Source organism: Saccostrea cucullata, unplaced genomic scaffold, assembly GCF_032062105.1.
Source record: "Saccostrea cucullata isolate Sc308-1 unplaced genomic scaffold, CSIRO_AGI_Scuc_v1 ctg26, whole genome shotgun sequence".
Lineage (NCBI taxonomy): Eukaryota > Metazoa > Mollusca > Bivalvia > Ostreida > Ostreidae > Saccostrea > Saccostrea cuccullata.
In genome coordinates, this window is record NW_026935606.1 from 564,733 (window position 1) to 636,821 (window position 72,089).

The 72,089-nt window shown below is 31.1% G+C and overlaps 3 protein-coding genes and 2 long non-coding RNA genes across 5 annotated transcripts; 2 read left to right on the forward strand and 3 right to left on the reverse strand.

The window, feature by feature from the left end:
• Nucleotides 1–1,304: 1,304 nt before the first annotated feature.
• On the forward strand, nucleotides 1,305–3,035 carry LOC134243417 (uncharacterized). Its single transcript, XR_009987027.1, has 3 exons — nucleotides 1,305–1,367; nucleotides 2,596–2,713; nucleotides 2,918–3,035. It is a non-coding gene; the product is annotated as an uncharacterized LOC134243417 (long non-coding RNA).
• A 3,646-nt stretch (nucleotides 3,036–6,681) lies between these two features.
• On the forward strand, nucleotides 6,682–8,096 carry LOC134243418 (uncharacterized). Its single transcript, XR_009987028.1, has 3 exons — nucleotides 6,682–6,749; nucleotides 6,881–7,041; nucleotides 7,814–8,096. It is a non-coding gene; the product is annotated as an uncharacterized LOC134243418 (long non-coding RNA).
• A 2,105-nt stretch (nucleotides 8,097–10,201) lies between these two features.
• LOC134243402 (monocarboxylate transporter 10-like) lies at nucleotides 10,202–24,574 on the reverse strand. Its single transcript, XM_062725652.1, has 6 exons — nucleotides 24,298–24,574; nucleotides 15,290–15,879; nucleotides 14,335–14,701; nucleotides 10,886–10,992; nucleotides 10,713–10,776; nucleotides 10,202–10,400 (listed from the first exon to the last, which is right to left on the reverse strand). Exons 1-6 carry the CDS (start codon nucleotides 24,569–24,571, stop codon nucleotides 10,357–10,359), a joined length of 1,446 nt encoding a protein of 481 aa, XP_062581636.1. The 5' UTR covers nucleotides 24,572–24,574; the 3' UTR covers nucleotides 10,202–10,356.
• Nucleotides 24,575–33,185: 8,611 nt separating this feature from the next.
• Nucleotides 33,186–38,929, reverse strand: LOC134243419 (monocarboxylate transporter 10-like). Its single transcript, XM_062725667.1, has 6 exons — nucleotides 38,524–38,929; nucleotides 37,565–38,172; nucleotides 35,111–35,477; nucleotides 34,046–34,158; nucleotides 33,704–33,788; nucleotides 33,186–33,346 (listed from the first exon to the last, which is right to left on the reverse strand). Exons 1-6 carry the CDS (start codon nucleotides 38,783–38,785, stop codon nucleotides 33,255–33,257), a joined length of 1,527 nt encoding a protein of 508 aa, XP_062581651.1. The 5' UTR covers nucleotides 38,786–38,929; the 3' UTR covers nucleotides 33,186–33,254.
• Nucleotides 38,930–49,332: 10,403 nt separating this feature from the next.
• On the reverse strand, nucleotides 49,333–64,856 carry LOC134243404 (monocarboxylate transporter 10-like). The gene is made up of 5 exons (XM_062725653.1): nucleotides 64,262–64,856; nucleotides 63,353–63,719; nucleotides 56,088–56,194; nucleotides 54,638–54,725; nucleotides 49,333–49,551 (listed from the first exon to the last, which is right to left on the reverse strand). The coding sequence occupies exons 1-5, from the start codon at nucleotides 64,823–64,825 to the stop codon at nucleotides 49,463–49,465; spliced, it is 1,215 nt and encodes a 404-aa protein (XP_062581637.1). The 5' UTR covers nucleotides 64,826–64,856; the 3' UTR covers nucleotides 49,333–49,462.
• Nucleotides 64,857–72,089: the final 7,233 nt, after the last annotated feature.

The following is a 72,089-nucleotide window of genomic DNA, read 5'->3' on the forward strand; positions in this document are numbered from 1 at the left end:
ACTAGGAACTGTTGAGATTCACAATAAACACAAGTGTGATTTAGTGCATGTTGTTTTATTATTTATCTCAAGATATTATATCAATCTTGACATATTACCTTGAGATATAATTATGAATCTTTAAATCTTTAAGTAGTATAAGTAATTGATGCATATGATTTTTTTTTCACTTAAAATCTAGGGACTGAAAGTGTGGAGAGAGGAAGGTGTAAACACCGAATCTCAAACAAAGGTTTGCTGGTTTTTTTTTTTTCATTTTGATTATCATATTTTCTGACAACTCTGAAAAGGGATATCTGTACAAGGTTTATTTTAACAGAAGCAAATGGCACAGGCTGACTACTGGTTTGCATGGCAGCGAATGAACGGAGTGACAAGAAATCTTATAAGACTTGCTCAAGACATACCTCATCAGTAAGGATTTTAATTTTCGAGCCAAAGAAATATTCATTTATCTGTTTCTTTTCTGTCTTCCTGATCAACTCTCTTAAGTACGGTCAAAAAGTCTTAAATAGTAACTATTACAAAGATCAGAACACTGAAGTCCTTGTATAATTAATTTTATACATGTTCGTACATATTTAAAAAACTATATGATAATGCTAACGGATTCGGTATGCGACAAGGAATCTCATCACAACATGACGTGTTTTTCATATCAATTAAGGTACATGAATGTTAAGAAAGAAACTCTTTTGCTTCTAGGAAAAAGGTTACTAGTAAATTTAAGATTGGTATATATTACATATCATTTCATGTAAATATTTTTAAATTTCTAAAAAGGTTTCTGAACTTTGAAAACGAAGTGGGTACAACACACCCTTACCTGGGAGGTAAAACACTGGACGATCTCCTGAAAGAAAACATGCTTTATATTGTTGATTTGACTGATGTAGCGCTAGACCAACCAGATGTAAGATTATAAAGGATATCTTATTTAAAGATCAAAATGTAACAGTTTTTAATATCTATAACATAACCTTGGTTGGCATTTACTGAAAAATCTATCTAATCGTTCCCTATATTTCAGCTTTTGAGTCCAGTTGCCTTGTTTTCCCATATATAACAACAAATTAATGCCTATTGCCATACATGCAAAATTTGAAAAAGACCGAGAGGTATCTTTATTTTTCAATTTGCCGTGATTTCATATATTGCTTTATCCATTGAAAGAATGAAACACATTAATAAAATTGAGTATCTTTATAAAGGGTTTATGTAATTTAGATATCTATGCTGATTTATTACTCAGATATTTACACCTCCACCCTTTGATGCAGAGCATGCTTGTCATCGGCGATGGGTAAAGGCAAGAATGTGGTTCAACATGCTGGACGCTCAATATCATGAATCCATTACACATTTAGGTGAGTTAGAATTGTTCATTAATCAACAATTGTAAAAGCATAGAGATCACGTGCACTCTGCTACAAGTGTAAAGAGAGCCTAAAAAGTACCCAGCAAATATGCACATCGATCGATGTAAACACTTTGAATATCTAATTGTATTACTAATAAGCTTGTTTCCAATATTTCATGTCCTTAACATTAGAATAAAAAATAAATGTTTTTACTTTAAACAATGAATGTATCATGAATAACCATTTCATCAATATCATCTACAAGATGTTAAATATATTTCTTTAGGTCAAAATACTGTTGCGGTAACGAAAATATACTGAGCAAAATAAGTTTAGCAATAGCTTTTCCGTATGTATGATTTTAAAATATTTTTCTTAATTGTTTTATTATGCTTCTTCTTAAAAACAATAGAGATAAAGATAACAAAAGGCAGATTTCTTTTCTTAATTTGACACGCAGAAACCGCTTCATCCAACATTGTGACAATTCAATAAAAGAATGGTCCGGGAACAATTTTTTACTAGAAAAACATTCTGAACATGCTTGTAAAAGAAAACCGGTGAAAAACTGCCAAAACGTCTCATGGCAAAACACCAGGACTTTCCGAAAATAAACGTTAAAGGACTATAGGGATGCTAATAATTGGTTGCTCATAAAAAGTTGTCGGTGAACACTTTTGCTTGCATCAGTCCACCAAATGTCGACTTTCGAACTGATTCCGAACGACTGAACACGTAATCAATCGGCAGCGCTTAGAACGTCCACGAAAAACAACAGTTAGCAATGATCGTTTCACTGTTACAACGTCGAGACGTTACAGTTTTATGGCTGCTCCTTAAGTTGCAGAAGAGTTATGCCATTTTACTGGAGTGAGGTTATGCAGACAATTTGTAGGAAACAGGCTACGTTCCGCCATTTTTCAAGCTCAAGGACCTCTCAAAGCAATATCACTTACTCAACGTCATAAATAATCACGCATCGCAGGGGCAAACACAAATCGTCTTGGATTCAACAAAAATGTTGCCTTTTCTTTGTTATACGAAGAAAATTTAACATTTCAAGTGCATTATAAATTATTGGTCTACTTTTTTTACTTGATATATTAAATATCTTTAATTGCTAAACTTATTTTGCTCAGTATATATGATGTAATATAAGGTACAAAAAGAAGCCATCGAGATAACTTTAGTGAAAAAAAATTAACGGAAGTTTAAAACTTTTTTTTAAAAAAAGGTTTCACCCACCTTCTGATGGATGGGGTCAGTGTTTGTTTTCATAGGAATGTTTCGCAGAGGCACCCTATTTACAAACTTATGGTTCCTCATTTTCGACATATGCATGCAATAAACAAGTAAAGTCTCAGTCTAAACCCGATATTTATAAAACAAAAATGTTTTCCGAAAAATTCTACTCATTTTTGTTTAAAAATCGATTGCTTGCGTTATGGGATCGAAATAAGGTTTCAATTGCTTCATTCCACTCCCAGTTCTGACCATGTCAATTCTTTCAAATCAGAACGTTTTGGTAATGTTAGATATTTGATTCAATATTTTAGTCTAGCCCTTTCCACTCTGCTCGCTAAGGATGGTTTTATAGATGCAGACATGTGGTATGGAAGGGAAAACATGCTCAAATTGATTGGAAGACAGTATGAGCTATTTTACTTACTAGGCAAATCAAATCTAAGTCAGTACTTTTCAAATGCTATACTGTATATATATAATTTAAATATGAGATAATTCTACGTGTTTCCTTCAATAAAAATACATAACAAAGTCTGAAACATTAAAGAATATAAATTATTATTTTTAATTCAAAATGTACATCTCTTTTGATAAATTATTGATTACAAATGATGTTTGAACTATATTCAATGATTTCTTTGTTTAGCAATGAAAAATGGCATTTAAACAGGCAAGGGAATTTTGAATGGGACGTGGAAAACAGGGGAGTGAAGGTTTGTTGTCATTATGCATACTTCTTTTTGAGTTAAGGAATACAAGACTTAAGACTCATAGCAGATGTGACCAGTCTATAAAAGATAGTTACTTCTCCTAGGCACGTTTTCCCGCGTCTGAATTTTCCCGAAATCCTTGTTTTGTGCCTACATATTTGGTTGTTCGTTTTTTAAGAACGATTACTGTTTGTGGTCTTTATCTTTTACAAGTACAAAAGTTAAACAAAAAGATGATGAATAAGTAATATTTCCAATTCATAATTACTGTCTTTCTCATATGTATTTATCCCTTCGCCAAGATTCGGGAATAAAAATATTCAACTCAATGCGTATGGGTAAAATTATATCCAATATATTTAATAGTATATTCCCTGTTCAAATCTTAAACTGTTGTTTAATAGTTTTTGAAATTCAAAAGAGAATGATTATCAACATTGACTACTTTTCAATTGTTTATGATTCCTAAGTTTAGTCAATTGATATAATTCTGTAATTGTTCTGAAGTTTTATATCATAATTAGTTTCTCTGATATTTAGCAATAAAATGAAATTACTAATATTCAAATCCATAGAATCTACCTGGATACTATTTCCGAGATGATGCATTAACAATCCATGCAGCAATTCTTGACTACGTAACTGAATATATCAAACTCTACTATGGTAAGTCTTACGTTTGTACCATACATATATGGCATCTTATTGTACAGTGTAATATATTACATTTGCTGTGTTATTCTAGTAAGCCAACAGTGAAATTGATTTATATACTATTTTCGTGAAAACTCATGCGTAGACATATACATGGAGAAACCTTTGCTCACGTGACGTCACAATGAGACTAAAGAGACATAAGAAAAATGCAACGAAAAAGGGCAGCGAAAAAATCAAATATTGAGTATATTTTTTATGCTTTAAGAAATAGAAATGTAAATATATGGAATGTTTTTTAAAATAAGGGTGAATTAATGGTGTGTGAATCACACAGACTTGCACCTACGCATATTTCTCATTAAAGGCTATTACGCTTCATGAAATATGCCTGCATGACAAGTCTGTATGATTCACATACCAATAACTCACACAAAATTTTCTTTTAAATATTCCTTAATTTATTTTGTAAAATAACTTAAATGATACAATTACATGTATCTTGTCAGCAATTTCAGTTTATTATTGAGTTTTTATGAGTTAAATGCTGACTGACGATGTTTATTCTGATTGTTAGGCAGTTATTTACACACTTAATTGACGACGTATTTCTTGGTTACCTACCCATCATGACAAGGAGCACACGGGGTGTGACCGGTCGGAAGGGGTGCTCACTCCTCCATTGCACCTGATCCCAACTCCGATGCTTTGGAGGTCCGTATTTGCTCTGCTCCTATTCTGTATTTTTTTTTATGGACTTTTGAGCTAGAATATTGTTTGTTATCTCCATATTTTTCTTTCCACAAGAGATAATAATTATAATATTATCCTCCATTAAGGGGGGACCTATGTCCGAAAAGTCTTTGTGTGAAATTTTCAAAACTTTGACATTTCTTTCCTGACCACTTGATCTTAATTTTTAGGTATTAAAAACAATACCTTTATATGCTTATTTTTACACAGGAGCACGTGCAAAAACAGTGTGAAATGCTAGAAATAGATTATTTTTAGACATTATTGTTCTACTCCAAATATGCGCAAAAAAGAACCAAAAATGTCAAATCACATTCGAAATCAACATGTATTTAATTTATATGACTTGTATCTTTTAAATAAAGGCAAATTCATTGTAATTCATCTCGCATGAAAAATTATAAAGGAGCACAATGTAAGTATCAATATTTTTGTATTGTCGTATTTTTTACAATTCCGACATGCATAACAGGTAATATCTTAAAAAGTCTTTGTGTGAAAATGTTGTAATTCATATTTTTTCAAAGAAATGACCCCTCTCTTTATTTTAACAAGGAAAAAAGTATACCTTTATGATAAAATAAACGAGAAATACGACGTTTTCTTTTATTTTCGTACTCTTCTGTCATAAACATTGACCTTTCTGCACTTAAAAAAAGGTAAGTTAGGACTGACAAACATCTGAATATTTAACTATTTTGCAAAAAACGAGTATTTTGTTTTGATAGGAAATAATTTAAACAGATAATCTCTTTTCTTCTTCATTCTAATCATTCTGTCCCTCCCCCTTTCCCCGTAAACAACCAACACCTAAAGAACCTAGGAATGACTTCATACAATAAAATCTACATACATTATAAATCAATAGGTAAATAAAGGTACAAGTGCATTTCTTTTTTTTTCTTAGTTTTATCCAGAAAATACAATTAATGGTAATCATGAAATTAAACATATTTCCCTAATTTAAGCCGCTGTCTTTGCTGAATTTTATCTTATATTTTTTGCATTTTTATATCAGCATATCATAGAGGTATTTCTTCACAACTGAAATTGCTATGAATTATCAACCAAAGGAAGAGAATTCTGATATTAACAAACTCCATAAATCAAATAAAACTGTTTTAAATTATGAAAAAATTTTCTTTTTGTAAACTGTGTACGATTTTGATTAATAACAATGTTATGCCTATAATCACAGTTGCAAAAGTCAGCGGGAAATAAACAAACGTCGCTATTGTGACGTCACATAACCTGCTTTGACGTCGAACGACATAGGTCCCCCCCTAATATATATTTCACTCTTTTAGAAAATACAAATATACGTACCCAAAGAGACATTGATTTTTTCAATGACATTATTTTGAGATGAGCAGTTTTTTTTTCTGACCGTGTGACCTAAAAAAACATAGTTTGTGTACTTAGAATTTTTCTCTGGCAATGGTGAACATCATTTGGAATATTTTAAACCTTTTCGAATTTTAAGGCATTTTAAATCATGAGTGGTAGGCAAATTAAAAACAATGGCGAATCAAATATGAACAGTCACACATGAAATGCAACACAACACAAAATATTTTGTTTATAAATTTAGCGAGGTAATTCAGCTTGAAAATCATGGTAATATTGATAATGGTTATTGGGTTCTTATTCTTTCACCTTTCAGAATATTATTTATCTGAATAATTTTAAAATGTTTAGTGAATGACGATGCAGTTAAAAATGACATATTTTTGACATGAAATTGCATGAGAAGGGAGTCCGCAAACCCCTTGCACAAAGAACACATTTTTATAAATTTATTCTGAAACTGTTCTTTTCAATTGTTTCTTTAAATATACAATACCTATCTATGTAATTTTAGGGTGTACCAGCATTTGACTCCATTGAAACCCTTGCAGCAACCTTGACAACTTTCATTTTTATATCCAGCGTTGAAAATTCTGCGACAAATTTTCCTCAATATGAGCAGTATGGTTTTTCTCCTAATTATCCCGCGAAATTGAGTGGAGATCCAACAAAACATCACGTAATTATAATTAGTTTTACTTCATCCGTTGTATTCTAATTTTTAAGTATTTTAATATTTGCAACATATTCAACTCATGTATACATGTAAGTAAATTTTAGACCCAAAATGCACTATTTTCGTTAATATAGGGAGCTATGGAATTAGATGTTGCTTTGCCCTCAAAAAAGGAATTTTTTTCTACAATCAAAATAATGAAAGTTCTGACGACTATATTGACAAACAATCTTGGACACTATGAAAAAGAATACATGAAGGCATTGGACAGCAAAGGAAGACAACCTGTTCTTAAGTATATGTTTATTCAATGATCGCCTCTTATTCAATAATTTTCGTCGACTCTTTTGCCCCTCTCTCTCCTTTCTATTTTCTCCTTTTCTCCTTTCTTTTCTAAATTGTTAATAGATTTTTTTCAAATAGTTACATGTATGAGCAAACTACAGTTATCTTTTCCATTGTAGCAGGCCTTAGGTTTATTAATAGATAAGAGAAAATATTATTAGGTTTTAGCTAAGAAAAACGTACTACCAATAAATTAAGTATCCGTTTATAAAGCTCATTGTAACATTTACTTTTCAAAACAACTTAATTCTATTTTTTTATTTAATTTGTTTTTTATAACCTCTACTTAAATTGCTTCTTATTTTAAAATGTTTCTCAGTTTTAAATAGTTGTGACTTTCCAGTAAATAAAAGTGAGGTTAATTTACTGTGTCTATATTGGATTCGAAAACGATCATCACAGGGAAAAAGACAAAAAAATATTTTGTCCCAAATTATTACAAAGTGACAGTTTTATTAATATTTACTTGAACCCAAATTTTTTGTTATGCAAGACATAAATTGATCCTTTAATATAGAGAAAAAAACAACACATTCTTATAATGCATATTTATTCATACACCAAAATGCCCATCTACACGAAATCTTAACAGCTTAAATAAGTGTCGCTGTTAGGCAGCTCTAGAGATCTTAGTCATATTACACGTATTGTATAATGTACTGCAGCAATTTATTCAGTTTGCTAAATTTACATAGTATTCCATATATAAATTATAATTTAAGGTTCCAGCAGGCACTGAAACAAATATCGAAGGACATCAAAAAAAGAAACGAACTAGTGAGAGAGGAGAATGCCAAAGATGAAAGTCAAGTCCAAGATTACATATATACATGGCTGGATCCGGATAAAGTTTTGAATTCCATCAGCATCTAATATTCATGAATTCATTCCCATGATTTATCTGTCAATCCATGAACTATATAGATGCAACATTTAAATATAAAACTAAAAAAAGTTGGTTACTTATTGTATTTTTCTCTGTAATAGTCTTTAAATTTATCAGTTGTTATGCCTTATATGTATCATTATATGTTTCAATTACTGACAGTGGTGTGTCACTTTCCTGATTTGAATTAAATTCAGGAATAATCCTTTGTGTTTTAAATTTGATTTTAATTTTGGGTGTTTGAATAATGTAGTAAAAGATTCTTTGAAAAAAAGACATCTCATGAGACATTGCATTAATCGCCTTAACTCCCAGATACAACATGCCCTTGCAAATTCTGTCATACACTGTATGAGCTATAATTTAAATTTAGATATATAAATGCCTTAATGGTTGAAAAAGTGTATACAGAGTATGAGTACAAGTATAATTACAATCTTGCATATTTTCTTGGTTATATGATTGTTGAAATATGTTTCTTCAAAGGTACCGCTCCTTGTTTTCAAATATGTTAAATTTTTAATAACTTTAGAGTTTTTACAAAAACACTTTTCAGTTATAAATATATATTACAATGTCTAGATATTGAAACGAATAAAAAAAAAAACAGAATATAACTAAGTTTCTTGCTCTTCTTTTTCAACTAAAGTCCCACTTGACACGTTATTTATATTGACTTTGATTAAAGCTGAAAATGAAGACCCCTAAGTATTCACCGTTAAAGGATACAAAAACAGGGAGCCCAACCTAGCTGTCGATTTGCAGCAGAACTTCATATCTTTATGTCTTATGTTTATGAACATTATATCATTATGCCAAACGTTGGGCTTGATATAAAAAAAATAACACCTGAACACTTTGTCAGAATAGATTAAGTGTTTTAAAATGTAGCACTAGTAAGGTTTACTGTAAAAAATGAACAGAAAAACTTTTTAAAATTGAATTTAATTTGATTTTAATGGTTTATCTAATATTTGCAAATGATGTTCTGTTTAACATGAAAAACTTTTTTGTTTTGAACTAATTACTTGATACTTTGACTGCCCAAACTTATGTTCAATTTTCCGAAGATGGCGTCATGTCTACATGTATATAGTGATCAGTGACTTGTCTATACTTGCTGTATCCGTTTTAAGTTAAAGCGATAAATATGAAAGCAGTTTTAAATTTTGATGTAGTTAAATACTCGCACAGGATGCTAGAGATCATCATTATCCTCATTAACACACATTTTTCAGAGACTATGTTGGAATATCAATGGGCAATAATTGTACATTGTATTCTTTGGTCTATTTCTCAACAGAATTTATTCAATAACTCTACATTTGACATGACCTTCAAATCGACATTTGATATATTGACGTCGTTTTATCAAATAAATTTAAAATATTTTTATATATTACTGAAAGCAAGCGTTTTTATAACTGATATATACAGTACTTTTGAAATAAATGACACCATTGATCTGCCACATTTGTTCCATATTTTGATAATTTTCTGACCTGGGACGATAAAGGCTAATTATCATCTAATCTGTATGACAAACGAGATGCCGTTGGGTTTGAAAAATAAGCAATTTCCATCATTTATATATATCAATATCCAAATTTAAAGTATGAATAAGTCACAAAGTGTAAATATAAGAGAATAAGGTACAATCCGTTTTTAAGCAAAAGCAAGCTACTGACAGATATGGTGATGTTACAGGGATTCAATAACTTTGTTTAAATAAGCATTTTCTAAATTCTTCGATCATTATAACATTGTTAGAAAATACATGATGTAGACTGTAATTGACTACGGAATGTTCCATCTAGCTGATCAATACATAGGGCTCATGGCGGCTGTAACCGGTCCAAAGGGATGCTTACTACTCCTTTGCACCTGATTCAACATCTGGGATTTTGTCGGAGCTTATTCCTTTCTTCACAGATTTGTATTTAAAAAAAAAAATGTTTAAGATCGATCATTGTTTGTTTTCATTATCCTTTTTATTGCAAATATTGTCTCAGAATAAAAAAAAAAACATTTGACAGGAACTGCTTAATTTTACAAAAATTTCTAATTTGAAAGAAAAGTGTTTCTATGTTTTTCAAACAAATAAACAGAAAATAATGATTGCTATATAGCGGCATAAAACGTCATAAACAGTTACAGTAACTTTATTTATTACACGACATATACTTTATAAGGTTTTTGTCAAGTATTAAATTCAATACAACATAGCTATTAAAAGCTTTGTTTACATTGTAACAACATTGCAAATTCAATATTTTCAAAAATATGAAAATAGTCATCAATGGACAATTTTCTGTTATATGAATGATTTAGGTCTTCTCGAGCTTTTCTATTTCATATCTTTGTCATTTTTCTGCAAGTCTAAAAGCTTTTTCCCCTCTTCCTCAGCTGAATCTTGAAAAAATCTATAACATTTTAATAAAATATTTAAATTGACACAATGCTCTTAAAATTTTAACGAGATGGTTATCAATCAAAAGAGAGAAAAAACAAACATTTCTTTAATTTGTTCATGCTGAAATACAACCTTCACTATTTAGATGTTTGCATACATAAAGTGAATTATAAAGATACCTTCCTTAAAAGTAAAAAATTATATAATACCCTACAGATATGTATTTTGAATTCAATCATATGTCAGATTCAAACTTGTAATAATATTAAAGAATTAATTTCGTAAAATTGTGAAATATTCAGATATGGCTATTATGATCTACCTGTTTGATTAAACCGTGTCAAGCCGATTGCAGCATCTGTTGTTTCCTTTTCTTTGTTGCTGTTCTGATGATTAAGCAATACATTTTTTGTTATAATTTTGCCTCTAACATGTTTAAGTAGTATAATAATAATTTTCTATTCAGAGAAGACAATATAAGGAAACATATTCTACCTGAACAATTCTAGGAATGAAGCACATTATCAATGCACCAATGATGGGCGGAGCACCAGCAACCACGAAAGCTATTTCGTATGTATGTAATGTGTCATAAAGCAAACCTGAAATGAAAATACATTCATGGTTTTTTTTCTCTCTATTTCATCACTTGAAAAGAATAAGAAAGGAATTTCATAGGTTCTCTACAGTATACATACGTTTATACAGATATATATTTATATCTGTCATATCTTTATTTTAACGGGCACATCCGAATAGTTGTGGTCTCCCACTTTCAGTTTCCTATGGGTAAGATTCCATTATTTATAACATATTGTGTCAAATGTGAACACTCTATCATATGTCATTCAAAAGTGATTACCAAATTTCTCTTTTAAAGGGGCATGGACACAGTTTCAACTGAATTTTTTTTACCTATTTTAATGTTAACAATTCCTTACTAAGGCAATTCTAATGATCATCAAAAATTTTATTGATTTATTTATTGTATATTGTTTAACGTCCTACTCGAGAATTTTTCACTCATATGGAGACGTCATCGTTTGCCGGTGAAGGGCTTCAAATTTATACCTTAACTCGGCGTTCAGGGCCATTGAGCAGCGAGGGTTCTTTATCGTGCCAACGCCTACCGTTACACGGGACCTACGTTTTTAAGGTCATATCCGAAAGACCGTGACTTTCACTTACAGTGCTGAGCGCTTGGCGAAGGAACAGTCACTACCTATGTTAACGTCTTAGGTTTGACGCGGCGCCGTGAACTAGAACCCGGGCCTTCCGATCACGAAGAGAACGCTCTAGCACTGGGCTACCGTGACCGGTACAAACATTTGAACATCATTTGTTAATTTACAAAGGAGAAACAGGACTTGAACTCTTCCTGATGTAAACAAGACCCGTGCCTTGTTTTTGTTTACATTTGTTTTCATTACATAAGGGGGCCAACTATAGTTTCCATTGCGCAATATTTCGCGCATCATATTAAATGAAGCGTATTTACTTTTTTAATGCAACTTTTTTCGCTTGATTATTAAAATTTAACAAAATTGAGAAATTATAGGTATAACAAGTTGCTGTCCTTTAAAAAAGGACTACAATAGTTGGACCATATGCATGTGTTTCTAACCGAAATTCATTTTCTATTATGATCTGCCTACTTTGACTAATAGTACTTTCATAGCAAAATTGTTAAATGTTATGTCTGATCGGCCAATATAGTTTTGACATTTAAAAAAGGGCTATATTTTTACATGTAACCCATAATGACTGAGAATTTACATTTGTTCTAGATTTATACGGAAAAAAATCGTTAATCGGAAAAATATATCTGAATAACGTGTAGCACATTTATTTGTAGGCCATCCACATGGAAAACTGTATCAAGCTGTATTTGGAATGCTGTATATCAAATTATTTTTGCGAGGCTTGATGCACAAAACAAATGCCGATGAAGACTTTAAGTTATTCTATCTTTTAAAACCTAGAACTATTCGTTCAATGAAGTTTTTCATTCAAGTTGTTATTCTATATTCTGGAAGTTCTTCCTACCTTTTAAAATGCATCTGCAATAGAATCAGTGTTTAGTTTGTATATAAATGTATATGTATACGAAAGAAATTCGGATTCGCTAATAATTTAATAAATACGATAGGAAGATTTAAAAACGAGATTTGCCGATGAACGTGGTATATTGTAATTCAAATAGGGCGAATTATTCTACGGGTAAGCTGTTTTAGGGGGTCGAACTCTCTCTATCGCAAATTCTCGGGCCTTTCCGAATGGCGGAAGTTGTTTTCCTGACCTCTGACGGAAAGACCCGAGATGATACGATTGCGAACTCTCTAGCAATCTCGGGCATGCGTAGCCTGACGTTTGCCCATGGCATCCGGTTTAACCTCGCTTATATATTTACTGCGTGGACCTCAGGGTCCACGCAAAAATATAATTACAATTTGTTATAACGGATTTTTTAACCGATTTTACGTTTGATAGGTAGGCTGACGTCGTTGCAGTGTTTTTTAACGTTTTGATAATCTGTAGCTCCTAATGAAAGGAGTAATAAAAATATTATTAAAGAAAAAGTAATAAACATACGCTCTCAAAATTTAAAACATATAAATTTAAGAATATCTCAAATATTTTTTTTTTGTTTTCATGTGAATCCATTGTGTACGTCATATTTTGTAATACTCTATAAAAATAGTAATTTAAAATTTGCTAATTTTTTGCATTTTGAGATGCCCCCTCTGGCAACAAGACGGTAGAATTTTGTGTTTCTTACATATATTGTAAAATATAGTATAACTCATAAAATATTATATAGTTTGAACAAAATGTCTATTACAGTATTTGTATACTGTAAACCAACTTTTATTAGCGACGACTTTATTTCGCGATTTACCAGGGATAAACCAGTTTGCGACGATTAATTTTCGCGATCAAGCCATATTGCATTTGTTTTTAATATACAAATATACTATAAAGACCGGTTCGCGGCGAGAAATATTCGCGATGACGAGGCTCTCGCGAACGTCGCGAAAATTTATCGCACGCGAATAAAAGTTGGTTTACAGTAATTTGCTTTAAAGTGCTAAAAATGTGCAGTTTTCTATATATCAAAACTATAGAAAATGTACCTGTATTTTGAGACGGTCCCTCAAAAATACATGGACGGTAGATTTCCCCCAAACTTTGCATGTACACTGTAGGTAATGTAAGTTATATATGGTATAAAAAAGAAGAGTTTTGCTATTGTAGTTTTCACACAATAAAACTATAGTCGGCCCCCTTAAATATAAAAACCTTTTCTCTTTTCTTTCAGAAGAAGTAAGAAAAGATAAAATTGTTGATAAGAAGGTCAAATTTCATGGTCACGGAGTCAAAAATCATATAATACTTAGAAAGGCCTTGTCAAAGGTAATACACATGTTTAATATGAAACCCCTCCCTTTTCTCTTTCAAAAGTTATGGCAAATGAAATGTTATGTTTTTAATTTTGGAAAAGTAGGTCACTCGTCGAGGTCAGGTCACGGGGTCAAAAATCATAGTGTATTTTAAAAGATACTGTCACAGGCAATGCATGCATGTAATATGAAAGTCATATCTCTTCTCATTCAAATGTTATTACCAAGGTTAAAGTGTTTGTGGCCGACGTACAGAGTGGCAGGCTTACAGACTGACAGACTTACAAACTGACGGTGTTACAGACTGACAGACGAATTAGATTTAATCTTTCCTCGCTATTGCGAAAGCATGGGACTTTGAAAAAAATTCTAAAAACACAAATTAAGAAAAACATTTACTTTCTTTGCTGTACGTGTATTTTGCAAAGATTAGCAATGCAATCCTGTATGCAAATTGTATGAAATTTTGATTAAAAATGCAAGGAAAAAATGCTAGAATATTTTTTGTCGAATCAACTAGAAGCTAAAAGTTCTTACATGTACCTGCAATGGGAGGTCCAACAGTAAATGGGACTGAGAATCCACCGAGAAGAAAACCAATAGCTTGAGATGCATCTTTAGGACCAACAAGATCAAACGCTATAGGACCTACCAAAAATACCATGATCCCATCACACACCCCAAGAACGAGACAAATAATTATTAGTCCTTCAAAAGAGCTTGAAAAAGGAAGGCATGCAGTCATTATGCCCATCAATACAAAAGCGCTTTGCTGCATATAGATTCGGTTCACACATTTGAAGTCAGCTATCTTTCCAAATATCAGTCTTCCAACTCCTGAGGTTACTTTAATGCAGGTTATCAGAATAAATGCATTTTTGCCGGGGAAATTATCCCGAGTATGTTTAACCTAAATATAAATGAAATTTATTTACATCAAAATACATAGAGGTAAAATAATCCATATTTACATTTTAAATACATTTAATTAAAATACACCACTACTGAGTATTCAATATTTATAGCCGTTTATAGCAAGTTGTAAAAGTAAGATTACCGGGTTATCATTGTCCTGTTATATTTAACACTAGCAAATATTTGTCTCTTGCAAGATGCGGTGCAAACTTGAACTTTCAAAACATTTAATACTGTGTTGTATGCAAATCAAAAGCCATGATTAATGAACGGGTTTAATCTACTTGTACTGGTATACCAAAAAGGTGATTTTTTAAAAATTAGACATGATATGTTTTTTTAATCTTGTAAATCAATTGTTTTCTGGTTTTCAAATCCAAGAAAATTATTTGAAATATGTTTTTATAACTTAAACATTTTTAATGATTCTATATTTGACTTCTTTGAATGACTCATGAATCTAGCTCTTTGCATATGATTGTTTTTTACATTTAGAGATAACTGCATTGACCATGTTCTCTTATTTTTCCCAATTTGTGTCATAAAAAGGAATGTTCACCATGTACAATCGTTGTATACTTACTAAATGAAAGAATGGTACAAAGTAACCAAATAAAGCGACATCAAATCCGAGAAACCAAGTAAGATATGCACGATTTTTGAAGATCTTCAAATTCAGGTACTTGTGTATTGACGAACACCGTCCTTCTTCAATTTGCGATTCTTTCCCATGGGACGATGAATGTACTGGAAATGTAGGTATCCACGTCAGACTGCATAATAAAAGTATGCAGTACAATCCGCCTAAGATAATAAAAGTGTACTTGATTCCCAAATTCTCTAGAGAAATAGGCAGAACAATGGACATAATCATCGTGTAAGCTGAACTTCCAAAGGCTACAATTCCATTTGCGAGCCCAATATGCTTTTTAAAGTAATGTCCTAGAATGACCAAGGAGGTAGCATAAATAAATCCTCCGCCGCTTCCAAGCAAAAGGCCGTAGGTTAAATATAGCAATTCCAATTGTGTGATAAAAGCGCTAGAAAAGAGTCCTATTGCGCCTAGGAGCGCACCAAAAAATGCCGTAGGTCTGATACCAATGCGATCACTGCATACACCGCTAAAGATACACATAAAGAATGTAAAACCTGTACAAACTGATCCAATCCATGCTGAAAATAATGCAAAATATATGAATTATATCTTTGCATTGATAAATAAGAGAGTCATGACAATCAGTGCAAGTAAGTAGGTAATTATCAGCTCATACACATTTTTTGTTTTGTTAAAATATGTTGCATGCTTGTTGAGTAAAATAAATGGGGGTAACGAACAGTATTCAAGCTCAAACGTCCGTTAAGCAATACAAAAAGGAGCAGAGTAAACACGGACCTCTAAAGCATCAAAGTGGGATCAGGTGCCATGGAGGGGTGAGCATCACCTGTCATCTGGTCACACTCGCCGTGTACTCCTTGTGATGATTTGGAAATAACGGGAATAATCCGTCGACGATTCAGTGTACATGTATATATAATGGCCTAACAATTAGTGTAAAAAAACTTCCGTCAGCATTTGACTTGATAGATTTTTTTTTGCTAAAAAGGTCATTGTATAGACAATAGAACTTACAGAATGATGACTTTAAACAAGGCTGCTGATATTCTTGTTTCATCAACTTGTTTTTAATGACGTAATCTCATTTTAGAAATTGTTCATGAGAAGAGCATGACTTGCGTGTCGAATCAACTGATATATTAACACCATATGCAGGTAATAATGGTACATTGCTGAATAAGTCAGGGAAGTAATCGACTGAAAATTGAAATTCGTATCGTTTTTCATAAAACTTTGTTTCTAGATTACCATTAATGTCTTTTTCTGGTAAAGGATCTAAATATGAATCAGGTGTGTCAGACTCTGTATTATATACAAATGTTTGTAATCATAGTAACCAAAATGGTCAAAGATTGCATCTTATGTACTAAAAAATAAGGAGGATCCAATTGCATTGGACTTGAAAATCCCTGATATTCTGATTATTCTCTGAAAATGTCTGAAAGACTCTGTACTTTCACTGTAAATCTCTGTACTTGCCTCTGTACTTTACAGTACAACACAGTAAATCACTGTACAGAAGCACAGCATTTCACAGCAACTCCCTGTACTTCACAGTACGTTTCCTCTGTACATCACAGTACTCTACAGTACTTCCTAGTACGCAGTCACTGTTTTTCACTGTACGTCACAGACTTTTACTGTACATATTACTGTACTTCACAGTACATTACTATTATGCCCTGTACACATATACTGTACATTACAGTACATCACGGTATTTCACAGTACACAGTTCTGTACATTACTGTACGGTACAGATTTTCCCTGTACTTTTTGTTTTTTTAATTTTAGATTTAATAGGAAGTCTTAATTCTAGTTAATGACTGAATTAACAATAATAATTCTGTCAACAAAGATTTATTCAAATTGGTATTTATATTTTCATGTTTCCTCTGTGTAAGCATTTTTAGGTGAAATTTCCAATATCACGTCTGTTAAAAAAATAACGGAGACAAAATTCTGATTTAAAAGGCTTTTTAAAAAATCTTTAATCAATAATCTTTTTCAGATGTTTTAATATTTCATTTGATTTTCTTCATGATTCTGTGTACGGAGGATGATAATTATTCACCGATCATACCTATATTTTGGAAATTACACGTTTAATGAAAATACCGGTAATTTTTTGAGCTGACTTAATTATTTAAATCCGCTGATAATGTTCTGCTTTCTTTCTTTTGTAAAGTAAAACCCTATTGCATTTACCTCTGTCCTAACTTTATTGACTTCAACTTTTATATACAATTATGTACACAGTGATTATGTAGATACATTTCAATCACGCATACATGTAGTTATGTACCTTCATCTTCTTTTTATTATTATGTATCTATAGGCACACGGTCACACATATATGAACAAAATCAGTTTTTCCCTTTCTACAAGATAATACATAGTACTGTCCTTCTAAAATAAAAAAAAGAAGTTTTTTTTTCCCAATTTTTATGACAATTGATTTATCTGCTAGTTGTCATTATTTCATCAGCAATAGCTACAACTGATCATACTTACATGTTTCTTTACATGAAATAAAATATATTGATCTTAATTGTTTTACAATAACCGAATTTTTATTATTAAATAATCGTTTTCTGCATAATCCTATATTTATATAATCTTAAAAAATCAATTTGAGCATCGAATGTACAATGGCTAAGGCATTTAAATAAATTCTTTTTTTTTCACGTGAACTAATCACACATATCCCTAAATCCGAATTCTTATAATTCTAGATCTCAAGTTTAAAAAAAAATGAGCGAATGTCAAACTGCAAAAAAAATAAATGTAAATAAAACTAATTTTTAGTTAAAGACGGACTTAATCTTCCATGTATGTTTGTTAAAAAATATTGAAATGAATTTAAATTCTTATTGATATGGTATGACTTATTTATAAGATGTTGTTTGTTTGATTGTTTGATTTTTTTTTACAAGAATAACCTTCAGATTTTAAATAGCAATCTTTCAGTGGCAGTGCAACACTTCTTTGATTCAAAAACATCCTAATATTAATATGAAATTTGTATAAAAATAAAAAAAATAATTAAAAAAGTTGAGTTTAGCTATAGTAAAATAGCAAAAATTTCCGCCGAATAAATCGGAAACACTGAAACACATAAACCACACAATGATTATGTCTTTGGATAACTGATCAGTTTAGGAAATATAGCATTGTAGAAAAGTTACAAGAAAGATAAACTAGTACAGTTTTAAATTAATAATTCCAAATTAATGATACTAAAATTTATTTATGAAAGATCAAGCTTAAATTCACGTCGACCAATAAATTATAATATTTTAACACATTATTTCTTATTTTGTTTTCTTTTTTTTTATAATAACACTTTACTTGAAACACAAAAATAGAGAGAGAGAGAGAAGGAGAGAAGATATTTTCGAATCCACGTGTCACTTCAATGTTGCGTAATATTACATGTTTGTATATACATGTAGCCGGCGAGTGTCCATGGCGGCAGTGACACCTGTCGTCTTACTTTCCGGGGTACTTCACGGCGCTACCGATAGTGTACAATATACAAAGTCCGTTTTGGTTGTTTGTAAACACGCGATGCTGTATTTAAAAGTTCTGTAATCTTGTTAACCTGACAAAAATACTTGCGAAAAAGATGGTATCAAATAATTGTTAAAGACACTGTTAAGATTACATGCACATAACATTCTAACTCTGATTAGCTAAGATAAAAACTAATTTTGACAGAAATTTTAACTATTTCCTAGCAACAGAATAAATTTAAAGTTACTGTTAATGAACGATAATCAATGAATATGATTAAGATAAAAAAAAAATTAACACTGATATATTTTCCCTGTTAATAGCGCTTACATTTTTAGATTTAAAAATATTATTTACTCTGTCAGTGTGAATTCTTTATTGCACTTTCGTAGTGCCTATTTCAACAAGTCCCTAAATATACATGTATATCTGTAAATAAAAAAAATATGTATTTTAGTTATTTGTTTTTATTAATCAAACTTCATGCAATCTTTTATCGATGGGAACAGTACTGTTAATATTTGACACCCCCTCCTTTGATATGATACTTAAAAAAGATAAATAAAAAAGAAAAAAATATGGCGAAAAAGAAAATCTTACACCAATCAATGACATTGTCAAAATATGTCATCAATCTTAAATAATGTCGCGCGTAAGCCCCCCCCCCCCCCAAAAAAAAAAACTCTTAAGGTTCCCTTGAGTGATTAAATATAAAATTCAACCGTGATCCCCTAAAATCGGTCATGGCACGGTTGAGTAAAACGATGCACAGATCTGATGGCACGAAACTGATGGCCCGGAAGTCAAAGACCCGGGAATGAGAAAGATCCCTCAATACTTCACAGTTTAAATAATTGTAGCATTTCTTTGGCATTAATTTTCTAAAATATTAATTTATTATTTTTCTTTTACATGTAAGACCCTTTGGGAACTTTATATTCAAATAAGAAATGCTGAAATTGCCAATGAATTATTACAAATTTACATCTGAACTGTGAAACACTGAGGGATCTTTTTTAACCTCCGTGCCATCAGATCCTTGTAATCGTGCCATGACCGATTTTCAATGCACAAATCTATAGGAAGCAATTAAAGTTAGCTATTCTTGTGCAAACGTCAACCAATATTCTGATCTCGTTTATTTATTTGTATGTTTGATTGGTTATTTATTTATTTATTTATCTATTTTTGATCAATTACACTGCATATAACTCTGCAGTGAGGGATCTTTCTCGTTAACTGATCCTTAGGCCCCGTGTTTTCAGCTCCCCAGTAAATTGGGTTTTTTTTTTCAAACATGTTCAATATATACAATATTTAATTCCTCTGTTTTTGTGGAAAATCTAACCAAATTTCTACATGTCGGGTTCATGTACTCGCACGCAGGGCCCGTGTCTGTCTTCTAGATAGGTCCTTAGCATATTTTTATTCTCCGCCGTGCGATACCGATTCTCACAACACAAATTTAAAACATGCACATAAACTTTGTTTAATATTGTGAAAATTTTATCTATTAGGAAAATTTTACCCAATAGTCTGCACAATATATGGGTATTATGATCTGTATTCAATGCCGTATGCAGCAGTGAGGTCCCATATTAGTTCCGTTGTCATTTCCTCGATATTCTCGACTCAACGATTGTGCCATGAACGCATTTATTATTTAAACAGGAGAAACATACAAAAAATCCTTTAAGTTATTAAAAAAATTACCCAGTCTGACGTACTGAAGAAACGGTGTCAATCAACAAAATGATACTGAAACATCGATAAAAGTCAAATAATGACAAATATTACATGTTATTGATTTATTCAATATATTTCATATCATCCATTTTTTAAGCGCAATTTTGAATGAAATTTTCTTGGAACTTACTTATTATGACAATCTTGTTTTCATTACAATACTGTGATTATATCTTATTAGACAGCAGTTGAAACAAATTACGACGTCTTAACACACCCCCCCTCCCCATTATTTAGAAGACTTCCTAATATTTAGTATGGACGAACTTATTGAAGACTGTATCTCAGTTTTCCAGTAACTTTTGACAAACTAATTATGATCCATTGTAGTTTACAGAAGTATTCTCTCCCCACTTTTTCCCTCGCGCTTTCTCTGTGTGTTTTATTATATTAATGATTTATTTTACAAATTGCTAAATCATTTACTCTTTCTGTCTGTATCGCTCTTTCACTCCATCTCTCTGGGTTCATTCAAATTCTTGTCACTTGATTTTGAATACATGTACTATTATTTTTTCTTACGTCTTTTATAATTCATTATTAATTATTATTAATTAATTAAAAGTTTATAATCCTGATAATATGTGTCTAATATAATCTCGGAGAAACGATAAAAATTAAAACATAATAATGTAATATTTTCGAATTCTGTCTTCTGTTAAGTTCATTTCATGTTCCGATTAATAGCGTAATATTATTAAATATGTTTAAAACAAATTTTCGTCGGCTTTCGTACGTTTCAAAAAAAAAAAAAAAAAAAAAAAAACAACAAAAAAAAAAAAAAAAAAAAAAAAACATTGACAGCTACGATTAAAAAAACTAGAGTCCAACCAGAGGCATGCAGTAAGTCTCTGGTACAACATTAATGTACTTCAGTTTTTAATTCAAACATTTTTTTTTCTATTTAATAAGCATTTTTTTCTTTTTAATATACATATGTACATTTACATGTTTCATTGATAATGTACATGCACCCGGTATCACGGTAAGTATAGAGAATTTGTGAAAATTCTGCCTTGTTCGGAGTGGTCAGTTAGTTTGTATATTTGCAACTTACATCATCACTGGTGAGACACGAACAAAAGACAATTAGGGTCTATTGTTAGACTGACCATTGCAAATAACATGTGATATACAAGAAACTACCTTGGTTCTGCCGGATTGCGTAAGCATGTAAAAGAAAAGGCGCGGATCAAGGATTTTAAAAAGAAAATTATTATTTATTAGTTCACTCGAGATCTTAGCTGTATTTTCTATTGAAATTCTACAGGTATTCTGGTAAGGTTAGATTATACAAAGTTTGTGGATAAAAAAGTTATATTATTCAATTAAAAAAATCAAAAACTGAATGTTGTAATTTGAATAACTTGATGGCTTGTCCGAGTTGTCTGAGAGTTTTCCTTCACGTTTTTTTTTTCAGTCTGAAGATCGTGAAGAGCGGAACACGATCTAGATTTTAATTCCAAATATTTAAATGCCGAGTACTAGTGTGGTATTCTGACATGGATTTGAATAATGAAGATAATTATATGTTTCTCCAACCACTTTGACTAGTGAAACGTGCCTTCAATGCTGAATGCATTTTCTAAATAAGTCTGTGTCATTCATAAGTTATTAGCTTAGCTAGGATTTAGGGTCATATTATAATGTAGATTTGACTTGTACTGCTGATCATTAATAAATGAATGGGTTTTTTCATACTTAAAAGTGTACTTATTAAGGTAAATGTCATAAATATCCACTAGTACCAGATTGACATTAGACACACCTCCCTCCCCTGAATGTTGGCATTTTTGCTAATCAACAACTCACCATTTATCTAATTAATATTTATTCTGAAAAATTAATTTTCTTTTGTTACTCTCAACTCAATTAATAAGAGAAGGAAAAAAAATCTTACACTCGATCTGTTGTTTGCATTTTAAGACTCACAATTAAAACCAAGATAAAAAAAACTAAATATAGTACCGGGCAGGCCAGCTTTTTCAAATTAATCTTAGATAAATAACTATTGATAAATATGTAAATATTATTTTACTCTCCATATGGTCATGAAGTTGACACAACATATTATCAACTAATAGAATTTACAGATGATAATAAATGTGTTTTAATGAAATATTAACTTTTAATTAATTGATCTTTCTTTACAATCAAATAAATAAGAAACGAGGGCTCACTGTCCACTTTAATAATGTTCACGTTACATCACGACATGGATTGTAATTGACTAAACCGAAATATTTCATTTCTGCTAAACACTACATGAAAAATGCTGGAGATGAAAACTATTAAAGGTTAAAAAAGAAGAAAAAATCCATGCAGAAATGAAATTTAGCCGTTTACCGCAACATCGATCTATGTGAAAACGACAATTATTCATTATAATTTATGATACTACGAGTATAATCTATAGGATTTTTTTTTTAACTTTTTATATACGGTATGTGTATACTGAGTGTACTTATCAACACAAAATTATCACTCTCAATTTACTAAGTAAGTCTAAAATACCCACGGCTTAATCTAAATAATTAGTGAAGTTAAAAAATCTGTAAAATTTAGGAACTGTAAAAGTTAAATAAGTCTATGAAAAGATCACAGTATAGTTCAGTGATGTACAGTGCCAAACTGAGATGCGTACATTGAACTTCAGTGATGTACAGTGCCAGTCTGGGGCCCGTACAGTGATCAACAGTACTGTGCTGTGCTGTACAGAGGTTAAGTACTGTACTTGTCTGTGATGTACAGTGTTGTACTGTGGAGGCGTACAGTGACAGACAGTGGTGTACTGTACTGTACAGTGGGGACGTACAGTAATGTACAGGGATGTACAAAAAATAACAGTGACTCTGTACTGTGATTTACCGAGGATTACAGTAGGTACAGGGATTTTGTACAGTGACTGTACAGTGCTTAAACAGAGAAAAGCAGAACTTTGACAGTGGGTAACAGAGTTTATCAGAGATTTTTCAGAATATCAGGGAATTTTAAGTTCAGTAGTGCAATATAATGGGTTTTTTTCTCTGACAGAGTTGATAGACTGATGTCAAGACATGGTATCTAATGACATCAGCCTTTTGATCCTAGCTTATTTATATTGAAATTTCCAATTTTTATTGCATAGGGCGTTTTTATCTCTCAATATACTCGATAAGCAATATCTTACTCTAGGTATGATCAATTTTCATACCAAGGAAATCCACTGACAGGTAAGTTGATGTTTCAAGTAATTCAACAACCCCTTTTAATTTCAGTTTTTGCAAATTCTACGATCGTTAAAATAACATTGTTTGTAAACATAATTTATTGAAAAAGTTTTTTTTTTATTTGAAATGTTTGATTGCATTTGTTTGGTTATCTTTCTTTAATTTTCATTTGACTTGGAGTACACAATATACGGGGTATATACATAGGGATCACGGCGGGTATGACCACAGGGATACTCATTCCTCCTTTGCAGCTGATCCCATTTCCATGTTTTCAGGAGTTTAATTAGATTTATGTCCTGTTCACAATTAGTTTGGTTTACTGGATTTCAAATTTCAAATTACGATACCACATTGTTTTGAACACCAAATAACTATTTATGAATTCTATTAATATTTTCGTTTTAATTTTAAAGTTTTTACTTCTATTTTTTATCAAAGTATATAGTCGCATTTTTTAAGGAAATGACTTATAAGCAACTGTTTCTCGTAAAATATACATACATGTTTTGAAAGAGATCGATGAATCATTCACAGCATACTCCTTGACTAGAAATACATGTATTATTCCAAAAGTGTTGATGATTCCAAACACTGTTCCGTTGGTTAGAAGTGATGTGAAACATACAACCCAGCCCCAGCCTCCGTCAATGGGTGTAAATTCTTCTTCTTGGTCATCTCTGTTGAGGGTTTGCATTAAACTGCCTGAATTTTCAAGCATCTGGGTACCTTCTTCGACATCCTTTACAGGATCTATACTCTCAGCATCTTTGGTCATTATGAACAGCTTTCTAAAACAAGAAGATTCACTTTAAATGAATAATGGAGATAGAGAACAATTATCAAGCTCAAAGGTCTATCCAAACAATACAAGCAGGAGCACAGGAAACAAGGACTTCTATAATTTCAGAGTTGGGATCAGGTGCCATGGATGAGTAAGCATTCCCTATCGATCAGTTACAGCCACCTTGTTCTAATTGTCATGATATCAGGAATAAACAATAAAATCCGTCGACAAGTTAGTGTTCAATTGTTACCTAACAATAAGAATAATACCGCCAAGCAGTATTTGACGTAATGATAGATTGTATTTGCTGACAAGGTCATTGAATCGAACATAAAACGTGCAAATCTGTGATTACATGTACCAAACAGCATCTCTCAATATTTTAGGTCATAATGAATAGTTCTTGTTCAAATAATATAATTCTACTTATATCTTTTCTTTTAAAAGCAGCTGCAGATGTGCATAAATACTTTTTAATGAATTTATAAAAATTAATTTAAAATTCGTTTCTTCCTTAAACTCAAAAATTCCAACAAAGGTATTGACGCAGTTAATAAATATCAGTAATATTTTCAATCACAAAATTGTCCAGTCTTGTATTCCACTACATTTCCATTTGAAGATATCATCTTGTATTTCCTACAAATATACATTTACTTTTGCTTCCAAACTTTTTATTACAAAAAACTTTACAGTTTCTAAATATCGAAAATCTAAAATCACGAGACTCTAAGAGCATAAAAATTACTTTTCAACTTTATATACAACAATTACCCACGATTAAATTATAATTAAGTCAAAACTTTTTTATCTTTCTTTTTCAATAAAAACGGAAATCTCGTAAATTTTGTCATTGGTCATTTTCAAAATTTCTTTGTACTCTGAAGTTGAGATTAACCAGATGCTTGAGTTTCTGATTGATAATATCTTGTTGGCTTTAGGAGGCAAGGTCTTCCAACAATCGATTAGAATTCCCATTGGATACAAATTACGCCCCGTTATTAGCAGGACTATTTTTGTATTCATATGAAGCATGATTTCCCCAAACTATTTTACGTGAAAAGAAGAAAACACTTGCCGTGGCCTTTAATTCGACATTTTATTATATCGACGACGTACTCAGTTCATTTTTCTCAGTAGATTTGATGAACTAGAGCATGCTCTATGTATGAAAAATTTCTAAAACGAGGTTATTTATTGAAAACAAGTTAATGAAACAAGAATATCAGTATCATGATCATGACCTTGTTAACAAATACATTCTATGATTAAGTCACATACTGACTAATAGCTCTATACTAATTGTTAAGCCAATATTTACACACTGGATTGTCGACAATTTTTTCCGTTATTTTCCCGATCAGGACAAGGAGCACACAGCAGGTGTGACCGGTCCACAGGAAAAGCTCACTCCCCCATGGCACCTGATACCACCTATGATTTTTAGAAATCCATGTTTACTCTGTTCCAACGTTTGTACATTTTGTATTGCTTTATTGGCTTCAGGGCTGGCCCACTGTTTGTTATCTCCATATATTTCATTATCCATGAGTAATATCCCCCCCCCGAATTTCAAGAGTAAAAATTTGCTGAAATATGATAACTTTTTTTTCATTTTGTACGATGTTAATTTGCAAATGCAACAAAGGAAATAATCCCTATTTGTTCCGTGTGATGAAAACACACAGAATGCACAAAAAAGACAAAACATTGTACAAAAACATTGCACTATTAAATAAATGTTGTGATAAAATGAGGGTTTTCTTCCTGTTCTTCATGTTTGTAATTATATTTTAAAACCTTCAAATGAAAAAAAGCCAATGTCATTTTGCTTGTTTTTTGAAGACTTTGTATCTTTTCTAATGCAAAAACACTTTTACATACTTTTGATAGATTTTTTTCCAGAGAAATATATGGAACAGTATTCTATCTCAGAAGTTTAATCAATTAATACAAATCAGGAGCAGAGAACACACGGATTTCGAAAACATCAGAGGTGAATTCAGGTGCAATGCACTAGTGAGCATCCCTACCAACCTGTCAAACCCGCCGTGTGCTCTTTGTCTCGGAAAATAACAGAAAAAAATCCGTAGACAATTCAGTATGTTAATGATGACCTATCAAAAAGTATGAAAAACGATAGTATCTTTTCTTTATGGATGAAATAATTTGGACAAGGTATTCAAATACATTGTATGTAAATAAACAGGTTCGTCATATGCCTCTTAATTCAAAGTTTAGTCATAAGCGATTGACTTACTTTCAGATTGACGTTATAAGTAGTTGACGTGTTCAAAATCTTTAATTTATATCATTAAGATTTTTTAAAAAAATCCTTTTCTTGGTTTTGAAGGTAAAAAGAGTTTACATTAATTACAAATGGGACACATGTGTAAATAAAAGTTACAAGGCATAATTGTTTTAAGTTCAGATTGATGAATTTAAAGTAAAGCCCTTGGGATCTAGGATATTTGATAATAAGACCGACTAGTATTTAATACTTGATAAAAGTTTTAAAAGAATACCTTTTTACTTACTCAAAACAAGTATATACATGAAATACGACGGAGATAACGAACAGTATTCAAGCTCAAAAGTCCATTAAACAATACAAAATTGGGGGAGAAAACAACACTGACCTCAAAAACATCAGAGGTGGGATCTGGTGCCATGGAGGGGTGAACATCCCTTGCCTAATTTTGTTTTATTTTTGCTTCTTTTTATATTTCTTTACAATGAAGCGCATTGAAGTGGTATAGGTTTTCCTTTGAATGAAAAGTTTGGGTGTTCCCACCGAACTTGAAGTTACATAATGACACGAACATTTCTTTAGAAAAGAGAGAGAGAGAAATTTTTGTCGTAATGCTTTATGACACCCTACTATGTGCGACTAGCAAACTGAGTTACACCAAAATGGATTCTAGAAAGTAAAGACGAGAGTTATACAGTCACCCTTTCTTTAAAACACGTATTACATCGACTTTGTACCTAAATTTGAATTCACAATGTTTAATTATTATTTCAATTTGATTGGGTCGCCCGAGTGCCGCAGTGGTTAGGGCGTCTGCTTAAGAGTCGCGAGGTAAGGAGCCAATCCTCACGCCGCAGATTCGAAACCAACTGTCAGAGGTGGAGACAGGTCTTTGGGATGAGACTGTTTAAACCGATGTCCCGTTTCGCAGTAGGTGCTGGCACGGAAAAGATCGCTCAATGTTCAATGGCCCTGAATGCCGAGTACATGTATAGGACAAAAATTTGTAGCTCTTCACTGTCAAATAGTGGTGTCTCCATATAAGTGAAAAATTCTCGAGAGGGACGTTAAATGATATACAATCAATCAATCAATGTAATTGGCTATTATATTTATGGAATACCTGTTTTACAAGTATTTAAATTTACTATATGACCGATTTTTCATTTCTAACGAAAACTGCGAGTCTTTATATGACATTCAAAGTCGAAATATAACTCAAAACGTTCTATTCAAAAGGAAAATTGTCTCACTTTAATGCACTTTATTGCATATTTTTTTAGCTGAGTTATTCATTGATGAATGCTAAAAGCAAACTTATACAATGCTATTCGTTTTGATAATGATATTTAAAATTAATCATTTAATATGCACGTTTTATAAATATTACTTTCATTTGGACATTTTTGAATTTTGTTAGAAGATGCAAGTCAATCTTCAAAATTCTATTTTATCGGAGAGGAAAATTACATATTGTGAGCGGGTAACATTTTATATGCACCATTTACAAATTCTAGGTACGCTTGGTGTGATGTACGATAAAGAATTCAACATTTCAAAATCAAGTAAAGATTACGCTATTCATAAACTGAATAGATGTAAAAATCAATTATATAGGATGAAAATTTGGTTGAATACAATCTTGTTGTAACCTTCAGACCTTGCACTTGACAAAATGTCACTTAAACAACAGTTTATCCAAGAAACAGTATAATGAGAAAAAGCCAGGTGAAAAAAAATTCTCCTCTCCTTATATATTTTAACAGAATGACAATATTATAGTATGCATATATTTGTATTATCCAAAGCAAAACAGTCTGTGTTTACATAAGCAAAAAATAAAATCACAGATTCTTAAGATACAATTTAGACACAATCATCAGTAATAAGAAAAAATGATTACCTTTCTTGTTGAAATGATTCAATAACTGTTGGATTTTACACAGGATTACGAATATAAATGCAAGTCTCCTCAGTTGTCTCTTGGTTTTCAGCTGTAATATATGTAATTATGCGTAGTTAGAATACCCTTTCAACTGACCTCGGATGTTTTTCGGTGAATATACCCGCGAATCCTTATTTAAAACTTTTCTAAGTAGGTATGTGTAACAATATAATATAAATATAATATAAATAAATATAAGGAAGTCATTTCGTTTTTACGTCTTATCTATATCTAAAACAGCATTTACTGGACAAACTTTGAGTTATTATACATTCATTTAAGTGACCCCCCCCCCCCACCCCTACCCACCCCCCCCCCAAAAAAAATAGGAAAATGATATATTCTTTGGTTGATAGTTCGTTAGTCGGCATACTAAAGTTGAAGGATAATGTTCCTAGATAATTATCCAGAGGTCATGCATTCGAGATCAGATTGTCCTATTTAACACTTTTACTCTATCTTTGTTTTATGGAAATGAAAGTTAGTACATATAGATACATGTAAATATTTAAATATATATATCCAACCCTGACATATCTGTTTCATACTCGGATATTTTATTTGAAAAAAGACATTTATTACATTTTTACCCGTGAAATACTGTAACTTATTTATTGAATAAAAATTATATCCTGTCACACTGTGAAAGGATATCAAAATGATATCCTGTCACAGTGTGATGAATATCAGAAGTGCGGGAAAACTCTCGATTTCCCTTCCCATAACGAAGATTGCTGTAAAAAAATCTTCCTTGACCTAATATAAGATAGATGAAAATAAATAAACCAGTCTGACAGCGAATAAAATGGTTAAAATTACCAAAAAATATGTTGCTAAATCTATGTTTTCACCTCATAAAGCTATGACGTCTCAACCGCTCAACTATGACGTCACGAGCCTATGACTGCATAACAAAAAGACAGAGGCAAAGGAAAAATCAAAGAATTTTATTTTAAAAATGTAATAAACAGAAAATTCAGTGTTTTGTAGTTGAATATGGAATTTATTTCACTCGTGAGACAGGGTTTTTGGTATTTTCACTCGTGCTTCGCACTCGTGAAAATATTAAAAATCCTGTCCCACTCGTGAAATAAATTCCATATTCAACTACAAAACATTGAATATCCTCTATTTATTTAATGGTAATCTTACAACCAAGCTCTATGGCAAACGTGACATTATCTTTTCTATCGTCAACTTCCCTTACGAATGCAGCAATATACCTTCATCACCTTCATACGTAGTTTAAATATAACAGTTGATTCGATACGCAAGAGCATTCTATAGGTATGAACAATTTCCAAAACGAGGAAAATTATTGAAAAAAATTTGATAAAACATGAATATCAGTAGTCTCTTTTAAAATCATCATTTCGTAAGTTCTATGGTCAATACGATGACCCTGTCAGCAAATACAATTTATCATTAAGTCAAATGGTGACTGACGTTCTTCATATTTATTGTTCGTCCATTATTTATGCACTGAATTGTCAACGGATTTTTTTAATTTTTTCCCGATCATGACAATGAGCATACGGTGGATATGACTGGTCGGCAGGGGATGCTCTCTCCTCCATGGCACCTGATCCCACCTCTGATGTTTTGGTGGTCCGTGTTTGCTTTGCTCCTAATTTGTATTGTTCTAAAGACTTTGATATTGAAAACTGTTCGTTATGTTCATATCCTTCATTAGATAATCAACTGGCATGTCTTTAAAAGACGGGTTTTAAAAAACTGTATATAAAAAATAAACACCTAAAACCTTCATTTATAATATATGCAACATATGCGTCTAGACTTTCACAGGGAAAACTTTGCTGAAATTAACTGATTATATTCACTTTGAATAATATTCTTTTGTAAACCTTTTCCATTTTCTTTATTAACAAAAAAACATCAAATATACACAGAACATTGAATACTACATGTTTGGTTGTATATAATAAGTACTGTCTATATGTATTTCCATAAAAATTGCCACTTTATAATGAAATAGAGTGACATTTTTCTGTTTTTTTTTTATTTTCAAGTATATTTAAAACTTAATGAATTGTATAATTGTTTGCAAATGCAAAAGATGAATAACATACACATCAATACAGAACAATTGCCAATTTTAACATGTGATACCTTAGTGTTCGTAGCCTAGTATTTAAAAAACCATTGTTTCGGTTTATATTATATATTTAATATATAAATGTGTGTAATGGTTTATTTCATTATAAGATTTCAACTGCATTGCGATATTTAAAGTTCTCTGGTGAATACACTTTCCGTTATCAATCTAAGCACTAAAGTAAGTGTCTTTTGTCGTTGTGTTATTTAATGCGTTTTTGTTTCTTAAATATTTTGGTACCTGTGTTTTGTTTCAAACAATTTTAGTCAATTCCTATGTCACTCATTTTTTAATCTACTTGAAGTCTGTTTTATGACTCAAGGTTTAAAAAGAAAATAACTGCGCAGAAAAGCACTCAAGTATAGAATTATTACGTTGAAAATTGATTTTAAATCCATTACTTTTTTTAGATTCCATCTGTTATGTTCCTTTGTTTTGAAGGTCATTTATACAATAGCAACTACTTGATGATGTTTGCTTCTACAATAGCAACAACTTGATGATGTTTGCTTCTACAATAGATTTTAATTACATAGGCGTATTAAAGAATTATACGATTGTTTGTAAAACTACATGTATTATCTGTTTCTCTACAATATGCAATCCAATCTTTAAATTCAAGTTTTATTAAACAAAATGTCTATTGTTTTTGAAATCTGAAACATGATTTAATCATATGGTGTTTGATCGAAGTCAACTGCTAGTACGGGTGTAAATTTCCTGTGCGCTTTATACAATGAATACAATGAATACAATTTTTTCAAAGCTATTAACCTATCGCGTATGCAAGAATAATTATTCATCTTTTATTTATGAGAAAATGTCCGTATTTATAGTGGGAGGTGTAAATAGCACATAAAATCAAAAGTTCCTTTGAAAAAAAAAAAACGAAACAAAGTCATGCAATTAAAATGCCGGAGATCATCTGCAATAATTTTGTTGTCTAACAATTTATTACATCGTAAATGACAGAATCTTTGGAAAATACACATAGCCACATACCTCTTCCCTAAATTCTGCAAAGAAGTCTCCAGCTTTTCGATTGCTATCACTACATGTTACGTAATATTCTGTCAACTGACCTTGGATCTCTTCCAATATTCATTTATCTTTTTTTCCTTTTAAACTTTTAAATCATTTAACAAGGCAGGTTTGTTTACATTGGCGCAAATAGAATGTCAATAAGTTTATGAGCTTTTTACGTCTTAATTATTGGTAAGGTAAAAAACACTAGAAAGGAAAAAACTTTCATTTTATTTAAAAAAAAATTATCAAAAAAAATATACGGAGAAAACAAACAGTATTCAAGCTCAAATGTCCGTAAAACAATACAAAATAGGAGCAAGGAAAACACGTACCTCCAAAATATGAGAATTTTCAAATTAGTATTTATAAACCTCTGTAGATATCAGGACTTCATTATGACAATAAGTTTTATCAAATGATCAGGAATTTTGGTGCTCTCTGATTGGTCTAGACGCTCTTTTCTGGGGTGTACCTCAGAGTGAGTTCACCTCATATGACGTTCTAGGAGGTTTATTCGGGTTTTCCCTCTTGGCCAACCATAGATTTGCTTACAGTTTTTTCGACTAATTAGATTGCGTGTTTCAAAGCATGCGTCGGTGTGAATGTAAACATGTCAGACGCCAGTACCAAGCAGATTAAAGGCTTTTGAATGTAAATGGTTGAGTATTGATTGTTTGATAATATTGTTTTCCATTTTTAACTACTAGTTGTCAACTAGATAAGTCATGACAATTATATTATGGGTGTTTTTATTTGATGGAGACAAGATTGAAAGTGTTAAAAGTGTAGTAAAATTCCTGATCATTTAATAAAACGGTTATTGACTTTTGAATTCGGTGTACTCGTGACTATACAGACTTGGTCAGATATTGGGTTAACCTCGTCCTTTGGCCTCGGTCAACCAATACCTGACCAGGTCTGTATCGTCACGAGTACACCGAATTCAAAAGTCAATAATTGTATAAAGTTACCAACGATCTTTGTTTTTCAATATAAATGATTATTATAGGCGACAATAAAAAAAAAACTGCATTGCACTGAATATAAAGAGGGATATTCAAAGGAGTATAAATTATTGGAATTTAACATATTTTATTTCATTGCATCAGGAAAGAAATTGGCTATATACTTAGTATTTCAGAACATCAATATCATATTATATTTTCCTTGGCAGTGTTGAGATACTGAAATATGAAAGGAATCTTACAAAAGTTAATCTGATATCTACTATTGCAATGCACATGAATGAACGTAACTAGGAGATCTGTTGTCAACATAACAACTTTAATTTTATCTTCAATTGATTTTAAATATTTTTTTTGGTGAATCGTCATTTTCAATGCGGCTTGTAGCACAGTTCCTTCTGTATTATTTCATCCTGTAAGTCGAGAGGGCTTTTGTCCTCACACTCTATAGGAGATGGCAGTTCTACAAAAAAAATCACGTTTTATTATGTAATTATGGAACACGTTTTCTTTAGATATTCTGATGATAAATGCAATGCATACAATTTTATTCCTATATATGTTTGTGATATACATTATTAGGACACGCTAAAATGTAAAAATAAATTGTTTTTAAAGAAAATGAAAAAAAAAGATGATTTTTTAAAATTCAAATGTTATCAAATTATTTTATCTATGAAATATGAATATGCAAACATATGATACAGCTTATATAAAAATGCATACACCTTAAAGTTTATACTCGTAGATGAATTAGTAATACAAATTTCAAGATTTATTGACGTGTTGTTTTTCTTTTTTAATGATATATTATATCTACCTGACTCAATCTTTTGTAACTGATAACCATCTAACATGTTTGTTGATTCACCTTCGGGATCAAGAATTGTTGGGATCTTTTTCTCCTGTAAAACATTATCTCTTTTAAACAGACCAATTGAAACAGAAATTGATTCATATATATGTATAAATATTCTCAATAACAAAAAAAATTATTACATTTATTTGATGTTTCTTATTAATAAAAAGGTAAACATCAGTAAATATATATTGTATACTTTTAAAATTTTGATTTATCAAAAAATATAGGCTTTTTAAAATTTCCTTTCGTGTTTCTAACATAGGATAAAACTGTAAGATTTGTTTAATCAAAATGACTTACATTCTCGATGTGCAATCTTGGTATGAGGCACATTATAATGGCACCCAAAATAGGCGGAAGACCAGCAGCAACAAATGCTATTTCGTAGGTTTTCAGATGATCATAAAGTAAACCTGAAATAATATCTAGATTATGTTCTTAAATCTGAAACCATAGGTTCACTATAATTAACAATACGCATTTATTCTTTGGGTATTACCGTTTCATTTTAATAATTTTTTTCTGTGGCAAAACCGATAAGAAATAACTGTACATGGTTAATTAATAAAGTGTAAAATACATCTTAAAAGTGAGATCAATTATTATAACTGTTTAAGTCACGAAGATCACGAATTGTAGACAAATTGTATTCATGAAAGACTTTTAAAGAAGCAAATTTCACATTTCTTGTGTGTTTCGATACTGATCTTAGGATTTTGTATTGTATTTGAAATATAATTGGTTTAGATTAATATGCCAATTTGTAATGCCATCTGCTAAATTGTAGAAACACATTTTCAAATCTCATTCAGATCACATTTTGTTTAATGGTTTATTTTTGTGACGGAAACGATTTATCTTAGGGTCATCAACATTTTTGTTATAAGTACTAAAGTTGTAAATTAAATTAAAGTCTGTTTATCTAAAACAACAAATAGGAAAAAATAAACTTCAGGTGTTTTTTTATAACTTTTTTAAAATTTGGATCAGTTCAAATACTAATAGAAAAAAAAGATGCAATCGGCTTTTAAGTCTCGACAAAGGAAGAATGAAAAAAGAGACGTTTAGCTTCATTATTATATAAACCTGTACAAAACATACAAAAGCATCTATTCTTGGTAAATGTGTCTTCTTAAAATAAACTTGAACACTTTTTCACGTGATGCGTTTGCAAGGTAACCAATTCGAAGCCTAACTGCTCTATGTCCCTGTATACCGAATATACACTGTAAAGTGTAGATCTATGTAGATCTATAGGTTTATGCCCAACATTGTCATATTGTAACCTTTCTTTATAAGAGAAAATTCTCGATCATACACTCAATTAAAATAATTTTGTCTTAATGAAATACACGTTTAGTTTACCTGCAATCGGGGGGCCAACCGAAAATGGAACAGAAAATCCGCCGAGCAGGAATCCGATAGCTTGTGATGCATCTTTACGACCAACGATATCAAAAGCAATAGGACCTATCAGAAATACCATGATCCCATCACTTAATCCTAAAACAAGACAAATAGCTATAAGTCCCTCAAAGCTGCTTGAGAATGGAATACATGCTGTCACAAAGCCCATAGCAACAAAAGCACATTGTTGCATGTAGATTCTGTTCACACATTCCAAATCAGCTATCTTTCCGAAGATTATCCTTCCCATGCCGGAAGTGACTTGGATGCACGTTATGAGAATGTATGCATTTTCTCCGGGAAATATATCCTGAGTATGTTTGACCTAAAATATGAGTAAAGCATAATAGTAATGTAAAGTTTTCAATATTTGTGCCACTAAAAATGTATAGTGAAAGGTAAGTTTATTTATTTTAATACAAGCTTGTTATCCTACTGAAAGGCATAGCTTGAAATTTTGAAAATAAAAGCATTATCTGATATAATGAACATTTCAGTGTTTAGAAAAAGTAACAATCTTTTGTATCAGAATTAAGAGACCAGGTAATATTAATCACCAGAATAGGACAAATGCAATATGGAAATATAAAAAAAAGTATTACACAATGAAAATCAAAATACGTGGGTTGTCCAGTGTAATCATGGAAAAAACGTTTTTCACGAAAAATAAAAGGCACAATATACTGAAATTCTCATCAAATGTTTATTTATCATATCTAAGTTTATTTTCATATTTTTGGTAAATATAGACCAAAATAAAGATTTCATTAGGCCTGAATGCTCACAGGATGTGTTCCTACGACGCATGACAAAAAACGAGACTTTTAGAGAAAACACATTTATTGACAATGAAAGTTTTTGATTTAGAAGATTGGTGTTAAAATTATTCTCTTTTAATCCACTATCTATTTTATTTTTCTTCTTAAAAAATTATAGACATTTACTTTATATTTGGCAGTTTTTCCCAACATACGCAACGGGTAAGTGGTAAACACAATACACGAAAAATGGTGACGTTTGAAGACGTTGTGGCTCCTCAACTGTTAATGGAGAATCAAGGGAAACGCAAGTATGTGCATCAATGAAATTCCTAAATTTTAGTGAGCTTATTTATTTTTTTAGCAAAGAGGCAACGTGATGCTTCTTTAGACACGTTGACGTTATCATCTGTGCAAAGTAAGGTGATACAATACATAAAAATCTTATAATTCGTTTATTTATACAATCATTTACCTATTTGAAATTTGCTGTGTATGTTGATGAATGGTGAACTAAAGGGTAGTGAAATTTTCAAATGCAGTGATAGTTATTTTTGATGCCAGGCAATTTGTCCACTTCTTTACCAGATAACCCTCGTACATCTATCTCATCCTCATTTTCTGAGAAAAAGTCAACAAATAACGTGCATCATCCATTTGTATGAGTAGTTTAGTAAATTACATTTGTGAATATAAAGTTCTCTTGTTGAAAAAATTTTTGTTTCTAAGATAATTTTTTAATTAAATGTTCAGGGATTTTGATTGTGAGCTTTGATGTCTACAGGATTGGTTATAAGGTATATACCAGCTGCAATAAGGGATTATATTTAAGGACTATGGAATTTGGTACTTGGTTTAAGGATTCATTCTATACGAAAGAGCATTCTCTACGTACGAACAATTTCTAAAACGAGGTAAATTATTGACAAACAACATACGAAAGAGCATGCTCTACATACAAACAATTTCTAAAACGAGGTAAATTATTGACGAACACGTTAATGAAACAAGAATCCCAGATGTCTCGTTTAAAGTCATCATTTCGTAAGTTCTATGAACGATACGATGACCTTGTCAGCAAACACAATTTATCGTTAGTCAAATGCTCGAATACTGTTCGTTATCTCCACATATTTCATTCGTGGAAACCTGAAACCACAACATGCTTTTAATTAATGACTTGCTTTGAACGCTACTGATGCAGTAAAAAAGATATTTTTTTTCTTTTGTGGTAAGACTTTAGTATCGGTATATTGTGTAAACTGAACCTTTTTACATGAAAGAAATTGCAAAATTGTAAATATTTTTTTTTGTTTAATATATTTTTGCCAAATTTTAAAATCTATATATATCCAGAGGATTTTCAGATGTTAAAGAATGCAGAAGAATCCTTTGCACTGAAGGTAAGGTATAGGGTTAAGAAATGCCAAATTCAAAGATTATAAAATTTATTTCAAATTTGCAAATTTCTATTTGAATACGACAAACTTTATTTAATTGACAATCTGTGCTTTATACGACATTTTTGCCTCACACGTTAATTTTTATTTTCTTTATTAATTCGAATATCCATATTTCCCATTTAACTGCACCTGTCCAAGCTAAATTTTGGTATTATATGTTTTACCGTAATTACCTGATATTCTATACTTACTAAATGTGTAAATGGTACAAAATACCCAAATAATGCTGTGACAAATCCAATAAACCAAATACGATATGCAGTGTTATTAAAGATTTTCAGGTTCAAGTATTTATTTGTCTTTGAGCAGCAAACCTCAGGGTTCCTCACATTCCCTTCTGTGTACAAAGAACGTATATTGACTTCTTTATCTCTATGAATCAATGGTTTCCACGTTAGGCTTCCAAAAATTAGAATACAATACAATCCTCCTAGAATAAGAAAGGTATATTTGATCCCAAACGATTCCAGCACAATAGGAAGAACAACAGTTAGCGCAATTGTGAAACTCGAACTTCCGAACGCTACAATTCCGTTTGCCAATCCAATGTGCTTTTTAAAATAATGACCTAGAATAACCAATGAGGTAGAATAGATGAATCCTCCTCCAATTCCTAACAAAACACCGTATGTTAGATACAAGATTTCTAATTTCGTGATAAAAGCACTAGTAAAAAGTCCAATTGCGCCTAAAGTTGCCCCAAAACATGCTGTCGGTCTGATACCAATTCGATCATTGCATATCCCGGCAAATATACAAGTAATAAATGTAACACCCATACAGACTGATCCAACCCATGCTGAAAAAAAAACAAATAGAAATTTTCATGTATACGTTTATAAAAAAACGCAATAATGCGATAATAGATGTTAGAAAAAGCAGGAAGATATATCAAAATACAGGTCCGATGAATTGGTATAATTGTGAAAACACTTTTTAAACTGCCTGTTTCCATACAATTTAGAAACATTTGTGTGTGCATGTATTACTTACATGTTTTGATGAAAAAGAAAGAAAGAGACTACATTGGTGTATATGTATTTGGACAAAAGTCTTATATGCTTCCTGAAAAAAAGACAGAGATATGGGGAAGGAGAGGGGAAGCAAAATAAGGATAACACATGTAGATCTATTTGAACAAATTACTTACACGTTTTGAAAGAAATTCCAGTGTCTCCCTTTGCATATTGCTTGATCAGGTAAACATATTCAATTCCAAACGTGTTAAGTATGCCACAAAATGTTCCATTGGTCAGGAAAACTGTGAAACAAACAACCCAACCCCAGCCACCATCGGGAGGCGCAAACTCATCCGTATTTAGGTCAAATTTCTGGTCTTCTTCCTTTAGAAATTTGGTTGTGCTTTCTTTGATAGACTTCGTCAATGCACCTTTCTCTTCATCGATAGACATCCTTCGATCTTTCTGAAATATTTAGTATTTTGCATTTCGTAAGGAAATAATTCAGTTTCATACTTCCCTCATGATCTGTTTATCATCTTCTTAGAAGAAATTGAATGAGGAAAATTGAAAAGATATATTTTTAAAAAATAATCTTATAATATACATACATGTAATGCATATCATGCAGAACAACAAATTGAACAAAAATATCTTTAAAAACATTTTACCTTGACTTTGTTTTTTTTTAACTATAAACGTCTGCGGATTAATTTTCAAATGTTATGTAAGATCCTGTCATTGGAACGAGTATGTTATCTAGATTAAAGAGCATGCATTCTTCTAGATCTTACAATGTTTAAATCTGTTTTGATGATGTACGGTTTATTTTCTGGGAGGGGCTAAAACGAAGTCAAGAGTTTCTGTTTTTTATTTATTTATCAAGAAAAAAAGAGCACCGTGTGTATGCAGAGATGTAAATTAAATCATTACTTTTGTTTTTAAATCGAGGATAACTTTTTCCAATATTCAATTTTGAAAAAGACAGTTTACCTTCCGATAAAAAGGGTTAAAGAAATATATGTGTCATGATAGAGTTAACGTGCATTTTAGCAATGATATTCATGAATTTTAAATACAACGAACTTTACCTTTTGTGTTATAACTGTAATTTAAACTCCTAATAAAAAAATATTTAACTTCCTGTATTCATAACTACGTCGAAATTATTCGAGCATAAACAAAAATCTTTTTGAAATAACTCCCCTTGTGGTGAACGTTCATCGAAACTCCCAGATATTGTTTGATTTGTCCTTTTGCTATAAAAAATGCTTTGTGAATTTTTTTACGTCTATGTTAGACGTATTGGATTTGAGAGTTTTTTCTTTTTAAAATATGTTTATTTGATATTTTATGGTCAAATTCATTCATTTAAAGAAATCAGATTAATAAAGATGAAGCATGTATATGTAACCCTTTCGATGACCTTACTTGTCGTTTGTTGAATTCCACTGCTGAATAGTATTTCAGAAAAGCTAAGTTTTTGCACTTCTTGTGTATGTTAACAGGAAACTAATATATCATAAATGCTTCATTGTATTTTTTCTAAAACACATGAAACTACATTCATGCTCTTGAAAACAGAAGAAAAATAAAACGATCGTTTAAGAAAACTGACTTTTTTCGAGCAATATAGATATATAGTTAATGAAAGGAGCTTTTACTATGAATTCAATAATCTTCTTCTAAAAATTTTTGAATGAAGTGTATCATAATTAAAATCTTTATGATTAGAAATATCCTGTCGACTTACCTTTGCAAAATTGCATGTCGATATGTGCACCTAAATATCGATTGGCTTTTACATGTGTTGAATTAGTCGTGTTTACCAGGGCAGTGATACAAGGAAACAATTGGATTCTATTACGTATTAACCAGTTGGTAGATTTACGTCTCATTTGTCCTCGGAGAATGTTCTCAAAGAGGAAAAAATGAACTGTTTAGGGACTACCTCAGACCAAAGCTGTTTTTTTAGAATCAAATGAACTGACTAAAACTACTATCTATTTAATATGAATTGAATATTTTATCCTGTTTCGAACGGTTTAAACTAGCCTTTTTCAATTGTTGTTTTATCTCACTAGGAAGTTTTGGTATTTGATATTGAATGAATCTATATATTTACAACCGAATGATTTGGAGAGGCAAGTTTTGATTTCCTCAGGATGCAGGAATGTTTTGGAGTGGATGGAAAGAGTAAATGGCAAATTTTCTTTTTCTATTTATCTTTGTCATCACTTTTTATTGGATTGTTCTAAATTAAAGAATTCAGAATAGGTTGAAAAATAACTATACCATTAACTTTGTTATGTAAAAGAGGTCAAAACGCCATAATAATTTGTTTATACACCGTACTATCATATAAGGTTATGAATTGTAACATACCATCATTTTACCTCATCAATCTAAATTATTATTCTTTTTTAGTTTTATTAGCAACATGTATATAAGGACAGAAATTTGAATGATTCATACGTTCATATATATATATATATATATATATATATATATAAAATATATATATATAGGGACTTAAATGAATAAAAAGGACATAAACCTGTCTATCAGGGGGTCAGCAATGTTTTCATCATTTTTTTTTTTTTAGAATATTATGGATTATAATAATGATAACAGCCTAAAAATACTCTCAGTAAATTGTCAAGGCCTTGGTAACATTCATAAAAGAAGAGATGTGCTAAAGAACTTAAAAGCTAAGAATTACAATATTTACTTTTTACAAGATACCCATTTTGTAGAAAAAGATGAAAATATGATAAGAGCACAGTGGGGATATAAAGCATTTTTTAGTTCATTCAAGTCCAATTCAAGGGGAGTCGCTATACTCTTTAACAACAACTTTGAATTAAAAATCGTCAATGAATATAAGGATACTGATGGTAATTTTCTAATTTTGGATGTCTTTATTGAGGATATCTCTTTTTTACTAATAAATATTTATGGTCCAAACTCTGACACACCTAATTTTTACATAAGTTTATTCCATACAATAGAGCAGATTCATTCCTCTCATAAAATTGTTTTAGGGGGTGATTTTAATTAAGTTTTTGATAAATATTTGGATTCAATGAATTACAAAAATTTAAACAATCCAAAATCAAGACTTGAAAATGTAAGATTAAGGATGTTAAAATCCAATATTCTTGTCCAGTATATAATATGGAAAAAATAAGTTGCATCGAGAATGATACTATTCAACTCACCATTAGTGACCACTCTTTCTTGATATTTTGTTAATGGAAATAAGAGGAAAATCAATTTCATTTTCAACATATAAAAAAAAGAAAACTTTCGAAAGAGAACAACAGTTAGAGAGAGAAATATTAGAATTAGAGCAGAATTTAACAGAAAAGCTAATTAATGAACTTGAAGAAAAGAAAAGAGAAGTAGAAGAAATAAAGAACATAAAATTTAAAGGTCAATGCATAAGGTCAAAGGTCAAATGGATTGAGGAGGGAGAAAAACCCTCAAAATATTTTGTAAGTTTAGAATCAAGAAACTATGTAAGTAAGCAAATACCTAAAATAGAAAAGGACAATGGATCAATTGTTTCTTCCCAAAGCGAGATATTAAATGAAACGAACGCTTTCTATGAAAACTTATATAAGAAAAGGGAAAATGTAGATACTGAAAATATTCATGATAGACTTAAAGATTATGATATTCCCAAATTAAGTAGAGAAGAATCAAACAGTCTGGAAGGTCCTGTAACAAACTTTGAAGTTTTAAACTTTTTAAAACAAATGAAAAATGACAAAAGTCCAGGACCGGATGGATTTAAATGTGAATTTTTTAAATTTTTCTGGAAAGATATTGGCTCCTTTATTACAAGAGCAATAAATAATTCAAATGAAAAACTTCAATTCTCAGACTCAAATAAATTAGGAATCATTACTTGTATCCCAAAAACAGGAAAGCCAAAACAATTTCTGAAAAACTGGCGACCCATTAGTCTTTTAAATGTTGTTTATAAAATAGCATCAGGATGCATCGCGGAACGAATGAAAACTAAATTGGGCAAGTTGATAAATAGAGACCAAACTGGATTTATAAAAGGTAGCTTTATTGGAGAGAATATTAGACTGATATATGATATAATGCATTATACAGAATATAATCAAATACCTGGCCTATTGATGTTAATTGACTTTGAAAAGGCTTTTGATACAGTCTCATGGAACTTTATATATCAAACCCTTGACTTTTTTAATTTTGGACCCTCTTTTAAAAATTGGATTAGAACCTTCTATAATGGTATTAAATCATGTGTTATACAAAATGGATTTACTTCAGACTATCTTTTCCCCCAAAGAGGATGCAGACAAGGCGATCCAATCTCACCTTATCTCTTTTTGTTATGTGCTGAAATTCTTGGAATCTTAATTTTAATAATCAAGATATAAAAGGTATAACAATTGAGGGTGAAGAGTACAAACTCTCTCAATATGCTGATGATACTTCTCTTATCTCAGATGGTTCACCAAGATCTATGGATGGTATCCTCCGAGAATTAGATTATTTTGCTAATATATCAGGCTTAAAGATAAATTTCTTAAAAACTAAAATGATATGGATTGGAAGTAAAAAATTTTCAATGGATGTATTTCATCACTCAAGGTGGAAGCCTGACTGGGAAAATTCAATATTTGATCTTCTAGGAATAAAATTTTCAGTAAACTTGAATGAAATGCTTGATCTTAATTATTCCATAAAGCTAAATGAAATCAAAACTTTGTTACGTAAGTGGAGTTTAAGGAAACTTTCCCCGATTGGAAGGTTAACAGTAATTAAAACTTTAATATTACCCAAATTAAACCATTTAATTCTTACTTTACCAAACCCTAAGTCAGACTTTTTGAAGATGTTTGAGACTGAAATGTATTATTTTCTTTGGGGTAGCAAAACTCACAAGGTAAAGAAAAATGTTATAATCCAGGACTATAAATATGGAGGTCTAAAAATGATTGATTATACAGAATTCATTTCTGCCCTTAAATCAAGTTGGATTAGAAGACTTATTCACTCACAAGCAAACTGGGTAAAATTATTTGAAGCTGAACTAAAAGTAGATATAAACAATCTTTGGATAAGGGGTTCTGATTATATTTGAATCTCTCAACAAGATTAAATAATGTTTTTTGGAAAGAAGTTCTGTCAAGCTGGGCAAGGCTAACTAAAATAAATCAAGAAAAGGACAGGCATGTGCTCTTTGAACATATATGGAATAATCCAAGATTAAAATTAATAATAAATCTTTTCTTTGGAAAAACTATTTTAATGAAGGCATTCTTTTTCTTACTGACCTCTTTAACAATGAGGGTAGTTTCATAAGTCTGACTCATTAATAAACTTGAAAGTGAAAACAAATTTTGTTGATTATAATGGTCTTAGAATAGCAGTGTTAGATAGACTGAAAAATATAAACTGTGATGAAATTAAAAATGCTGAGTTGATTGAACCACATCTTCCAAATTCCATTTTTGTATTTATAAACATGATAAAGGTTGTAAGGATATGTATAACATATTTATAAGTAAAAAGAAAGAGCCAGTTAACTCAATCAAAAAATGGAGAGAAAACAGATTTATCTTCAATGAGGCAGACTGGGCTAAAATATTTGAACTTCCTTTTAAAATAACTCAAGAATCTAAACTTCAATGGCTACAGTTTCAAATCTTACATAGAATCATCCCCACTAATTATTATCTTTTTAGACTAAAATTGGTCGATTCTCCAGCATGTAGTTTCTGCAGAAGTGACATAGAAACAATTGATCATTTATTTGTTGAATGTTTCCATGTAAAAGAACTCTGGTGTACTATTGAAGAATGGATTTTGAATAAGTTTAATATTCATTGTTGTTTTGATAAATATATATATATATATATATATATATATATATATAAATTTACCTTATAATATATATATATATATATATATATATATATATATATATATATATATATTAAATAGGATCACAGTTAGAATTTTGATTGAAAAATTTTTATTGATGAAGAATTGTAAATATGAAGAATATGAAAGGCATTGGCAAAATATTTGTGATACATTGTAAGTAATAGAGTTACATCTACAAGCTTATATATACATGTACATCCTATAATTTATTTGAGTGATTTTTTTTTTTTTTTTTTTTTTTTGTAATATTTGTAATAGAAGAAAGGTTTTTTTCATATTTTCTTTGTCTTTTTTTTAAACACCTTTCACATTCTATAAACATAACTCTATATTGTGTGTAGACCTGATGTTATTGTGTACCAAATGATGAAAATTATTTTATATGTACATGTGAAAGTGTTAAAATAAAAAAAATAATAAAAAAATTAAAAATAAAATAAAATAATAGTGGGCATGTTGGGTGTTTTGATTTGATTTTATATATTGTCTCAAATCCTAAAATTATCTCTATTACATACACGATATTTATTCGAGGTTTATATATCAACATAACATTTTAGTTAATAAATTGATTAAGATAATAAATCGCATATTTACACTGTAACCTTAGATTAACAACTTCATATGTATTGAGACAACTACCATTTACATGCACATGTTGAAAATACAAGGTAGTTTTGGTTTCTTGTATCTCAATACATAAATGAATGTCATCATATCCATTGACTTTCAGAGTATGATGTGAAAAAATAGATCTTTACATACAGAACACAAAACTTATCTCACATTTTTCACATGGATAATTTAATGGATGGGTTCTAGAGGTATTTCGTCTTAATGGAAGACCTTTTAGTGATTCCACTGCTTCAAATTATTTAGGTCTTTCGTCTTCACGGAGGACATCAAAATGATTCTATTGTTACTTATTATTAAGGTATTCCGTGCTTATGGAATACCTTAATGTGATTCAACTGTTTCTTACTATTAATGTCTTCAGTTCATTTGAACAGATATATGAAGACATAAAAATGAATTATTCAATGTGTCATAAATATTTTATTTGTTTAAGCTATAGATTTCAATATGATTAATTTTACAGATTAAAAATATGAGGAAAGGATTAGCTGCAGATCTGTAGCTCTCCGAAAAAAATATATTGATAGACTGGAGAGCTACAGTGCCACACATTGAAAAAACTGTATGTTTATTGCGCACAAAAAAGTGCGCTCAGTTATAAATTAATTCTTTCAAATTCTTACCTCAATTGCAAATAAGGAAAAATTTCAAAAAAATTCCTTTATCTTCTATCAATTACTCTCGTAGTTGACATTCGAACGAAGCATATTGGACCGAATTATCTTTGAAACCAAAATGGCAGTATAAATAAGCAAAATGTTCGATGATTACAATATCAGGGCCAGGAGGACTATTAACAACAATTATGAGGAATGTTTGGTTGTGGAAACAGCGAAAGAATATGTAAGGAACACACGGTTAGTAATATTTTGAGATAACAGTTTTAAAAACATGGAGGAATAAATCGAGAACCGAGCGCACTTTTTTGTGCGCAATAAATATACAGTTTTTTCAATGGGTGGCACTGTAGCTCTCCGGTCTATCAATTTTTTTTTTCGGAGAGCTACAGATCTGCAGCTAGGAAAGGATTTAATGAATGAAAGAACACCACACGTGGCATGTTTCTACTAGAAATTAGAAATTTTGTTTTCTTGATTTCCCTACATATATCTACTTCCCAAAAACATATTTAATTCCACAAGCATACAATCAAGTATACCAACTACATTTTAAAAAATTGTTTCGTACAGAAGTCAACAACTTTGACATTCGTACACAAAATTGTTAGTATATATAGAAGGTAATATAATTGCAACAAAAGATTCAAATAATAATCGTTTCTTCATACCAGTTATTAGACCATTCCTTTAAATTAATGCTTCATTTGACCACAGAATACTCCAGCTTCCTGACGAATACACAAGGCTGACGGCGGTTATAATGTGTTTACAAGGGAAACTTATTCTCCGAAGTACCTGATTCTATATCTGGTTTCATCTATTCTAAACGAATCTTTGACACTCTTCTAACAAAGATACAATCATAATATTGTTTAGGGTATCTGAGAGCTTGAAAGAAATGCAAGGTTGCTAAGAATTTTTTTTTTTTTAATTTAGCATCAAAATAGTAAACGAAATCGATGACATGTTGTCGTAATAATAGAGCGGTATAACTAAAGGATTATATTTTTGTTTGTTTGAATGTCTAATATTATGTTAAATCATAATCAATATATTTTTTAATTTTTTTAATCTTTTTCTTATTAATGCGTATTTTTAAGGTTGGTAAATAGAAGATATACCCGGGGTATTTCCGTAAAAGAAAGAGGGCGTATAAGGCGTGTACAATCTCCCGCTCTGAGACAAAATGTTTCTCAATTTTCAAAATTCACAGAAATGTTATATTTTTTTTAAATCATGTTCTCAGTAATGTCATCTTCAAAACATTCTATTATTTTATTTTACTGAACGACTTATCATTTGATAATCTTTATTTCAAAATGGACAGTTAAGCATATTTAGTGGAAAATGGGTCTAATGGAGTTATAAAAAACGAATTTTGAACATGAATGGGTCAAGTCTCCATTCTTCATGAACACTTAAATGATGAAAATGTAAATGCGAAATCTATTTCATTTGTCCAAAAAATGGAATCTGAACCCATTCTATATGAAAATCGAATTTTTCTGGAAAAATTTACTCTTCAACAAACCCGTTCATTTAAATCACACTGAAAGACATCAAAAATCCATATACTTCGTAGCGTAGTGGTTAAACCGGTTAGTCTTGGACCCAACTTACGCTATGGAGAGAGTTCGAATCATACGTGAAGATTTTGCTTTTTTTGTTTTCAAATGTCTTAAAAACATGAGTGAAAAATATACTATCAATAAATTATTTTAACAATGAAATACAGAATTTGATGTGAAAAAATGATATAAACCATAAAAGTTTGAAAAAATACTACTTTTAGAATTGAGAAAAGTCTTTTTTTTTTAGAGCGGGGGATTGTCCTCGCCTTGTACGCCTCCATTCTTTATTTGAATAATCTGTAAATATTTATGCAATGAATTGGAAGGCAATCGAAAAACAGTCAGTGTTTATGGAAAGGGTTTAGATAGTTTTCACATGACGTAAATGTATATCCGAGTTATATCACTTGATTGTCATCTTAATGGTCAACCTGGTATTGTCTTCTCTGTCTTACAAAATTTTAGAAGGTGTATATATATATATATATGGGTTTGTTTTCCTTCACAATTTGCACCATGCACAGTCACTTGCAGCTTATGCATTTAACATTGATAATTATCACGTGATTGCAGTCCATGTATAAGCAAAACGCTACAATTCCCTAAAACCTGAAACAATTCATTACCAAACATGTAACTAATGTACAAGGCGTAAGTTAACACATTACATGATATACAGATAGCAGAATTATAAATACAAAAATGTAATATAGCTGAATATCATATGAATGCATAAAAAAATATTTCTTATTTTTTTTCCAAATAATATGACATTATTAAACATTTTTCAAGAATATATTGCATTGGTAATATGATATTGCATTTTTAGTTTTCAGATGGAGCTTGAAGATGTAGAAAATATTATTTCTACTAGAAAAAAGAAAATCGAAGAATGGAATTCACAAAACCCGGATGGTATTCCTGACTTTACCTACCTACAGCTATCTACTTCCCCAAAACATATTGATTTCCATCAGCATAAAATTATGATCACATATTCCAAAACCGTTTTTTTTTGGTAAACGTTAACAACTTTGACATTCGTACTTAAAACTGTAAACATGTACATGTATATAAGGTAATCATTATGCAATGAAAGATCCAAATAATCACATAATCGTTTCTTTACACCATTTATTAGGGTGTCGCTTTAAAATTTATTATAAATCTGAGTATGAAGTACTTGTATATCAACTACATAATTAATAAGCAAGCAAGGCTAGGCTGATGGCGGGTGTAATCGGTCGACAAGGGATGCTTTATACCTTCTAGGCACCTGATTCAACATCTTGTCTTTCCAAGATTGGTTATAATACTTGATATCGCGATTACTTAACTTAGCGGAACTCTTTCGCGAAGGAGGTAGGAATCGTCTGTTGGCTGGGGGCAATGTGCTTTTCAATACAATGCAAGATCGATCATTGTAGCACTTATAAGGACAGATAAGTAAAAAATCCTGGTGGAATACCTTGCTAAACAATCGCTGAACCAGGCTAAAATATTTTTGAGAGGAGCCAATCCTAAATTGTCACATTTTTAACGATATTTTAATTAAGTGAACTCTTCTCGTTAAATTTTCATTGAAAATCGTCACATTTTTAAGCAGATAAAATATTCTAAACTTTCTTTATTTGACAATCTACTATTTGGAGTTCAATATCTGGCAAAACATCGTGATTTCGGCATTAAATTGTTCAAATCATTCGATTGTCACTACTGTAAACAATGTCATTTGCCCCCAGAGATGTAGACTTTTTTCGACTCCCCCGCAAAAGAGCTGTAGTAAGTTAGATAACTGCGAGGTACTCATTGGTATTCGCGATATAACGTATTACCAAGTTCATCTGGATTTTTTTTATTGATAACTGATCATTATCTTTACATTTTACATTATATTCAGATCAAAATATGTTGGTTAGTTTATAATAAAAGTATCATTCATTGATGGAGAATTATTTATTTTTAAAATTGACTTAGTGCAACATTTATATATCATGCTTATTTCTGAAATGTTACATTTGAAAATAAAGTTACAAATCAGTGAAAAGAATAAATTTTGTGGATCATAGTTTACGCATATTCTATCTGAAAAGCAAGTTTACCTTGCAACAGAAATGCTTTCTCTTGCATGAGGGTATATTTGTATCTTGTAAATCTAATAAATAAATATATGAAATTCCAGATATGTTTGTTCTGTTTAATTTGAACAAAAATGGAAGTTTTATCTAATAAAGGTTGAAAGAGAATAAGGTAAATTATTGAAATCAATATCTTTCCCAAAATATGTTTGCAAATTCAGAGAGCATAATATTTGTTAAGTTTAAGAATTCTATTTAGTTATTATAAGCTTTATCATATTGTCAGTAACACTAGAAATGTGTAGTATATTCCTTGTCTGTAGAATTTGGGAGCTTTATGTGGCATGCGCAGACGATTTCAATTTCGTTCTCTTGGGTATCTGCAAAATACAAGTACATGCATTAAAATTTCTTTGGCACTAATGTAATAGATTAAAAGCCCATATGAAAAAAATAATAATAAAATTTCATGTTCATTTAGTTTTTCGTCTATATTGCAAGTCTGACTTATGTCATGTCAGTCTCATTTTTAAACTTCTCAAATTTTCATTTCTTATTAAATTGTCTTAATTATCTTTCATTTCTTTTTCAGAGATATATACTCTCATTTTTAAATAAATCATTGTTTCTTTAAAGACAACACTTTGCGAATTCTAGGGTCGAGAAAATAGCCCTCCTTTCAGATATCCCCGTGGGGATCCGGGTTAGAATAGGTCCTCAGTACCCCTTGCTTGTCGTAAAAGGCGACTAAATGGGGCGGTCCTTCGGATGAGACCGTATAAGCCGAGGCCCCGTGTCACAGCAGATGTGGCACGATAAAGATCCCTCCCTGCTCAAAGGCTAAGTGCCGAGCATAGGCGTAATTTTTGCAGCCCTTCACCGGCAATGGTGACGTCTCCATATCAGTGAAATATCAATCAATCAATCCAATGCAGATATATATCATACTAAGTAAGTCATTTAGTTGAATCTTGACTGATTTTTTTTCACACAAATATTTTCTCACTGAACTGTTTAAATAGTTTTTTTGTTTCGAACCCTTAGGTGTGAACGGTGTGAACGGCTGACAGAGGATCCACACTCTTCCATAGTACCTGATCTCGCCTTTGATGTTTTTTTTTTAAGATTTGTGTTGGCTTTGCATACAGTGTGTGTTGTCCTGATAAACTTTTGAGCTTGATTTTTGTTATTTATCTTGATATTTCATTCATGACCTAACAATTTGAAATGACATGTGGGTATATCCTAAATTATTTTATTTTTGCCATAATATATATCGATGCCGTGTGTCACATGATATCTGAAAATGCTTTATTTACACTGAAAGACATCGTTAAGGCACTTTATCATCACTGCATTTTATAGAATTCTGACAAAAGAAAAATATATAGCGATGTCTTTATCAGAAAAACATGTAGGTGCCCAATTTTCTTACAAATTGCAAATTTCTTCACTAGAATCCTTAAATCTGTATTATTTGCTTTAATTTTTTTTTCTCTTTTTCTCTTATTTAATGACATGTGAATTGAATTTTCACATGTTTAAAATGTATGGAAAAAAAGAGAAAAATATGGTTATTTGTATTTCAAAAAGAAAAACAAACAAATAAATTCATTTTATTTTAGCCAACGAACATGAAAAATAAAACATCTATCAGAAACATTTATATGAATGAAGTGTGTATTGAATAGCAAACTCGTTTTTTGACCGAAAACCTCTGTTAGGAATCAGAGCATATCTTTAAAGACTAATAACAATGATCGCATCAATAATTAAAATCGCTTTCTACTAGATAAGAACGTAGATAATATTTGTTTCCTGTGTAAATTCTCTCTCAAATATTTCATTATATAGAGGCACCACCACTTGTCGGTTGAGGGCTGGAACCCCGGTTTATACGGTATCATCCGTCTCCACGTACAACAGGGGGATTCGAACCCGCAACGAAGGATCAACTCCTTACTCTACAACCCTAGAGCACACGCTCTAACCAATGTCCCACGCGGGCGACAAATCTAAATTTTATCATTTGCGTCGAGCAATGTCCACATTTCCAAATCTTCTGTACTAAAGGAAAAAAGACATATGTATGTTTCGTTTAGAAATTAATCTTTAGAGATATACTTGCACTGTCATTTACAGGAACCAAAGGGTATTTTTGGATCTTTTTTTAATCGCTCGGAAAAATCAATCTGTAATTTCCTATAATTTGTTATAATTTCTTGTTTTTAAAAAAATTCCTTTTGGGATACATCTTCATTACAAAAATAGAAACATAATTTGAACAAACTTGGTTGTAAACTTTAAATACAAGCGTGCAACATTTCTGGTCCAGGTTTGAAAGAATTACTTAGAATTTTATATGCCTGTTAATTTTTTGTTCCTCTCTGGAAAGGCCACTTTATTTAAAAAAAAAACACCTTGAATATCCTTTACAAGCTATGCTTTATGCAAAATATTTTACAGTCCAGATTTTCTTTAGAATTCGAATCAGTAGAAAATGATGAAGAGTACTGAGAGACGGTTTAAAATGGAGGCGGAATTCCTAGTAATTTGAAGAATTTTTTTATCAGTTGTATTGGGAACTCAGTATCACGAAATAAATTTTTCTTGCTTTAAAATCAGTTAAACAGAGAGTAAAATTTAAACTTTGACGACTTTAAGTTCATTTATTATAATTAAAATTATCTATTGTATTACATACAAAATCGTCGCTCGCGTGGCGCAGTGTCTAGTAAGCCTGCTCTAGAGTCATGAAGCAAAAGTTGACCCTTTCGATGCAAGTTCGAATCCCACTGCTGAACATGGAGACCGGTCCTTCAAATGGGTTCGTATAAAGCGAGATCTCGTTAAACAGAAGGTGCAGACAGTAAAAATATCCCTCATTGTTCATTTGCCGAAAGTACCGAATATAGGATAAAAGGGCAAGGTAGGGTAACGGCCAAAACTGGCCCCTTATTAGATGTAAAGACTAGAACACTGGTAAAAGTGTGTGTAGTTAAAAACTTAAAATGATGCTTGCTTTAAAACAAGCACTAAGTTGGACTCAATTAAAGCTTACATGGAAACCACTAGAGGGTGCAAAAGTAGAACATTTTATTGTTTTTCCTCAATTCTAATAGAATTTCATCATATTTGAGATACTTTTCCCTTCAGAAATCATAGAGCACAAGCTTGCCTATCTGAAAATTTTACAAATAAACTCCATCTGATACTAGTTGATAAAAATGTTATGTTTATATTTCTCAATATATAAATAACGTCCTATTTTGTCTTTATTTGCAGCAAAATTCGGACAATATCTTTAACCTGAAGAGAAAAACACACTGGCCGTGGCCTTCAACTCGACATTACGATAAATCGACGATCGAGGTATTGTCAAATAATAATGGCTATTTCTATTGTTATCTTGATAATGTACCTGGTAAGCTTTTAATAAAAGATACCATACAGTTTGACCAAAATGTTTAATCTTTTGAACTTGGAAAAGCTGTTATTGGTAATCTAACAACCAAACTTCATTTCAATGTGATGATTTTAACTTTTTAATCGTCAACTTCCCTAACTTATGCAATAAAATATCTTCATCTGCTGGAAACGGGTTTTATATGGTGTGTTCCCCGAATGGCTACTCGGAAAAACAACAAGGAATTATCACACTCAATAAAGGGGCCCTCTAAAGGGTACAGGTAGACTTACCTGTGTTAACCTGGATAAGCAATATCTTAACAATCAGATATATTCATACAAATTTATTTTAATTAAGAGGTTTTTTCACAAATATACTGAATAAATGAATAAATAGATAAATATAAATAGATAAAATTAAGATTTCAGAAAAATAATTTTTTATTGTACCTTTAATTTTATTTTTTTTTCCCAAACTATTCAATAGTATTGATTGAGAATTTACAAACTATTATTCCCTTTTTGTGCTACATTTTCAAACTCTTTTAAATATTAAATAAACACATAAAATAACATATTTATGTATGATAAATAATTGTTTCAATCAAATTTTGTCTAATTTAATTCATTTATTTATCATCTTTAAGTATTTAAACGTTGTTTTAAATCATCATAAAATACAGAAGTTTATGTTTCAATTCTTATAATAAATATAGACGATTAGAGATTAAAAGAGATCACTTTGATTTTTAAGGAATTCTTAAGTTAATAAGCTAATTGATGAAGCACCTGATAATTGATATCAGTTCACTTTGAAATTTTAATAAGCAAAACTATCTTAATAAGTGTCAAAGAAAATGATGTTCTGAACTGTTCTGCCTAATGATGCAGTCCAAGCTGCGAATAGAAGAACAACACAAGCTACAGAATAGATATTCAAGGATGGAAATAAAGACTTGGCAGCTTCAGAGACCTTTTTCTATGACGTGGCATTCTACACCTGCCCCAAAAATATTTATTCATACTAGAGCTCAAATAAAAAAACTAAATGAAAAATCGGTTTTATTTAATTTAAATTCCGGTAGATTATTCATACAGGTAAACCTACCTGTATCATTTAGAGGGCCCTTTAATTGAGTGTGATAATTACTTGCTGATTTTTCCGTGAAGCCATTCTGGGAATAAACCTTTTATATGTCTCAGTTGATTCGATACACAAGATTGATTAATTGATTGTATATTGTTTAACGTCCCTCTTGAGAATTTTTCACTCATATGGAGACGCCACCACTTGCCGGTGGAAGGCTACGAATTTTGTCCTTTGCTCGGAACTCAGGGCCTTTGAGCAGTGAGGGATCTTTTTCGTGCCAGCACCCACTGCGACACGGGGCCTCGGTTTATACAGTCTCATCCGAAGGACCGGTCTCCACGTCCCGCAGTGGGATTCGAACCCGCGACGTAAGGATTGACTCCTTACTTCGCGACTCTAGAGCAGACGCTCTAACCACTGCGCCACGCGGGCGACCCGATACACAAGAGCATGCTTTACAAAGGTACAATTTCTAAAACGTGAATAATTGTCAAACAAATTGGTGAAAGAAGAAAATCTGCAGGCAGTCTCGTTTAAAATCATTATTTCGTACGTTCAATGGTCGATACAATGACCTTGTCAGCAAATACAATTTATCATTGAGTCAAATGCTGACAGATATTTTCATACTGATTGTTAGACCATTATTAACACAGCGAATTGTCGACGTGAAAAATATATTGTTTTTTATGTACTATCATAAAGTTTTCAATTCTGTTGTTCTTGGTAAGTAGTATTTCACCTAAAATAATAATTTTGGCATTGGAACAAACTCTTTTTGAAATTGTTTTGTATATATTTGAAGTCAAGTTTCGCCATCACGATACAATATTGTCTATTTACATGTATTGGAATGCATTCCGTGATTCTGTAAACAAAGATCTGTCGCTTGCACTGAGTTATGTTGAATTTTTCCTTAAAATTATAAATTTTGACTTTGAAATCAATTAGATACACTATACACGTACCTAATGTACTTTGACCGGCATGATCAACATTCAAAGTTGCAATTGAACTAAACGTGTGTGTTTCCGTTCTAGCAGGCCTAGGGATGTTCTGAAATAGGGTTTCATGGTCATAAGCAATATAACAAACAATATCGAAATTGTTGAGAATTTGTTTAGAAAGAAATATTTTGAACCAAAAGAACCACAGAATATTCACCTTTAAAGTAAATGTAGTAGGACGCACGTTTAAAACAATTACATTGTTTAAAAAATAAAAGTTTAAATCTTTCAATTAAAATCTTTAATATTTTTTTAAAAGGTCTATAAATACGAATGTTGATCCCAAAGTAATGTCATAACTTTGATAAAATTGCTATATATCGTCGTAAAGCAACAAAATTGCACATGATGGAAGCTTTATTTATCAATTAGACCTGAAAAATAGAAAGGAATATGATGTATATTTTTAAAAAATATCAAATTTTAAACAATGCGCCTGTACATGTATGGTAGTCGCCGCACCTAAATATAACGTTATATGATGGATACGCACCGTCATACTTTTAAGCGTTATCCCTTTCCTTCATTAAAACACATTTGTGATTCTCAACAACTTTCACCAATTCCACGTTCAAGAATTTTTGGTTCCATTATAAACTCATTTTTTTCATGATTAAGCCCTCTGTCAAAATTTTTTAACAGTAGCATGAGACAAACTTATTAATTCACATGTCGTTCTATCCGTCCGTTTTTTTTTTTTTTTTTTTTTGACAACGTCAGACACATTGAACGTTTCCGTCCGATCTCCTATCTTTCGGTCTTCGAGCCCTCTGCTGATCATTCAGTGACCAAACATCTGTCCAAAATTGCTGAAACCATCTATTAATATGTCTCTTATTTACATTCTCTATTCCGAAAATCTAATTAATTAACGTAACTGTCGCTTGTGATGATTCCCATATTTTGAAGCAAAAATGCATTACAACTCGTCGAGCCGTTTTTCCTCATTTCGAAATCCCTTTGTTCGATTCAACACAGTAAAACAACAATGTTCATGATTACAAATACCAATGCCGTCATTTAATTTTCAATTAAAAACTAAAAAATGACGAGAACTTTTTCTTTTTAAAAAATTGGGAAATAAGGTGCTTATAAGAATCTTTTTAATGTGTTCGTCTTTTACATTCTAAGAAAAAATACATTCAAACGAGACGTTCTGTTGTGATGTGGCGACACCCCCCCCCCCCCACATGCTCTATGTTTTAAACATCTATAAAATAAATTCAAAATAACATTGATGAATTAATTTTTCAATGTTAATTAGATTTATATTTGTGCATCTTTTGGTATATTGTATTTGATTATATGACGCCAAATACAAAAGATATGGACACTGTGACATCACTTTGGGATCAACCCTCGTATGACTTATTTCTTATGGAATTTTAATATTTTTCCTTATACATCTTACCGGTTGGACTCTTGGAATAAGACACATTATAATTGCTCCTACAATGGGTGTTACACCGGCTACCACAAACGCTATCTCGTAAGTGTGAAGATGATCGTAAAGGAAACCTGAAGATAAAATATATTTTCAGTTTCCTTAATAGTATTTCAGTAACTACACTATAGTCCTATTTTTCAACGAAAACTGCTAGAAATGTTCCCCACACTCTCCCTTTGGTACCCATTCCCCTTTATGCTTCATCAAATTAAGCAAAAATATAAACCTTCGTATCATGGACTTTTAGAACGTATTTACAAAAGTATTATCATAATAAAAATTGCAGTAAATATAAGAATGAAACAAATTTTATGAGTTTGCAGTTTTAGTCTGTCAAAAGATAACGGACGCGAGCTCTACAGATAAAAGTAATTAAAGAGGCTGATCAATAGGAATTAAACTTTTAAATCGGACGGTCCCACGAAATAGATCATGGGAATGCAGCTGCTACTTGCTTGTTTATGAAAAGATGTATTTGGTTAGGGTGAATAAGGAACCAATGGTAATGAAGTGACCAGAGGTCAGATATTTGAATAAATTAGCTTCAACAAATAATATTTGAAGATTATGCAAAAGGTTGGAAATTATTTTAAAAGTGCATTAGAAATTTTAAAAGAACTCAAGGTCAGTATAATAGTAATTAAAATTCAAACTAAAATTTAAAGTAATTATTTCAAATTTCGAAGGAGTTACAAATATAGAAAAGTAAATCTATAAAGGTACACCTTGTATAAAATGATTGGCCGGGATAGACAGGACTTCAGTGGAAAGCTGAATCTTGACTGTCTTGGTTGCATTTTATATAGGTGAGATTATTTTGTAGACTTGCGCACGTTTTGATCAAAATTATTAAATTTTCACATGGCTTATTTTATTTACAAGTTTAACTTTTTATATTATAAGTAGTTATAGTTTTAATATGGTTTAGCATCTTTTGTAAAATTATTAATTGTAATTATAAATATTACAAATAGAATGTTTAATCTAATAAAGAGTGGAAAGCTGAATATTGACTGTCTTGGTTGCATTTTATATAGGTTGGGTAACATCTCCACTCCCCAACCATGGCCGCCGCTCTGGTCCACAAATTGTAAAGGAATTATATTATAAAAGAGGATAACAAAACTGAGCTATCCCGATACCTCCACAAGCCAAGCGAGAGTTTAGAAGGACTTGTGTAATAAAACAAATGAAATCCACGAGTTCCATGCATCAATGGAATTATCTGCATATTATAGTCCACAAAGAACAATTTTCCTTTTATTCTTTTTATAATAGTATTCTGAGGAATTAAAAATGCAAATTTAGCAAAATGAGAAAAAGATTTTAAAATTAAGAGATTCAGATTAAAAGAATTCAGTACAGGATTTCAAGAATGCCTTTCAAGGGATTGTATAAAGTATGATAGAAAGTCATAAGAAAACTATATTTTAAATTGAAAAAGAATTTCAATGACAACATAAATATTTGCAGAAATAAAACATAAAGCATTCAGAAATCTGTGTGCGTACATTTATTTTCTCACATTCATTCCAGATGATTAAGTTAAGGAAGGAATTTAAATAATATTTACTTCATGTATGCCCGGGCTTTTATCTTCTTTCGCTAACAATTAAAAATATTTTAAATACTTACAACCTTCGTCGATCAGATTCAAACACAGGTTCATGCATGTCTTTCCATTCAATTGTGAATTGTTCAGCATAATATATGAACCCGTTTTATCTTTCTTTTTTTTTATATTTCATCACTACTTAATGAAAAATGAAGTAGAAAAAAATTATTAAAATTTTAAGCCAATCAAAGTTTTGCATGACATACTATTGAAGCCTATTCAATACATCCACCTCGAAGGATTTTATTTAAGAGCAAAGCCTATTCAATATATGAGCCTCGTCGGATAGAAATCGACCTTATCCTATGCAACGTCATAATGAGAAATAAACGAATAAAGTTAAGAAAGATTTCCCGGTATTTTTACTACACATGGTTTTCACGTTAAGGAATGTTTTAGACATCGTCAACTGCAGTTCAAAGATTTTTTTTTTCAAAAATTGGATCATTTTAAATAAGTACTAATAAAATACGCAAATTTTAAATGTATTTCCCTTCGTAGATCCTTAAAGTCAAATACGCTATATGAACGCCAAATTTTGTGTAAAACAAAATGATTAATGATTTAAAACACATGAAGTGTAATGAAAAATAATACTTTCCACAAAATTGTACTATAGATGTCTTTGTAATAACAAAACAATTAAACAATATCTAGGAATTAAAAATTCAGTCTTTTCATGAATATTGATAAAGGAAGTGCGTAAACAGTAGGTCTATATATAGAAACACATGTCCACGGGAAATCACAGACAACGAGGTATGTTGCATTTTTACAACAATTATTAATGTAAGGTTAATATGCGTCATAACAGAGAAAATGGTTGATACTGAAATACATTAAAAGATAAAGTACCATTAAGTATCCACGTCAAAAGTGAGTAGTATCTCAAACGGTCTACCTTGTTTTCCTTACGCCAAGTGTGTTTATCAATCTAAAAGTAGCGACGGCGTCACGTGATGGATTTATTTAAAAATAGCTGTTTTTCTTTCCTTGCAGGATAATAAATAATTATAATTTGATAACTTTGTAACGCGTTTAATTTTAATGGTGTAATTTACAGTATTTTCATAACTTTTATTGATAAACAAATTGTATCAATTTCAAATTGTATTTTAACTGGCGCAAGTTATAGCGTGTATACTTTTAACTTTTTTATTGTTACCATGGATCAATGTAAACACAGGCCAGAGGAATGTCGAGTCCGATCTACATTTATTTTTTTTTTCAACCAGCAGAAGACGTGAGGTTTTATCTAACACCAGATTAAGATTAAGATGGTAGACATATAGCAAAGCAAAATTGGCATGGTACATTACTGAGGAAGTACAGAATATATCTTTTATTGTAGTTTTGAGTATAAATTTTAGCCAAAGAAGGCGTATCTAGCACAGAAAATCGCACATCGATCGATGCAGTACTAATGTGTGAACTTCATTTACTATCATCGTGTGTATTCATTCATTCAAGATTAATATATTCACAATATTATATTAGACATACTATAATGTTTCATGTCTTCGAACGAATTTATGTGTAATTATTATGTCAAATTTATATAGGAATTAACCAACTAAAACAAAAACATGAGGCCATTCCCAGTACAAGATGTACGAAGGCCACGATTCATCAACTTTCAAAATGCATTTTCTAAGATCAATATTCAAAGATATCAGGAAACAAGTAATACTGGTACTGTGTAGGGCAATTTCTTCATATATCAGTAAGTCTCAAACGGAAACACGTAGACTTATCTGAGAATTGTGCATTGTCCGAAGCAACTGGATTCGATAAATTGTGCAAGTTGCTTCCCTTTGACGCAAAAAGAGGCTCAACACGGGGGAATCATTTCCTAAAAAGGTTTTTTTTTTCTCTCTCTATCTTTTGTCTCTCTTCCATTACTTACAGTTTATCAGTTTATTTTCTTAAATACTTCACTCCTTACTTTGCAAGTTTATAAAATATACCGACGATGGATTATCCATGATTTTAAATTTCTTTAACTTGGCTGGCGAAATTGTTCAAAGAGGGGGGGGGGGGGCATTGTGTTCATCTTGACCTTGTAGGGAGAGGGATAAAATAGGCTTTGCCTGCTGCGCAATCCTATTCACTTTGTGTGAATAAAATTCTGTATAAATATATAAAAAAAAATTGACCCGGTTTTTGAAACATATCCTTCTACATCATTAATATTTATAAGAATTGTAGACCAAAAAAATTATTTTAAAGTTGGATGTAAAAAAAACAATAGCTTTGTGAAATGTATTCCTAAATATTCACTATAATGTTAAGTATTTTGAGCCCCGTTAATACCAAACTTTTCTGCAAAAAACATCTTCAGCTGATATGAGCAGGATTTCACGTGTTCGTGAATAAACAGGAATATGGTTTCGCTTTGTACAAGGACTTTCAAAATATAACATCAAAAAGTTCTCTGCATTATAAAATTCTCTTTTTTAAGAGAGGGAGTTACCCAAAACTGATACATGTAACTTCTAAATCTCAAATATTTTTTATTTTATTTATTTATTTTATTCTTTAAAAAATCAGAAAACAAATAATTATGAAATGTCTATTTTACATATATTTTGCGGTCTGTGTTAGGAACGGGATAGCAGAATGTTGTCTATGCATATGCTGCGTGCCTTCTTAAGTAATATTTTTCTGTAGAGAGGAGAATTAATGTATTTTTCTTTCTTTTTTTTTTTTTGGGGGGGGGGGGGTTCTAAAGTCAACACATATAGAAGGCTACCTCGCTGGCTGAATATGATATGATTTATTTTAGAATCCTACGCACCCCAGCTGAATCTGCATTAATTATCCTTTTCAACTGGTTTAATTGTAAATTCTCAATGCAGTCTACGTAATCAATCCTTTTTTAAACATTCAGTTCGTTTGCAGTAATTGAATCCTAAAAGAAAGAAAATGTGCCACATGGTTTTCTATCGTAATTCAACATATAGCCTGTGTTTTTGGTTTTTTCCCCCTCAATATATTTCTAATACTCCAATTAACAAAGAAATTATAATTTTTGCATTTCTGAAATTCATATAAATCCCTTCATATTTTTTTTTTTTTTTTTGATCTAAGATATTTTGAAAACTTTATGTAAATTCTCTTTTTCAAATGCATTGGAATGTTGCGTCACAAATAAACTATCATCTCATCGTCGAAAACCCACGAGTGATCTCGGTTTTACTTATCACCGGGTTATGAGAAAAGATGAGATCATCCTTGGGTATCCGATAATGATAAACTATGCATGCTATTAAAAAAACAAAAATAAAGAATCATCTGACTACCGCCTAAAACATCAGAATGAAGTGATTATTTAAAGCCATATATGGCGTATGTACAATGAAAATTATTAGAATAAAATTATAAGAACTTATTATTTGTATCATTACTTTATATAAAGATAGAACTTTTCCGTAAATTACAAAATCTAAGTCAATTGCGTTATAAAGATATCACAATTTAATTTGGATTCTCGGAATTTTCTCCGACTCGGAAGAAAATACAAAAGATTTAAATAACACATTACAGAGAAGATAAAATTGTATTATTAGATGAACGAGATGTTCTCCCTGTTCAGAATTGTATGAAAAGCTTTAATTTAAATGTATTAACTATATTGCTTTACTTAATTTTGTATTTTTCAAAAATATATTTTTTGATCAGTTACGCCATATATGGCTTTAAAGAATACGCACAAATCGTCCAAAAATGCATATTTATTGAATTGAGAATTTCAGCCAATGTGTATATATACATGTTCCCGTGATTTAATTTTCGCTACATGTAACTATAAATAATATTCTTTTAAAATTAGCTGGTTTTTCTCATATACTAAGTAAATAATATACGAACGATGCATAATTATTATTCTATTTTACAATATTAGATTTAAGAGAATTTTAGATTATTTACATCAAATTGATTTTTAAGGTACAGTTTAGTACATTATGAGATATTTTGTTGCTGAAAACAGAGAGAAATCTTTTTACATATTTTGAAATTACAGTCCGTCAGATGGAACGTTAAGTAGTTCCCTATCTTAAGGTTTACAACTAGTATGTATTTCGCATGCAACAGATATAGATTACCCGCCGATGATGGCTTGCCGACTCGGCGTTAAGATAAAATCAATCAATCAATCAACGATCTGTATATGTGTACTGTTTAAAATGATATTCTCTTTTTTTTTACTTATTTATTTTTGTACATTATGGATAATAGAAATTTGATAAAAAGACGATCGGGTTTTTATTTGGAGGGAGGGGTGATAATGTAAGGCACAGTAGAATGTGGCTGCAGTAGAAACAGTTTTAGGAAAAAATCCTAATAAAATGAGTCAACTTTGAGACACAAGGCTAGTATCACACCATGTTTGATTTCACGTTCTCACGTTATATACAAATTGATATGATTTTTTTAATTTAACTTAAGAATAATTATTGTAGCATGATTTTAGTTGTGATTTTATTGGCTGCATGGTTCATGTATTTTCTGTAAAAAACGAGGTATTTCTGAGATTGACCCCCTGTAAATTTGGACTGGATCGCATTGGTTTCTTTTTCCTTCACATCAATGACAGAGTATTACGTAAAATCAAACAAGGTGTGTTACTTAACTCGCATGCTTTGAGGATAAAGGCTTTATGAAACGTAAAATCAGTATACATGTAGATCTATATTTTGTTAATTGGAAGTTCAGTTGTTCATGGAGACGGATTTGTCTGTACGAAAGACAGAAAAGTATATCTTTTTTCGGGGGGGGGGGGGTATTCGGGTTTTAAAGGATTTAAAATACAGTTAACACAATTTTTTGGGATTGTAGATAAACCGGTTATGATCAACTATTTTTGTCATAATTAAGCATATTGTATAATTTAAACATGATGACCACTTGGATTGCTAAGTGATGACAGGTGCCCAAACTGAACAACTGAGAAAAAAAAACATGACGTCACAATTGAATCGTCGAAAAACTATGATATGTTCAGAGTTAATTTTGCAAACATACCAATTTCAAAATGTAATAACTTTGTTATAAATGAAGATATTTTTATTCTGTTTTCAGTTTTTGTCGTGATTTTACACGGACCACTAAAATACACAAATATCTCAAATTCGATAAATTTTGCCATAAGGTCGATTTCTATCCGACGAGGCTCAATTATATATCTCCAAGGATTTTATCAAAAGCAAAAAAAAAATATTTTGGAATTTTTGTTTCATCCAATCAAAGCGATGCGCATATAAACACAAGTATGAGCATGAACTCATGCATATTTGACCATGTCATCTTGTCTATGCTACGTTTATACTTTATGTTGTGAGATTCAAAGTATTTCATCAAGAAATGTCTCTTCTGGGTATATTATTCATGCACTTGCACGCATATGCGTGCAAAATAATCTCCCTTCCGTACATCTTCTAAATACTCTATGGTTTCCTCTCAATCATATGTTTAGTGTCTGAGAACGCTCGCAGACAAAAACGTATCGGAGAGGAAATTTTTTAAATAAAATAAAGTAAAAAAAAAAATGTACAAAAACATACACAATTCTATATGCATGCTCTCTTGAGCCAAATACAAAAAAAATTCTCACCAGCAATAGGAGGCCCAACAGCAAATGGAATAGAAAATCCTCCAAGCAAAAATCCAATTGCTTGTGATGCATCTATTGGACCCATAATGTCAAACGCAATCGGACCTATCAAACACACAACGATCCCATCACATACTCCAAAAATTAGACAGATAACAATAAGTCCTTCAAATTTCTCTGAAAAGGGAATACAAGCTTCCAAAACTCCCATGAGTACAAAAGCGCATTGCTGCATGTAGATTCTGTTCACACATTTCAAATCCGCAATTTTTCCAAACACGATTTTTCCGAAACCTGATGTAACATACAGGCAGGTAATAAGAATAAAGGCATTACTTCCAGGGAAAGTGTCTTGTGTATGTTTCACCTAAATGAAAATAAGATCAGAAAATGATCAGAGTTTTGAAAAACACACTCTATTTGTGAACTTGCATATCTCGAAAATATTAATCTAAAAATTTACTGAATTTATAAAAGGCTAAAACTTTTATCATTAAAATTTACTTTTAAAGATTTGTTGTATGTTAACATTAACTAGAATATGATAAGAGAAGTATGACTTTTTGAAAGAGGTTATAGCTTCCAAAGCTTCCCCCTAATAAAATCTTTCTGGTGCTTCTAATCGATATTTCCATAAAGAAAAGTCTGCCTTAGTTGGTTGAATAAAATTCTGAAAAATGAAGCAAAAACAATCCAATCCTTCATAACCGTATGGTCTGTTTTTTTTCGGTCAAGGTTGAAATATCGTAACAATTCGTCTGTTTGTATGACCTTAGAGAAAGAACAATCGTTATGCAATCGATTAGGCTTATTTTAAATTTTCTTAATAGATGCTTATTTCTTTTATATAACAGGTGCCTGCAAAAATGAGATTCGATATTATCATGATACGAAATAATATGTACTTACTAAATGTACGAATGGTACAATGTAACCGAAGAAAGCAACGATAAATCCTAGGAACCAAACAAAATAGGTACGATTTCCAAACACTTTCCAGTTCAGGTAGTATTTAGTCGAACAGCTGCATTTTTTGTCAAGGTATGTTTCATTCGACACTACCATTTCAGTGTTGTCATATTTTCTGTACAACAATGGTTTCCATGTAAGAGTACACAATAGAAGCATGGAATATAATCCACATAGGATAATAAATGTAAACTTGATGCCTAGAGATTCTAGCGCAGTTGGAAGAACAAGTGACAGGGATACAGTGTAAATTGAACTTCCCATCGAAACGATACCATTCACAATGCCCATATGCTTTTTGAAGTAGTGTCCAAGAATAACCAATGAGGTAAAATATGTAAATCCTAAACCAACTCCAAGTATGAGGCCAAATGATAAATACAGTAGCTCGAGTTGTTGTATGAATGCACTAGAAAATAATCCTACAACGCCTAAAAATGCCCCCAGAAATGCTGTTGGTCTAAATCCAAAGCGATCTTTACACATGCTTGCAAAGATGCTCATCAAATATGTTACACTTATACAGGTAGAACCGATCCATGCTGAAAAAGTAAATTACATCATATGAGATAGATTAATTGAGCGGAAGTTGCTTTTTAGCCCTCTTAACAAAATTCAAAATTTTCCATTTTTAATCAAATTTTAACAATATTTTGGGTTTATAAAAACACTCATAATAAGAGCGAATTGAGAAAAAATATATATATATATTCATTGACATAAGTTTCTAATTAAACTTTGACAACTTTCCACACAGGCTGAACTTTTTTTTCATTATTTCAAAAATGTAAAATAGGTCAACTTTTCCAGACATGCATTATATTGTCCTTAACAGTATGTTCTACCTTTAAATGTGTCATAAATATACTGTAAATAGCAGTATATTAAATAGTCATTTAATTGCATACCCCCAAAGTATAATTTCTTTATTAGCATAATTTATCTAAATGTCTCTGCAAATAACTAGTTTCAAAGTTAATGCATCAAAGGATATTAGCAACAAAATAAACTGAAAGAACTTCAGATGTCATCGGTTAATTGTTATTTGAGCTGGAAAATTAATTTAGATTCTGTATATTGGAGAATTTAAGCACATACATAACAAGTTTTTATCGAATTGAATTTGCACATTTTCAATTCTTGTTTACGTTTGACAAAATATAATAAATTTTTGGTCACGATTTTATAAGAAAATGAATAAGTTGAACAGCATATATACGTTTTATTTTTCCTTCCAAGATTCACCTACACCCTTTGGATTTTAAAGGGACAAAAATGTATAAATTAATGACAATTGTTGCAGAAAGACCGAATTTTTACCATTTTAGAAAGGCCATAATTTCATTTTATTTAAAGAAATATATTATATGTATCAATTTCTTTAACAAAAAGTTCTAAATTTTGTTTTCAATGGCAGGTATCTTTTTATTATGTGTCCTTCGATGTATTTTTTTTTAGACTTACAGGTTTTAAATGAATAAGAGAGATCGTCCTTCGCGTATTCCTTGAGAAGGTATACATACAGTATTCCGAAAGTGTTCAGAATGCTTAAAACTGTTCCATTGGCCATAAGCGACGTGAAACATACAACCCAGCCCCAGCCCCCGTCCGGCGGAACAAAATCCTCCTTGTGGCGTTCTGTATTAGGAGTTTGGTAATTTCCTGCATTTTCACTGTCTTCGGTCATCTTTTTTTTCTACAAACAATAAAGATTTCAAAATTCTTGATATATTATCGACACTATTTGTAGATAGATGTTTTTTTACTAAAATGAAATTTAATTGAGAAGAATAATATCTGTAAAAATATAAATATACGAGTTTCAAGTCAAGTAATTAAAACTTATTATTGAGACAAGGAAAATTACTAAAATAAAAACGATGTATTATTTAAATCAGAAGGAAAATTGAACATTAATATAAAGTACATGTACATACGTTGGCGTATTCAAATTTTGGCGCAATAACTGGGTATGGAGATGTTGGCTTAATCATGAATTAGAGGTACACATGTCCGTTTTTATATTGTATATATCTAGAAATGATTTCTTAGCGGTAGTCATGAATAAGTGCATCCATTCTGCGCCGAAGCCGCTAAAATATGAAGCCCTCTTTTTTAAAGTAGACACACACTAATGCCTAGGTCACATTTCCCGGCCGGTAGCCGTAGACCGGTGGTAATCGGTGGTAATCCGTGGTGTTAGCGATGCTCCAACATCGGTCCACATCGGCCTAGTTGTCCTTAAAGTATCAGTCACATTATCCAGTGATGGGTATTAATTGTATACGATGGGCAACCAATGCGTTTTATGATAAAAATGGCGTGGTTGCCGGCCGGACTTACAAAGGCCCAGCGATGCATTGCTTATCAAAAAACGATGTTCCAGGATAATCGGTCGATGTATATTACATCGCTTATACATTGATGAACATTGTTCGTACGTCGGTAGAATACGGGCCAATGTTTAATACAAAATCGACCGGTGATCGGCAATTATCTCTTGAACACCACTCAACCCTTTGATACCTCTGATTCAACGGATATTGGACGATGCTCGGCCATACATCGGCCGATCCTTGAAAGATGTGTTAATGAAGTTACCGATGAGGAGTGATGTGATATCGTTGGAGACATCGCAGAATTTTAACTACGAATTATTTCCTACCGATGACCCCACCGATACAACTTTCGCAAAATGGCCTCAGTCACCGTCCGATCACTAGTGGTGCCCGGCCGGCAATCATGCCATTTTCATAAAAAACGCATCGGTTTCTCATCGTATACCCCATCGCTGGATAATGTGACTTATACTTTAGTGGTTGAAATAAAATCCCTTAGTTTTAAGAGATCGTTTCTTAATATCTCATCTCGTTCTTTCTTTTTTTTTTTTTAACAAACAACACAAACGGTCAAGATATTAATATTATTTATATTAAAGTATTTTTAAATTGTCTGAAATTACTTAAGTATTGTAATACTTCAAGTATATGCGTTCAAATTATCTTCAATCATAAACATATTTTCAATAACATTGTGTTGAGAAAAAAAATCGTCTAATACAAAGTTTCGATCCACCTTGTATATGAATAATTAATGAATTGTTCCTTTGTCGGAGTCTGACTTATTTTTATGAAAATTTAAAAAAATAAGATAAAAGGGAATTCTGTCACTGAGTTCTTTTTTTATTTGAATTCCACAATGCTATAATACAAACATATGAGATGAACACGATATTTCATTGTAGCAAAAGCAACAAATTTTTGTATATTTATTGGAAATTAACTTAAGATTTTATCTGGAAATCTGAACGGTTTCGAGGAAATAGCACGCTCACAATAGAACTTGTCCGCCAACTTTTCTAACAACCCTCGTACATAATGAAAGCTCTGTTTCTGAAGATCAAAACATGTTTTATTTTTTTTGGATCGTAGGCTGTGCTCATATTTTAATTCTTTGCTGAAGGTAGTCAAAACGCATGTTTTCTGCAATTTTCAAGAACATTGCAATTTCTCAAACCTGTTTTCCAATATCTGGAATCTCAAAGCAAAATTTTATTACAGAAAATGAAAGCACTAAGTGTCTACTTTTTTTTGATATATGAAAGGGGAAAGAGGGTGAAAGTTAATTAATTGATAGAAGTATAGGGCCAATTTATGCATAAGATGGCTCTTGCTCTTTGGACTTTCAAATTTGTAAATTGAATAAGACTTCTGGTTAGATAACTTAAGTATTGGAGACTTAGCGTAAACATCTCCAAGGTGTTATTTTTTCAAAGTAAAAATATTTTTAAAAAATTTCACTTTTATTAAAAAAAAATTAAAATAATACTTATAAAACTAGAGCCGAGCTCGTTGCAAAGCAACGAGTAGGGAGAAATGACCTTGTATCAAGGTCATGCCACATTCTAATGTTAAAGCAATCTTTTAAAGGGAGATATCATCTTATAACATTTTACTATTAAATAAGATAGCATAGGAATGTTTGTGACCTTGACCTTGTCAAAATGACCCTGCGTCATATCATTACACACGCTGGTGATGAGCATATCCCATTTATGTGCTACTGTATTGACAATTTCACACATGTTCTTTCAGACAATGCATCCTGCAAAAATATCTTATCCTAAATGACTTTGATTCAAGGCCATGACACACTGATCAGCATTATATAAGCAATACTTTATTCGACAGGCCTATTCACAACTAATTTTGGAAAAGCAGGTAAAACTTGTAGATCAAAGTTCATTATTTATAGTATTTGAAAAGGTTTGAAATGTGTCTCTAGCACATTCCTTCATTTTTTTCTACAACAAAACATCCCTTACAACTGTTTTAAATAGTCCTCCTGAGCCTGAATTTGAGATATCAAAATATCTTCTACTATTCTACCATTTTGGGTAGCAAGATAATTCAGTCCAACGAGCTTCTTGCAGATGTCAGGTACTAGTACATTTACTTGATGGAGGTTTCAGAAACATTTTGAAATCCATCTTTTGTGCAGTTGAGGTCAGGATTCGGAGAAATTAATCCAGAACCGAGCGTATTATTTGTACGCAATAAGTATATATTTTTTTAAATATGGGTGGCACTGTAGCTCTCTGGTGATTTTCCCAGCTAGCGAGCTAGAGATCTACAGCTAGCTTTTCACCAAATATATTCTATTAAAACTATGATTCTATCTACTTTGTCAACTTTAATTGCTAGAAATCTAGTGTAAAAATCCAGAATGAAAATAATGAATGTTTAGAAATGAAATTAATTGTCAGAAATGCAGTGCAGAATTCCGGAAATCAATCGCAGCGAAAACTGGTATACTAGTATTGTACATGTACCGCCACTTACCTAAAGAAAGTAATAAATGTATTATACACGTTCGTGTACACACTTCGATTCTTGATTGAATACTCTAATGGGCATAAGCTTTAGAAATTAAAAAGTTTATGATTTTAAATAGGAAAGTTTGTGACGGATACTATAATTTTTGCAGACTTTGTTTCTTTTCCATTCATTTGAGGATCGGCGAATAAAAATATCTCGTGTATGATTATTGGTTAACATTATTTATTGACTGAGTTCGAGGGCAACATGCGTTTTGTCGAAACCAAGAACCAAACTATCTGCATGCTTGACATATATAATTTTTATAATGTTATGGATTATTTTCGGATTTAAACACCAGCCTTGACCTGTACGTATCTGAACAAACTTACCAATTGACATTCTCAACTCTGAAGGAAAACATTGCATCGATTCAGGGAAGGAGTGTTACATGTACGTATTGCGATGAGAGAAAATTTAAAGATCTCTCAGTCCATTAAACATAAAAGAATGACTTGGAATAAATGCATGTATGAAACTGCACGGCTTTCTCAGAATCAATTTTTGTTTTTAAAAATGTCTAATTACTCATTTTTTCTCGTATTCTGAAAGCTCGGAATGTATATATTTTGGGAGCTCTTCCATGTTAAACTGCATGTATTTAGTTTTAATAATCGTGTACCCGTAAAATCGTCTCATTCAAGGAAATAAAAAAAATACATAAGCTTATCATTCTGTACAATAAAATTATAAGTTCTGTAGCAAATAATGCAAAACTAAAAGTTGCTTAATCTAATTTTCGATTTTCATGAGAATTGGAAACATCACTTCCAAAAACAGTTTTGTCATGCTTCTTTGTATTTGCTAATTTAAAGATCATCAAACATTTCTCAAATATAAAGAAATTAGAATAGCTTGATATTTGTCCGTATACATGTAGCGATTGCATTAACTTCAAAGTGGAAAGGGGGATAGGACCTTAAAAAAAATCCTTCGCCTTTCCAATAATCATGAGTAATAGAATCATCCCTACATATCAAGAACAAGTTACAGCCGTGATATCCCCCTTTTTTTTAACGAAACTATAATCGACATCCCGACGGTACAATCTTTGACATTAATTTATGTATGTGTGCAATTAAAATCATTTCAAAATTGGCATATCATTATGGAAAAGCTTGTCGATAGGTCAACCTGTGTCACCTTTCACTGTAACAGATGAACTCTTCCATAGATGTATTGACGGCCGAGAAAAACGCGAAATCTCAGCAACTTTTATTCATTCGTCAAAGAATAGAATCCGACATTTAACACTTTTAAATCTTTGAACATATACACATGCATTTTCAAGAAAAGCTTCATGTTTGTGTCTAGAAATATTTCTACGATTTACGCTATTAATATATTTTCTTGATTTTAAACTGAGTAAATCGATGACCTAGCAACGTTTTAGATAACTCTACGGCTTGAGTAAAAATCTAAGAAATGACAGAAAATCATTTCAAAGACCCGATATTATTTTTTTAAAAAATAATTAAATCATGTGTAAGCAATAGAAAATAGAATAGCAATGCTTATTTTGTGTACCTGACCACTTATCGTTTCGCTACAGATATTTCTCACGTTTTGTTTCCCATACAACATTTGATAGAAAAAAAGGGTTGTAATTAAAAATTGAATTTAAGATATGTGCAGTTAAAGACTGATTTATTTAATGTTATTTAATACTTCTTTTATTAACTCAGTTTTTTGTTTGTTTCAACATTAAACGGAGAAAATATTAGTGCCGATGTTAGTTGACGCTGGATTTCACACAGTACATGTATAATGTACCCGACTCTCTGAATGTATATCGGTCAATGCGTGATAAAGCAGTGAGGGTCCGAGGGAAATTCACGATGCATGAATTAAATGACAGTCAATTATTTTAAGCTTGAAATTGTTTTTAAAATAAATTATGTTACATTGAATATTAATCGAAGGAAATTTTCCTGTCTCCCGTCTCGTTTTTTAAACTAAATCACAAGAGTGATGGTAAAAAATATGTGCGTAGCATGCGTAGTAATTCCATTATTTACCGAAGCCCCCATTCAATTACAATTGCAGATGAATTAAAATACAATTAAACACGAGATAGAGCCATACGTTTTCAAAATGTATCATTGCGTGAACAGACAAAAACAGCGATTAAAATGAGAATGATTTTTATGCACCAGTGCACGTTTGGAATTAAGATTAAAAAAGATCGGTAAAGTAATATCTTATTGATTTGATGTAATTAAAAACATAATTTTCCATTAATTAATAGTTCTTGTACAAGATAGATATTAAACGCGATCACAAATACTTGCTTTGTTTGTGACCACAGGTGGCTTGTACACTGGTGACCTCGATCAGCAGCGCGTTGGGTTACGTAACACTGTAAACATCGAGCTAAAAATGGCGATCGTAATATGCATACAGCTAATGATCGTCAATTATTCAATGCATAAAGTTTAAAATTACTTACATAGTTTGTTGTAATAATAAACATAGAAAGATAGATTTAATATTCTCTGCTTCTGAACACTCTTAAACTGACTAAAAAATAGAAAAGAAAGACTAGTTGTAATAAATAATTTAATAGTGAACCATACAGCACATTTAAAACCTTATTTAAAAGAAAATTAATATTAAATACCGTAGGGTTTATAATTGATGGCAATTGATTTAAACACGTGAAGAGGTCTGATTTCCTTTCCGAATGAAAAACGCCACCTGTTTACCTGGCCTACTTTCTACTATGTATTACGCAATACCCCCGGTATAATCGAACAAACAACATTTTCATCAGATCAAAAAGGTTTAAAAGAACAATTTTGTTCGTTAGATCCAGATCGAAATATCTACGGTTTTTGAGTTATAAAGCAAAAACTTTCAAGCTCCCTAGACTCTTAATTATAGGGACCAGC

Bases quoted from the DNA above. Each gene is read 5' to 3' on its own strand.
- LOC134243402 (XM_062725652.1), bottom strand. From the start codon at position 24,571: ATGACCAAAGATGCTGAGAGTATAGATCCTGTAAAGGATGTCGAAGAA. The intron at 15,880-24,297 runs GTATGTATATTT...CATTATTTTCAG, and splicing joins ATCGATCTCTTTCAAAACAT to CATGGATTGGATCAGTTTGT. The intron at 10,401-10,712 runs GTAGATCATAAT...AAAATGTTATAG, and splicing joins GACACGGTTTAATCAAACAG to ATTTTTTCAAGATTCAGCTG.
- LOC134243419 (XM_062725667.1), bottom strand. From the start codon at position 38,785: ATGTCTATCGATGAAGAGAAAGGTGCATTGACGAAGTCTATCAAAGAA. The intron at 38,173-38,523 runs GTAAGTAATTTG...TTTTTTTTTCAG, and splicing joins TGGAATTTCTTTCAAAACGT to CATGGGTTGGATCAGTCTGT. The intron at 34,159-35,110 runs GTAAACTAAACG...ATATTATTTCAG, and splicing joins GGTTGGCCCCCCGATTGCAG to GTTTACTTTATGATCATCTG.
- LOC134243404 (XM_062725653.1), bottom strand. From the start codon at position 64,825: ATGAGCATCTTTGCAAGCATGTGTAAAGATCGCTTTGGATTTAGACCA. The intron at 56,195-63,352 runs GTGAGAATTTTT...TTTTATCTTCAG, and splicing joins TGTTGGGCCTCCTATTGCTG to GTTTCCTTTACGATCATCTT. The intron at 54,726-56,087 runs GTAAGATGTATA...ACCCTATTTCAG, and splicing joins TTATTCCAAGAGTCCAACCG to AACATCCCTAGGCCTGCTAG.